Raw genomic sequence first — 72,089 nt, forward strand, 5'->3', positions numbered from 1 at the left:
TGCTCGTTGATCTGATTCATTAACGACATTTGCTATTCAGGTAAACTTCTATTGCATGGAAAATCGACCCATAAAGCGAAGTGTCAACAAATAGAGAGCTCTCCACATCAAAACTGCATCGATTTTCTTTTAGAATTTTAATTATCTGTAATGGATAAATGATATTCAAAAATAATTAAGAATAATTACGGTTTAATTATTGTTTATTGTTAAAGTTTAATTATAGTATAGAGAATTATAGTTTAGAGTCGCCAAACTTTTTTGATCGTCGACCCCCCTACAAGTTTTTGAAACCTCACATCGACCCGCACCTGAAAGTTTGTGTTACAAGTAAAGAAAGGACTTACTATTTTAATACATTTTTCTTAACTTTGCATTTTTTTCATTTATTGTATATTTGTTAATAATAATTTTTGTAACTGACAATCAGTGAGATAGATAAGCTTGATCCTTAGCTCCTCCTTATCATTAGCTTAAGCTTGATAATCGACCCCGATAATGTTATATCGACCCTCTGGGTCGATATAACATTATCGGGTAGTGGTACATTACTGGTAGATAGGGTCGATATCTACCACTTTGGTAACCCCTGGTTTAAAGGCATATGAAATAATAAACAATGTTTGCATGTCATTGAAGAGATGTTAAAATTGCGTGACTTAAAGTTACTATCGATGGATGAGAAGTAAATTAGATCATAATAATTAAAAATTAATATTTATGAAGTGAGTGGAATTTTAATTTTTCGACGTTTATACAACACAGGAAAAGTTTAAAGATCGGTGAAAAATAAACTCCCCCGACGAATTTTACATTTTTAGAGGCAAGAAATTTTGAATATCTAAAAAAGTGTACTTAAGGTTTTGAGGTATGTTCCTTTTTGCTTGTGCATAACTCGTGTAAACTTCTGTGTTAGGAACAACAAAATTGTAGATGCATTGATGCATCTACAATTCATGACAGGTAGAGTATACTGGAGATTCTATTCAAATCCCTTACTTCATGTAAGGGATTTGAATAGGATCTGTGCTGTGTTTTTGTCAATAGAAGTTTATCTAATACACAGAAACTTGTAAACTTATGCAATGGGTTTAAACTCTTTTAATTTCAGCTTTTTTGAAGAAAAGTTTTTAAACGTCTTGTGTTGGCTTGTTAGCCTAACGTCTTGTATCGGCTAGTTAGGCTTTTTTTGACTGATCGCAACACTTTCTCTGTGTTATATAAAAGCCGAGACAATTAAAATTTCAATTGCTTCGTAAGTATGGATTTTTATTAATTTTCATCTAATATATTTTTCACATATTGATAGTAACTTTAAGTCACGCAATTTTAGCATTACTTTAACGAAACACAAACATAATTATTATTTAATGGATAAATTACATTCGAGAATAATACAGAAAACAAAAATTTGCGAATAATAATAATGAAGTAAAATAAAGAAAATCAATGCAGTTTAAATTTGGAGAGTTTTGTTGACAATCGCGTTGTAGATCGAATTTTCCATGCGGTGGAAGTTTACACGAATAGCGAACGCCGTTAATAAATTAGTACAAGGAGCAGTATATTAGCAGAAGTTAAAAGAGTTTTAGGAAATATTTACAAAATTAATATTAAAGTGAATAACACATCATTACTAACGTCTGTATATTAAAAGAATTATACAAAGTCAAGGCAGAAAAACATTTTTGAGAGGTGAGTGGTTTATTTTTCAATTAAAACAACTACAATAAATATTTGAAAATGTCATAAAGACACAATCAGTGGTCTAGTAAATAAAACTACTTTACACTGGGTGTGGGTTCGTGCTTCACAAACAGACTAACCACTTGAACTTTTCAGGTTTTCTTGAGGTTAGTGTGAGAACCGGGTGGCTCCACTTATCGGCACGGATGGGAGAGATCCATCACGGGATCGTTGGATGGCTGGTTCCGAGTGGGAGAGTGTCCGCCCCGACGCTCGAGTTCGAACCCTTTTTATCCTTTCTTAAGCGTTGGAGAAAAGTCGGGTAATTTTGATTTAATGTGGTCGAAGTTCGTGCAGTGTTCTGGTTCGGCGGATATGAGCGGTCGAAAACCGAACGCTTTGGCCGAATTATTGATACTTCCTATCAGGTGTTTGATATTTCTTATTTCATAATTTTATCCATCTTAGCAGTTTCAAATTATTCATAATCAAATGTTTTGACTAAGGCTTTAGAATAACTCCAGACATCGTAAGTTTGTCGATTTGTACGGTTATTTGATGGACCTTATCTATCCAATCAGTGGTCAATGGAAATTATTCATGTGGAGTAAAAAATGGGTTTTTTCCTGTATTGATTTTTGTATTGTCTGCATATTAATACTTAATTAGCCTCGAAGAATAGGTCCTAATTTTTCCACCTGACGAAAACGGTTAAGATAGGCTATATAACTACAAATGTTATTTTACGAAAAAGTTTATCAAACCGAATAATCAATCTAACACGTTTTAAAAAGTCTTTATCTCTGTACTATAAACAGCACAGAATAATCTGTTCAACTTAATCTTTGCTGTTGTTATTGTTTGCACGAGCAACGCCGGATCTTCCGCTAGTTATTAATAATATAAAAGTTATTTTTTAAATAAAATCTCGTAACAGATGGCTCCACATGCGAATTTTTTAAACTTTTCGTCGGGAAAGTTACGCAACTCGTTGCTGGATGTTTCTTTTTGTTTCTTTTGTGAATAATATTTTGTATGTTTATTCACAGGTAATTGATGGAATTAGAAGAACTTTAATCAAAATGCCGAAGACAAACGTGAGAAATGCAGAAGTACGTCCCGTTTCCGAAGATGAACACCCTAAGAAGTTTAAAAACTGGATTCCTTTGATGACAATTATGGCTGTTTGGGGAATGAAATTTAATCAGAAGAAATTCACTGTTCACAGCAGTTTTGTTTTTACAATGGGTTTGATATATAACCTCTATTATTTATTATTTTCACTAATACGTTACTACCAAAACTCCCAATTAATTATATTTATTAGTTCATTGCATTTTTCTGTAGCAAGTGCAATTACTTTGTTTTCATTTTATAACTTTCACAAAAATAAACAAACGTTTCTTCTTCAAATTAAAATTTTAAGTCGTATTTCGAATGTAAAATCAAAAATTAGAGCGAAAACTTATATTAAAATTTTATTAATTATTTTAAATTCATTATTGTACCTTATTGCATATTTGTGCTTATGTACAAAAGAGGTTCATTGGAAAATATCTAGAATATTCGGTATAGAACTTTCAGAAAGCGTTTCAAATGTTATTTTCTACACTGGTGAAATTATATTCGCTGTATTTTTGATGGTGCCACAAAACTTGTTGTTCGTATTCTTTTCTTCTATATGCAGTGAGATCGAAGCAGCATTCGTCAGTGTTTCTCATTGCGTTATTTCAGGCGACGATTTATCATTGAAATTGTCAGGTATCTCGAAACAATACGTTAAAATAGTGACTTTGACACACAAAGTGCAAGAATTATATTTTTTTTTGTTAGTTTTATGGACAGCGGTCGCAGCGGGAAACATTATTTTCAATTCGAATAGTTTTTTTTACACATTTTGATTCGCATAGTTTATTAGATATCATATCATTCTTTTCTCTTTCTATTTTTCCATTTGTTTTATTCTCTGATATTTGCCTGTCTTCTACTAGAGTGACAGAAGCAGCAAGAATAATAGGCAGAGATGTCTACAGACGATCACTCTCGAGTGAAGAACAGAAGTTTACATTACAAGCATTTATTTTCTCTGTGGAGTGTTTACAAGATTTGCCAACATTTATTGCTTGGAATATGTTTACTCTTAATTCAAGCTTAGTGCTTACGATCATCAGCGTAGCTTTGACTTATACTCTTATTCTTAATCAATAATGGCGGGAAACATTTAACATTGCACTTTCATGGTCAAGCTTAAACTTCCTTAGATTAGATGTAAGCTTGAGTTCCATTTTCTCCATAAGATGTTACAATCGTTTTGAAACATTCTATCCGCTCGTGTTTCGCACTCGTCTACATGTCTGTTAATTTCGAACCACAGGCTTTGGTGACGTTAGTTATTGTAAGGAAGCTTATATCATCGAATAACAGACATATGATCATGTCTTCAGCGTGAGCGATATAATACATGTATGTCGCAAGAACGACTCGACATACATGTATTAATACAGCATATAATTATGAAAATATTGAACATATTACATAACTTTCACGCGCTTTGTCAACGTAAGGTAACGTTGCCACATCCTGTGCATTTAAATTTGTACATGTACAAATCTTTACAAAAGCGATTTCTCAATATCCTCTAATTTGCCGAATGTATTAATACATGAGGGACCTAAAGAAAACTGGATTTTTAGTATAAAATCTTTATTTATTAAGTCTTTTACAAAATTCCTTTAGTCACCTTCAAAGTACTCTATATTAGATGCGATGCACTTGTCAAGTCTTTTTCTCCACTGTTTGAAGCATTTCTGAAACTTTTCAATCTTAATATCGTCCAGTGCCCTTAGCGAAGCTGATTTTACCGCCTCCACATCATCAAAACGCTTCCCTTTTAGATTTTTCTTCATTCTTGAAAACAGAAAAAAGTCGCACGGGCTAGGTCTGGTGAATACGGAAGGTGAGGAACGACAGGCCATCTCCGAGAGGCTAAATAGTGGGTCACTCGTAAGGCCGCGTGTGCGGGGGGTTGTGATGGTGAAGGAAATTCCTCAGGAACGAGCTCTAACTCATGCCTGTCTCTTCTGAAATTTGTTCGCTCGTGAAACGACGACATCCGTTGATTTTTTGGCAAATTTTTTCAACGTTTTTATTGTTTCGAGATGTTGAAGTCGCCCAGAACGAGCATGGTCTTCAACACTCATCTCACCACGTTTAAAGCGCCCAAACCACTCGTAAACTTGTGTGTGGCTCATAGCATCCTGTTTAAAAGCCTTTTGCAACATTTGGTAAGCCTTTTGTTGCCGGTTTTTCAAGCAGGAAACAAAATTTCAAACACACCCTTTGTTGTTTTAATTTTGCCATAACGGCTTCGTAGGCGAAACAAGATAACAGTAAGAGAAACACAACACTACGCTCAGACGTAAAACTAAAAACTGACGCCGTCTACACAGCTGTTTCGTGAAGGTCTCTACTAACTCCATCTAACAGGAGAACTGTCTACTACGTCTACTAACGGCAGCGCGCTCTCAGTCCGGTTTTTTAGGGTCCCCCCTCGTGTTAATTGATTCTTTGTAAATAACGTAAAATTATAATAATGCGTGGTTTATTTTGAATGAGAAGCTCTTCTTATCTCATAGAGTAATTTCTTGTATTATGAAAATTAACGAAACGGTTCATTAAGGTCATGAGGCTAAACTATATATTTGTTTATCTATATATATGGTTGAAATAACTTAACATCCGCCATTTGCCGAGTGAATTAAAACGACTTAATAAAAGATAGTCGCTGGTTTGTATCTCACCCACAAACTGGTTACGTGTTTGCCGGGTTTTCTTTAATCCTCCAGGATGAAACGTGTCGATGTCTTCTTGTTATTCAGAACTAATCATGTTAATTTAGTTATTTCGAGTTTTCATATTTTTTCTTGTGTTATATCCATGATTATCAATGGGAGAAACAAAAAAAAATTTTAAACACGATTCAAGTCAGAATGCGTTGCTTGTTCTTTAGTTTCTATTATCTTATGAAGAATAAATAAACATGAATATTCTTCCTCTAGACAAAATTCGCGTGAAGCTCCAAACTCCTGGGTTGGAATCTAATTAATCGTCAATTTTAGTCTCTCTTTTGATCCGATTTGAAATCTCGTTAGACTTATGAACGAGTGAATGAACATTTAGATAAATGGTCAAACGATATGGACGATTAGAGACATAGATTAATTTTAAAAATTTAGCAACGAGTTGCTTAACGTTTCCGGCAACATTTAAAACTACAAATGTGGCGTCATTTGTCATGATAATTTCTTATTAAAAATTTTAATGTTTGTCATTATTATAAAATTGAAGTAAGCCTAATTTAGAGGGTAAGGATGGGTTTTATAAAAAAAATTGTAAATGCCAATAACGAGTAAAATCATCATTAGTCGACACAGTTGGAAATTCACACGACTCCAATTATTTTCTCGCTTCCGCGACTTTCAATTACCAAAATTTAACAGTATCAATTCATGTAATAGACAAACCCTAGTGCCAAATTTCATAAATTTTTCACAAAAGGCACAGGTGTTATTAAGTATGAAACAGGTAAACAAAATTGTGTCTCACACACCCAAACTAACATCCATACAATCAGAAAAAATTCCCGAATAATATTTACATATCACGACGTTTAGAATTTCTCTTGTCCAAAACTGTAAATATCTAGAGGAAGTCAATCCATGCCGGATCACCATGCTTTTCCTCTGTTATATATTATATGACAGAAGGAAAATATGGCGATCAGGAAGGTCTAAACAATTTCAATTTTTACTTTCCCTCTGTTATATTATAACAGCCGGAAAGAGTAGTAAGATTAGAAACCACCATTGACTTTAAAGACTTTTAAGATTTAAGTCCTTACAACGTACATTGGTGGGCAGGGTTTGTGATTCTGAGATACCTTAAACCAAAAACAGTCGAACGAACGAAAAAAACACCATAGATACGCATGTACTCTGGGTGTGTGTTGGAGTGCATTTTATTTAATATGTTAGAATTGCGTAAAAATAATAAAACGAAATTTGACATGGTAGCTTGCGAATATGAAACAATGATGCTAGTAAATTTTGGCAGTTAAAGTTCGCGGGTGGAGCAATAACGCAAAGTCACATGTCATAACTGGAGTAAAGTAAATTTTATTAATCGTCTGTGTTCCTTAAGAAGATGGTTTCCATCGTACATTATATACTTGGGGTTCAAAGGGTCGCTTTTTATTTTAATGAAATGAAAAATAATATAAAGTTATTAGGTAAATAATCAGTTCGTAAACTTACTGCTTCCGTTCAATTATATTAAATTTCTCAAAGAGTAGCGTAGGCAGATCGAATTTTTCATTGTTACAAAAATTTATCTATCAAGATAATCCGATTACGTTGTATGAAACAGATCCTTTTGATATTTTATTGAGATTAGCAAATAATTATTTGTATGAGTTCAAAGAATATTTGTAATTACAAATACAAGAATTTGTATTCGGAAATTTTTAATGAATAGGGTGATCTATCTAAATATAGAAAGACCGGTGTGTATTATAAAAACTGTGTTATTTGTGTGACGGATTATATTTAAAAGAATGATGGCTTTGTGTATAGAACATTGTGAGCCTTGTTACTTCAGTGTTATTTGCGACGCTTCTCACTTAATAACTGAATGTTAGCCTATGATGTCTATCAGATAAAAGTGTTTTGATTTAGATTATTTGAAGGTTTAATAATCAAATTTCTTATCAGACTTAAAACTACCAGGAGGTATAAATATAGTATATTAGTGGCTGTTTCGGTGTTTCAGAGTTATACATACATATATATATATGTATACAAATTTTGGTCGCTGCCATTTTTGTGTTTATTTTATATTTTTTTCATTATAATTATTATTGTTGTTGGTATAGATGTTATTGTTATTATCACTGCATTGTTTTAACAGGCTTGTTATTCTGCGCTGTATTGTTAATATTATTGTATTTTATGTTGGAATAGATTTAGTGATTGTTGTATGTTTGTATATACAAGATTTCTTTGTACTAAATTCAAATAAATATATATGTGAAAACTAATGATGAAATAATAATCATATATAATTATTATATTAAAATATATTAAATTTTTTGTGTGTATGTATTCAATTTTTTTGACATCATAAAAGATAAAAACAATACTTAAAGTATTAATTACACAACTTCATATTTACTTATAACTAAAGATCCTGATTCAAATATGGAATTTCTGAATAGATTTTGTTAGATAAGTCTTAGAAAAAGGAAATTTACACTTAGTGAAATAACTTTTCCCGTATTTGCTAATTATATTTGCGTGTTTTCCTTAGTGTCATTCACCACTAGATGTTTTCGAAGCATAAATTGGATTCATGTTAAGTTTTTTTAAACTAAATCTTTGTGGATTAAATACGCATTTTATTTTTAATAATTGCACTGTTTCTTTTCAATGAATTACTTCGTATGTTTAAGAGGGTAAATATAAATAATATGGACTAGTCACAATCCCCACTTTTCGTACTTTGGGTGCACTGAATTGACGTCTTATGAAATCAATTTTTCTTATAAACGGTGTAGTGAGAAATTGGCAAAGAATTTAACGAATTAAAGTCTACATCAGCTACATTAAATTTCTCCTGTTTTTTCTCTGTTTTGCTAACAACAGTTTTACAGTTTTATAAGATCAGGTTGTCAAGTTGTCTAAATGCCACAATTTCAACTTCTTAGTTGATGCAGAATACAATTTTTTTTTTTACTGTAATTTTCTAATGTAGGTATCAATGCAAGTTGTTTGCAGGAACAACAGAATCTGAAACATACAATAAACTTTTTCAGAAAATTGTCACTTAATATACAATATATTTACTATATTTATTTGTTCAATCGTTTTTAGAAGAAAGCAAAAATAAAGCTTGCCATTTGTATTCAGTGTTTAGAATACTTCTGTTGTAGTGTTTAAATATTTATAAGACACAGCAAAAATTTCAAATTTCAATATAGCTAAAAAAGAGAAAAAGTTAAATCCTTATTCATGTGATGAGGATACAGAAACAGAAGTTTTATATATTCTTTTATTTATCATTTCGGCTTTAATGTGACGCAATATAAATAATCCAAGCAAAGTTATGTAATGAATTACATAACTTTACTTGTACTTGTATTAACGAAACAGTTCATTTTGCTATAATAAAAATACTCGCGTTGTGAAAGAAAAAACGACAATTGTTGCGATCGAGGTTTCCTGCGACAAAGGATTGGCTAAAGATAGAGTAAGTCAAATGGTTCAAATTTTAGTAAAATTTTTTTCATCTCCAAATTTGCATGAAAATTAATAATTATATCAGTCACAACCAAAAATTGGCCAAAATTAATATACGATTGTTAAACGGAGTATAGAATGAAAGTCACGGAACACGATGTTGAATAATGACCTCGATTTGTGGTAATCTGATCTAGACAAGACGAACAAAAATGGAAATGTTAGTAAGGTAAAAGGTTCGTTCAACATCGAACAAAAGACGGTACCGAATTGTATTAATAAACAATCGGCTTTTTCAGAGACCAATCCGGTTTAATTTCAGCTGGTAACAGAAAAAGATTGGTCAGGGATCGAGAAAGGGAATTAATAACCAATAAAGTAACGATTTTCGAGTCAGTAAGATATTTAAACCTAGGCCTCAAGGACACTGCGTACTTTGCCATGGTGTCTCGCGAGACTATTCCTCTCACTGGGTATTAGCTTATCCTGCAAGCTTACATCTTCGTCCTTTGCCGTTATATCCTCAAAAACGTATACATTTTCGTTGAGAGAAACTTTGGAAATTCCGATCTGAATTAACCGGACATCTTTTTCAATTCGAAAACTGGAGATAGAATGCAGTGTCTTGTGAACGATACGAAACCGTCTTCATCTCTGGACTCTCTTCTGCTACTTTTAAGTAGGATTTCTCTAACGTGCGCCGACTTTGAACCCACACTTTGTATCGACTAGTCTCTGAATACTGGGAGTTCGGTCGTAAATTCGAGCGGTGTACAAACAGGCTGGCCACGTAAAGTTTTCCGGGTTTTCTCCACATCTGTAACGCTAATAGAAGTCAGTTTCCCTTTAAAAGATCCGTAGCCAAATCGCCTGAGTGTTGCATTTTCATAACTTAACAAACGAAACGAAACGTAAACAAAAATTAATTGATTTATAGAAATTTAATCGATATTTCGGGGTGAACTGTATGACGTGATGTACATTATAAGTTTTTGAAAGTAATTATTGAATTTCTTAGGAATTGGTCGAACGGCCTAAAAGTGTACAGCGAACAAGCAAACAAACATTCTTATTTATAATCGCACACGTCTTATTTGTAGTTACCGACAAAAAAAACCCAAAGTAAAATTGATTGACATGCACTGCGATTATCATGCCATAAGCTCGTTTTTTATTGTTGCATAAACAATAAGTTTTAAGAATACTTTTTCAACAATTGTTGAAGCGAATTATTCGATTGAAGAAAGTTATCGAGTGCGAATTTCGTTCAAAAAATAGATGTTATGAGTAAGTTAAATTCTTTTTATTGTATGATTATATCGACTATTTAATAACGTGTTGGCAATGAATATAAAGACATGCAATTAATAGTAATTTTCTGCGGGATGTTTGAAAACCCCAACAAAAATGTTATATAGTGGAACGATATTTAACTTTGCATTCATTTTCTGCTGAAGACAATTACAGCCTTAAACGTATTTCTGCAAATGAATAACAATTTATTATTTTATTTTTGAATCTTTTCTAATACTTAAATATTCGGTTCCATTAAGATGAATACAGAAATTACAACAATATCTTTACAATAAGATAAGATATTCAAAAATAAGATTAAAGTCTCTCGTTAATTTAAAATAATTTTATAAAACGTTGTCACAACTGTAACATAAAGGGTAATGTGTTAGTGTTTAATACATACTAGCGAGTTGATTTTGAGTACATTTCAGGTTTTGGTCATTGAACGATGCTACAGAATCAAAAGTGCTCAGCAAATAAATAAATTAATTAAAACAAAACATCTTAATTTGTTGCTGAGAAATGTAATTGAAACACAAACGTTTTCAGCTCGATTAACAGGCCATCATCAGGTCAAAAAACGAAAATGGAACATATAGGTTCTATAAATAGAATACAAAAAGCTCGTTCTTTATTGTTGCATAAACAATAACTTTTGAGAATAAGCTCACAAAAGAGTGGTTAAGGCTAAATGACCTAGTGATGACATAGACCGACAAAACTAGACATTTGGTTGTCATGAAAAGGCATACGTATAACAAGGAGTTACATTCTTACATCAGAAAGATGGAATGTGAAATTGTGGATGACAAAATAATTGGATTTTTGGACAGAAAGGTCAAGAAATTAGAACACTGAAGTGTTGCTGCCGTTTTGCCGTTTCTCAAAAAATGCCACAACCCAAGCCTGGAGCTCCAAGATTGTTTGCGTTTGCTAAGACGCACAAGACCGGAAATGAATTAAGGCCAGTTGTAGAAAAGTGTAGAGGGCCCACCTTTATGTTAGAAAGAAAGTTACATGAGCATTTATCTTCACAACTTTAGAATGATAGGCTAGTGGCAAAAGATCCTCTTATTGTGGTCAAAGAATTACAAAATATTTTTTTAATGGAGATGAAGTTCTGTGGTCGGATGTACAGACAGTAAAGAGGGGTTCCAATGGGAAGTCCCATCTCAGGAATTCTTTGCGAATTAGTTGTTAGAAGGCTAGAAAGATAGATTCTACGTAGTTTTAAAGAAGATATTGTATTTTTCAACAGATATGTTGATGAGATTTTTATTTTATGGGGAAATAATAGTAGGATTTATGAATTTGTAAGTAGAATCAATGATAACAAAGATGGTCTTAAACTAAAGTTAGAGAAAAAAAGTTCCGTGAATGTGCACTTCTTGGACATTAATATTAGCTTCATGGAAGATCATTTGTCCACCAGCGTTTATATTAAACCTACTCACATTCACTGTATATACCATCCCAGTCCATGGATCCATATCGGTATAAACTGGCAGCATTCCGAACTTTAATAAGAAGAGCTTATCTATATTGTGACAGAATCGCTGACAGAAATAAAGAAATTGATAGAATATTGCATGTGGCCCAGACCTTGGGTTACTAGAAAAGCACTATTGTAGGAATACTCAGAAGATATGAAACGAACAAAGAAGAAAAAAAGCGCTTTAAGTAATGTTCCCACTAGGAGCATAAAATTTACTTATAATAGTAATATGAATAATGTTATGAAGGAAGTTGCTAGTCGAAAACAATCAAAAATGATTTTAAAGAGAGCCCCAAATTTATTTAAAATTTTGAGGAATGTTAAAGATAGTATAAAAACAGAAGAGAAGCCAGGGGTGTATAAAATTCCTTATAAGAACCTACAATTGGATGTTAAGAAAGACTATATCGGCGTCACCAACAGGAGTTTAGTAGTAAGACTAAAGGAGCATAAATATAACGTAAAAAAAGGGTCTAACGCTACGATTTTGTCCCAAATGGCGCAAGCCCAAGGTTCTGTGATGAAATGGGACGAGGTAACAATTATCAAACCTTTGACTTCCCCAACTTTATCAATGACTGCGGAGAAGATTGAAATTTATAGAAGTAGACTTAAATGGGAGGGATGCCGAGAACCTGCCGTCAGCGTGGAAGTTCCTAGTTGAAAAATTTGCTAAAGACTCAGACAGAGAATAACTCTTCGGTAATATTACATTTTCAGTTGACTTAATGATTAAAACCATTTACACTTTTTACACAATTAATAATTTCAAATTACAATGCCATATTTATGCTTTCATATCACGTTTAAATTGAAAAAATTCTAAGCAGAAATTAATTCATTTATTTTTTAATTTTTATTTTTGTTGATTTGCTGTACATTAATGTTTCAAAATAACTTTCTAGAATAACAATTCCATGTGTTTATTTGGTGTAAAGTGTTTGCCATTTGCTTTGTTTTTCTTTTTCAAACTCCTATATGATTTTTTGATTCAGGCGAAGAAAGGTTAATGAAATTTTGTATTTATTGTGTTTACTTTTATTGTCTAGATTGTGATAAGGAATGAGATAATAATTCAAACGAACATGATCGGAAAGAAGTCACCGTGCAGGATTCTGTAGATACAATCGTACATATTATTTTGGATCTGGCAGCACGGAAGAGAAGAGAAGAAGCAAAATTGGCTTCTGTAAGTTACAATTCAGTACAAATAATCGAAACTAATTTAATAATTCTTATCATTTAAAGTTTTACAACTGAAAAACCCATTACAACAATGCCCAATCTTATAAAATGTGTCATATAAAATGGCTGCATATCGTTTATTTATTATTAAATAAATATTTTCTGAATAAATAAATAAATAAAACAGTAGGAGTACTGTAAGATTATTATATCAGGAATAAGAATTTTTCACTTTTTACAGGATTCCACTAAGAAATTATACATGGACGAAGATTCATTGGTAGTAGATGAAAATGTAAAAGTAATGGATGGAGGTGAGGTCACAAAGAGATTATTAAAAATTTTTTTAATTCATAAAATAATTTGTTTAAAAATTATTAAGGAATGATGTGATGTTAATTCACTGGGTTAAAATATCCATAAATTAAGTAACTTTATATCAATTATCTATCCGCAGTCATAGAGGTGTGTTGGATGTGATAGTTTATTATATTCAAAACAATTCAAAATATAGCATTAATTTCAAAATGTTTATTTCTACAAAGATTCCATTTATTTCGTCAAACATACTTTAAATAATTATTTTTGTACTTAAATAGTAATGTGTGTCTGTCTGTATTCACGTCTATTTCGTTTAATATCCCAGAATACGCTAAGATTAAGAAAAAAAATTTGTATGATGACTTCTGTGTAAGAAACATCGACACACTTCAATTTTGGTAACTAAAAGTCGAGAGGGGGAAAAAGACGTAGAATGTGCATGGTATTTTCAGAGGGGTCAGACTTAATGAAGATTTCACACGAAAATATGTATAAATGTGAAATAAACTCTCGTGGAACACGACAATTTTGTGAGGACCGGGCCAAATCAAAACATAAACCTTTTGTTGTCCCTCTCCCCGTGTGAAATTATAGAAAATCTCTAAAACAAAGAGGATATTCATCCTTCCTTCGCCGGAAAGCGCTTCCTTTCTCTCCGGATCTTAATCTTGAGTCACGGAGATCTACTCATCAACAATCGCGATTGGTGAACCGAAATAACGTGACCAGGGTATATAAGGGGGTTGAGAGCAGAAAACGAGGTCGCTAAACGCCCGAAGGGAGCGTCCGTCGAATTTCGATCGAGTGCTGGGACCGGAGCCGAACTCGTCCATCATCCAAGCCCGCCGACGACCCGTAACGACTCCACCTGACTTAAAATGTCCGAAGACCGTTCCGCCGAATTTCATCTCCGGCCGTTAAACATAGCAAAGAAGTATGATCGCAGAGACTTGTGAACTCTCTCTTGGTGTTTACCCCTATGGTAGGAACCGGAAATGATAGACTAGAGATCTTAGTTGTATTTGTTACTTGTGTCCAAATAACCCGCTGTTTTCTTTGTTTAAATGGTGTTGTTTATTCGAATATTGCCACGATCTTATCGACGAACCCACTCACTTTCCTCTACTTGACCCTCCATCCAATTAATCCCGACAACTCGCGACGATCAAATATAGACGAACTTAGCCATCCGTGACAGTAGGCGGGTCTCTCATTGACCTATGAACCGAAATAAAGAGGTATGACTCAGGTTCACCACCCGGCGTTCCCACAATTTAAATCGAATTGTTGTGTCTTCTGTAAACTTTTATTGCCTTAAAAAACGCCCTACTAAGTGTTCACGAACTTTCGGTCTTGACCGGAAATAGAGGAATTTCAATTTAACTATTTTTATTCCTATGCAGTTACGTAGATGACCGGCACGATTTAGTCGTTATTAGAGAACGTATGATGTACTGGGGAAAGACACTACTAATTTCAGATAGAAAAAACTCATATTTTTTATTAAATACATAAAGGACACGATGAAAAATTGCAGTCCAGCATTGTGGCATCACAATACCTTTGCTGGTTACAATTAAACTTGCATAATATTTAAGAAATAAAATTAAATTTTATTAAACAATCTCTGGTGCAGCTTTTTGGTTTTTTACCTTTTATAAAGACTCGCAAGTGTTTTCGATTACTGAAGACCAGAAACTACGCTTTTCTATTATCGACAGAATTTCCATTTTTGAATCCTTACCTCTCAATTCCACGCGATCTCAAACGAAATGTCAATTTAATTACGTGTATATAAAATCAATGGGCTTATTAAAAGTAACATTTGGTATATACGCATAAAATGAAACATTGAAATTAACTTTAACACACAAGACAATCCGTGAAACACAAACAGAAAAACACTATGCACTTCACTCTTAATATTCCGTTTATTATATGTTTGATTTTTTGGATCGAACAGAACGGGAAAATCTTGAGTATATATTTATATTTATAGTAATTGTATTTTTGTAACTTACTGTTTATACACGTGTACTGCTTTGTCATTTCATTTATAGTTTAAACATATGTGAATATATTTAAAAACGTTTCGTCCGGGCTTAATTTGTGAGAATGAATGAATATTTAAATAAGAACAAATATTTTACAGTAACACGGATATTTTACAATGTTATATTTGTATTTTTTCAGGAACTTATTTATAGTTAATAGCCGAACTATGACGTTAAATTACAAAAAGATTGTAATGGAAATTATAAAATTACAGTCAAACCTGTTTTTATGCGCTCTTTTTATGTGCGATTTTTTTAATGCGAATTTTTAATTTGTGCGGTATAGTTGGCGACTAGTCTCGTGCGATTCGTCATGTCTTACGTTGACTTATTATAGCTAAATAAACTTATTATAGCATAAATGCACTTATTATAGTAATATTATTGCACGAATATGCGAAAAATGAAATAATTTACTTTTTAAGTCAACAAAACACCACCTGGACAAAAATATGTAAAACAGACGATAGACCAGACGATGCAGTCAAGTGCTGACATCTGTTGTCAATAAATTCTATTACGTACTGTTTTGAGTTATTTTCTATGTGAGACTTTTTTTATGCGGTCCCTGTTGACCGCATAAAAAAATATTTTTTAATTGTGTCGCGAAAACTATTATTTACAGCCATTCGTAAAGTTTCGTGAGATTTTTTTTTATGCGTTTTTTTTTAATGCGGTCCCTATCCCCCGCATAAAAACAGGTTTGACTGTATTGTCTTTTAGATAATACTATGGAAGAGATCAAAGGCATGTCGGAAGCTGCAGAAATGTCCAAAGTAATAATAGAATTTGATAAAATGAAAAATAATCACAAAAGATCTTTAGGTGAATCCATTCCAGAAGATGACGATGCTGATAAAGTAAGATAATATTTTCAAATTTTCCTTACTTTACACTTATAAACCCATTCTCGTACCTTGCTAAACTTTCAATAGTATTTTGGTATTTTCAGATTTTCATGCCTAAAATAATTTCATACATTTTATATGATTCACTTTACAAAGTTTATGATCAAAGTTTGAAAATATTTAAATATTACTTTGAAAATGGCGAAATTTACGAAAAGACAAATTCACATATTTAATTCTTGGAAAATTGATTGTTACAGCAGAATGATGGCATTCGATTAAGAAAATTACATAATGCCAGGTTATCAACCAGCGCAAAATATATTTTAAATGGTTTTCTAGACTGCGAGTTTGAATATTTGGTGCATTTTTCGCGAAATTTCATTGGTCGGCAGATTACAGTTTGATGAATGAAAGAGTTTGTCAGAACAAACATCTTATAAATTTAAGGTATATTTTTAATTGGTGTCTACTTCACCAATGAAATTGTGCCATTTCGTACCATCCGAGTATCGCTATAGACGTAAAAATGATAGACTAAAACAACTACTCTTTATATGGTCATTATATCATAGTATTTTATTTATATAATTACATAAAAATTTAACACACCGAGTGACCAACTTAACACATTATAAAAATTTCTTGTTTTGCAACTGTGCACAATTTAAAAATTTTTTAAATGTCACTCGGTGTGATACACTTACATAAGATAACCTTTGTAATTGTATATCAAATACTATGATATTATATAATAAAAGAGTTAGAAGTACGAAATAATGTAATTATATTAATTGTCATTTGCTAGTTTACCAAAATATTTATACTCTTCGCAGAAAACAACAAAGTCTGCAGACGTTTTTAAATATCTATTTTGCAAACTTCCCTGCATCATTTTTTCCTATTGGAAAAGAAGGAAGTAGAATGCTCAAAGATGAAAAAAGTAGGTAAATCATTACGTAAAATTTAATTATAACATGACTCTTATTTAATAAAAGTTTATCGGTGTAAGATTTGGCATGCTTATGTTAATTAACGAAAACAAGAACAAAGGTTACGATAAATGTGCAAAAATAAAAATTCACATAAAGTTCCATTCACTTTAACACCACGTCATTGTACTAGTGAATAATTTACTTAGAATATAATGCCGTAGTTGTGAATTCCAATACATTCCGTCGTTTTTCGGTTCGTATCAACGTCTGAATAGCAGTTATTTCTACAAGAATTTCTTTATTCTGCTATCACTGTACTTTCATTGTGTATGATATATTTGTTACAATAGAAAACAGAAAACACTTCTGTTACTCCTAGGCCAGACAAGTTAATAAAAACAGTTAATGAGAAAACAGAATATTTTAGACTTCACTTTTATCTGTCTTTATTCTCTTGATTATGAAAAAATTCTATGTAATAACTATAACTGGTTTCATGGTAAGGCCGCATCTTAGTCATATTAGTTTGTTATACCCCGTTCGTAGTATGTATTTCAACCTAGATTACACCTTGATCACAATCTATCTATGACTGAATCTGACGTGTGACTGATCACACGATCTATGACTGAATCTGGTTTCAACAACTTTCGATCGATCGCGATTGAACCTGGTTTCAGTGGAAATTGAAACATTTCCACCGAAACGAGGTTCAATCGCGATCGAGGCGAGAGTTCATGAAACTATATTCAGTCATAAGAAAGTTCTCACAATTCCACACTCGCGAGAAAATACAGGATAGATGAGACACACGTACCGGGCTATAAACAGAGAAATAAAGAAGACATTGGTGTATTATTAGATACATGGCAACAAAAAATTTTTATTTGTAACCAAAACATCCATTTAGTTTGTTGGTATTCGTGACTTATCGCGTAGTTATGTCAGTTTTATCATCGCGTGTAATAGCCGGGTTAATCTCAAGTGCAAACAGCTTGACAGTTACTATGCAGATTGTTGGTAAATGGATATCGAAGTGTGCGAATGTAGTATTACTATATTTACCGTGTGTTTGTCTGTCCCTGGTTATTTGCTAGTCTTTTACGTTTTATTTCTTAATTGAATTATTAATAATATTAAAAAATTTAACACTCTCGACAAAAGTGTAATATAATCTGCGTTAAGCAAAATTTAAAGAGTGGTTTACAAAAACGGAGTTTTTAGAATTTGCTAAAATTACTACAAAGGCTCGATTTGTCTACAATTTTACACAAATTTTATTTTATAATTCGTGATCTCTGCCAAATTTTGATTTCGTTTAGCCGAAATTCAGACGCCTGTTTCTTCTATTTCCCGACTTGTATGCTTTTGTTTATATTTACACGTCTGTGTCTGTACATACAAGCGAGTAAAATAAGTTTCTACAAAGAAAATTCAGTTTTGCATTAAAGACAGCTTCATAAAATATATTTTTTAAAAGAAACTTATATCATCACATTTTAGACACTGCCAAGTCATAACGAATTAATTAAATTTTGTAATAGCTGTCAGACTTCATTTTGGGGAAAACCCGATAATTTGTGTAAGAGATCAAGATCAATTTTATTAAATTAATGTGTTTTTTCTGCTACGAAATACTTTTATTTTTGCAGTAAAAATACTTACTAAATAAACTTAAAACATGAACAAATTTGGAACTTTTAAGATTTAAATAATATATGTAATAATAAAAATAAATTCAATATCGATTCTTTTAATATTTTCACAGAGGAAATTGAGAAGTTGCAGTTTTCTTCTTGTTAATTTTATATATTTTGTGAAAATTCGATTTTAAGATAAATTTTTGGTAATAACTCAAGTGATTTACTTCTATTTATTTTATAAATGTTCGAATAAAATAGTGTTTTTCATCTATATATATAATCGAGACGAGTTGATAATAATAATAATAATAATAAACATGTCATATTGTGAGAAAATTCCTGAATACAGACACAGGCACTGATACACTTCTTTAATTTCTGTTTTGGTTACTATGCCTTGACTTTGGTCCGGCATAGTACACAGCCACCGGTGTTAACCGAGTATATCTCACTTAACCCAACATAATAATAATAATAATAACTCTCCTGTGGTCACCACCTGGTCGTGGTGGGAGAGCCCAGTAATTTTACTGATCCATAGGGCAATGCAGGCTGGAGCACAAGCTCCTGGTAGGGACACCCATGCCAGTAAGGTCTATGGGGAGAAATGAAGCTAAGAGTGACCACACACCCACATTCTGTGGAGATATATATCATGGTAGTAACCAGATCTAAATGTGATACCGGCTCGGACGTCGCCCGGGTTAACAAGGTCCGCGTTCGTGGGTTAGGCAGAGGCTCACGTTCGAAAAATAGGCCACAGTCTCCCTTGGTTACCGGTGGCGAAAGCAGCATCGGCCCAAGCATGGCTACTGCAATGCCCTCAACAGATGTGAGGAATCAACTTAGCCTTGGTGTTTCTGTGGCAATGCATCCACAGACCACAAAGGCTGGAAAACCACGTCAACGGATGAAATGGACAGTAGAAATGAACGAGTTTATCATCCGTAATTATTACATTATCACAAAACTCGAAACAAACATGACAGCATACAGACAACAACTACACCATAAATTCACACAACAATATCCTCACCTCACTGTTACCGAACAAAGGGTTGTTGATCAAAAAAGAACAATTATACACAACAACCTTATCTCACAAACAACACTTGAACTTATCAAACAACAGGTTGCTGATCAAATACATCAACAGACAGAAACATCTAACATTAATGAAGATCATGTAACCTGTCAGGATAATCCAGCAACAAGCATTGATAATAACACACATACAACAATTACCACTAATGATACTACAGACACTTCCTCATCCATCACTGATAACATAGACTTGGATTTAGTTAATACGCTCTCACTTATATTTCAGGAAACACTCACTAAATATACAGGTACAGATCCCACACAACGACCACGAATACCAAAAATCAACACGTCAAAGGAAGTAGGAAAAACACTAAATTATGTAAACACTCACTTACTACCACACTACATTCATTCAATTTCTACACTCGCAGACATTCATACATTAGTTTATGCTGGGGCAGTCACAGTAGTGACACACCTTGGACTGAAAGTACAATCACAGACAAATACACAGAAAACACAATACTATCACAAGCCTGCTTGGCAGAGAAGAATAGAAATACAAATAAATGACATTAGACAGCAATTAGGCAGGCTGACACAATACACTAAAAGCAACATAAAACCCAAATTAAGGAAACAGCTCAAAAACATTTTCATGAAAATAAAAACACATACAAAACATGAACATCACAACACACGCATTACAGAATACATTGATACACTAAAACAAAAACTTGCTGCCAAAGCACATAGACTCAAACGTTACAAAACATGTACACTACGAAAACAACAAAATAAGTTATTTACAAACAATGAAAAACTCTTTTACAGACAAATTAATAACAAAGCAAACACTGATACACAGCACAGTGGCACACCAACAGAAGAAGAACTCACAACATATTGGTCTTCTCTTTGGTCCAGTGCTGTCACGCATAATGCTGATGCAGGCTGGATCGAGGAGGAGAACAGAAACTTGCACAACATACCAACTATGCCCTGTGCTGAAATAAACATACACGATTTCCAATACACTGTTAACAGAACACACAACTGGAAGACACCTGGTGTAGACAACATTCACAATTTCTGGTACAAAAAGTTTACATCACTGCACCAGGAACTAGCTAAACATCTAACACACATCATCATCAATCCACAAGACATGCCAAATTTTCTTACTCAGGGCATCACCTACATGAAACCTAAAAACAACAATACCACAGACCCCACACAATACAGACCAATTACATGTCTTCCAACACTCTACAAATTATTGACATCCTGTATTGCAAACAAAATATACAAACATGTTGAAGAACACGACATTCTAACAGAACAACAAAAAGGTTGTCGTAGAAACCACAGGGGATGCAAAGAACAGTTACTCATAGATTCAGTCATTCTACGGCAAGCACACAGACAACACAGAAACATACACATGGCATATATAGACTACAGAAAAGCATTCGACAGTGTTCCACACAGTTGGCTGCTACATATCCTACACATGTACAAAATACATCCATCACTCATTGCATTCTTTCAAAACACTATGCAGCACTGGAGAACAACACTACATCTCAGGGCCCATAACACTTCCATACAAACAAACCAAATTTAGTACAGCTTCCAGCTTAACAACTGTACAGCTTCCAGCTTAACAACTGTTCGTTACCATTTGAATAATGGAGAGCAACTAAAAAAGAGTTGTAGCTTCGGTTTTCATGGCAAACTGCAGCATCCGAGCAATTTTTCCACCCGCCTTTGAAATCTGGATAACAATTAAGGAATTTCTTGAGATCCCTTATCTTTCTCTCACACACTCCGGTCCCGGCAGCATGATAAGGTGATGTGGTTTTCAATGTGATATTCCTGTCTCCGGCCCATTGCTTGAAACTGTCCGATTTAAAGGTAGATCCGCAATCGCTGATGATCGTAGTTACATTATTGAATAATGGTAAGTTATCCAAATAACGGATGACACTACGCACATCCTCCTTCATAGCTTTAGCATAAGTTATCCGTGTAGCTTCGTTTATGACCACTGGAAATGATTTAGTCATTCTTAACCCTTTACTGCGTTTCTGAAGCTCCGCAAAATCAATGTGTACCGTATTGAAGGGTATTTTCGATTGTGGGGGCAAATACAGTTGGTCTTGACGGGGTCGGTATTTAAACTTGACGGATTGACATATCGGACAAGTCTGCACGTAATGTTGGATACTTTGTCTCATGTTAGGCCACCAGAACAGTGCCCTTAACTTATAATAAGTCCTCCAAAACCCATCATGACCCCCACTATCCGGATCATCATGATACCGCTTCATAATGTTGTTTTGAATATTTTTCGGGGACAATCAACCGGCCATTCTTGGTCTTTTGCCACTTGTGTTTGTCGATTTGGTGGACTGGCATCGATTTCACGCGGGGACACAATCTGGAGATGGCATCTGCGTCTGTTAATTCTTTTCCAGTGCGATGGTTAATTTTCATATCATAGGTTTGTAAAAAGACTTGCAATCGGCCTAACCTTCCTTTCGGTTCTTTTAATCCCATTGAAAAGGTAAGTGCTTGGTGATCAGTATGCACGGTGAATTTTCTTCCCTCCAAGAAACTTTGGAAATATTTAATCGCCTTGATCACGGCCAAGCACTCCTTTTCAGTTGTGCTGTAGTTAACCTCCGCTGATGTAAAAGTGTATGATTGGTATCCTATAACTCGTAGTTGTCTTCCTCGCATCTCATCGGTGTCCCGCTGATATAATATAGAGCCGCTGCCATAATGGGAAGCATCGGTACAAAGCTCAAAGTTCAGCCTCCAATCAGGAGTTTGTAATATAGGATTCGATGTAATTCTTTGAATCAATTCTTGATATGCTTGCTCACATTCTTTCGTCCACTCGAAGGGAATGTCTTTCTGTTTAAGTCGATCTAAAGGTCGAACAATAGCGGCATAATTTGGAATAAATGCACGGAAGTGTCCAGTCAGTCCCGTGAAACACCTTACCGTGTGAAGATCATGGGGCCGAGGCATATTACGAACTTTTTCGATCGACTCTGTTGCCGTAGTTTTGCTAAAACCGTCTATAACTCTTCCCAAGAATTTAATTTTATTTGCATTAAACTCTGATTTATTTAGGTTTATAACAAAGTTTGCGTTGTATAACCTCTCTAACACTTGATACGTGAGCTCCGCATTACTTATTTCATTGTCAGCCCCTGTGCTGATATCGTCGATATAATTCCGAACTTTTTCATTTTCCAACAGATCCCCCAGTACCTTATTCATAACTTTTTGAAATAATGCCGGAGAATTTTTCCAACCTTGAGGCAAACGAGTATACTGATAATGTCCAAATGGGGTGACAAATGCCGTATACTTCCGAGTCTCCTCACTAATTCCAATCTGCCAAAATCCATCTTTTAAGTCCAATTTTGTAAAATATTTGCATCCTCCGAATCCATTGATAATATCGTCTAATAAGGGAAAGGGATAAGGATCCAATTCGGTCACTTCGTTGATTTTCATATAATTGTGAGCCAATCTGTAATCGCCATTCCCTTTGGGCAGAACAACACAAGGAGAAGCGTAAGGAAATGATGTTTCTTCTATTATGCCTTGTGCTAACAAGTCTTTTATTTTGGTCCTTAACCACTGATATTTGTCACGAGACAACCGATAGGTTTTACATTTGATCACTTTCGTGTCTGTTATATTAAAATCGACAGTGAACTTAGGGGGTCTGGTATAATCGGGTTGATCGATGCCCGGAAAATGCCGCAAAACGTCTTCTTTCTGTAATATAATTCTGTCGGATTTAGCTAATAAAACTTCCTGCTTACCAAAATTCCAGCAGATGTTAAGTTTTCCCAATGTGTGAATCCCTAACAAAAGATCGTAGTCCATTTCCTTAACGATAATTGCTTCTATGAGTTGGGTACGGTCTCTAAACTTTATAGTAGCCAAAACACCCTCCCTATATACAGTAAGTGCTCGATTAAATGACTTTAAGACAGTATGTATAGGATGGGATTCTAGTTTGCATTTATCTACCAATTTCGGACTAATAAGGTTGACCGTGGATCCTGGATCTAGAAAAACTGAGCAATACACGTTGTTCACTTCCATTGGGAATATTCGAGGATCATTATGATCTGTGAATAGACAATGATCCGATTTTGTCAGAGGGATCAATAAACCTTTCCTTACTCGTTTTTTGGTCCATTATCAATTTCATTCACGGAGGTAAAACTTCGGTTACCATGAATATTATTATTCCTTCTTTCGATTTTTTTCGGTACCGAGTTTTTTGTAGGTACCAATTTGCTCAATCCGACACGTAAGTTTTCTTTGTCGTTTAAATTGTGTTGAAAAAGAATAGCTTGCATATCCGCCGGTAGTCAACGTATTACCATGGTGATAAAGCTTTGTTCCCCAATATCCGGATATGCAAGTTGGATAGGCCGTTGTTTATCAAAATAATATTCCAATAGTGAACCACCACGATATTCCCACATATCAGCTAATATGGAAAGTTGGATCCGATTCTGTCCGAACGCACTAAGAGTTTTTCCATTCCTCCCAATTATCACCGACCTTATCTAATACTCGAAAATTGTACCATTTCACGGCAATTCCTTCCAAATAATTTCGAAAGTTACGGATCTTTTGTTCGTCTGTAATCCAATTGTGAGATGCACACGCGTGTTCGTATGAAATTATCCAAACACGCGCTTCCTCCGATTTTCCATCATATTTTTCTATGTTGATCGTATCGCGAGATGAGTTTAATGACATTTTTTCGATGGTTTGCCGAAAAGAGTTCATAATCTTCAACGTTTCGGCTTGTTGGTTCATGTACAGCTTTTGCAACTGAACCATTTGCGCTAACACATCCGACTTCGGGTCAGACGAACTGTCCGAGGCGACTGGTCGTATTAAAGTTTTGTTAAGATAGAGCTCACCTTCTGTCTCCGATAATGAAATAGATAGTGTTCGATAATTCGTCATCGTCCGGATAGCAGTTTGAAAAACCGACGAGGTCGAAATTGCGGGATGATTTTCGATTCCTTGAAATTCTTGGTCGATTTCCGTCCATTCGTCTTCCCCTTCTAGTTGATATCGGGAGATACTGTAGGAGTCTTCGGTCTTCTGAACCAAAAATTTGAAAAGCATGATTCTACTATATAAATACAGCTGTGTACTGAAATCCTGTCGGCTGCGCCAATTTGTAATATTACAAATTTTAATATTATAATAATTAAACTAAAAAGTAAGGCAATCACAAGAACAGATGACTTCAACGTCTGTTACACACATGTCCGGTCTAAAAAGTGGTGACCTTTCTCTCCTCTCTCCCCTGTCCAAGCTCTTCCTTCCCCTTCGTGACCCCTCAGTTTCTCCGAATTCTTGACCATTGCAGATGTGGAGTTAATGGGGAGGGGTGCTAATGAATAGCAGATTTTAAACTCTGCTTACAGAAGATAACATATGTAATAAATCTGTATATGAATATAGAAAAATATTTCTACATTTTTTTTATTGTTTTTTAAAATTTTATTTATTTAAATTTATTATACGTAAATAAAGTTTATTTAACAAATGCTAATATTTAAACCGGTTTACTTTTAGGGTGTAAATTTGAACAACGAATTTTAAAATTAAATAAAAGATGTACTAAAAAGTTCTTTTATTTACAATGATTACGTCACTTCCACAGAAAGTAGAACACAAGATGACCTTAACCCACTTCTCAGTCTAGGGTAAGGCCACCAGGCGTCGTAGTTGTAAACATAAGATCTACCATCATAGATGATATTCATTAACTGTCAATTAGATTTTCGTGAATTTGATTCGCAGGTTAAAAAAATCGTCATGCTTGAAACTTTGAAAAATTATAAAAAATTAAAAATAAATTCAAAACTTTTGAAAAAATTGTAATGGATAGAAAATCTTGAAAAAGAATGTAATATAAATTTGAAAAGAAAGAGTTCAGTCGAAAATTACTGCAAAAGAAATTCACATAAAATGGAATTATGTGACAATAAAGAAAGATTTTTTCCAAATCAGAAACGAGAAAAACGTGTGGGACAATTTTAGAAAATTTTTCATATTTCTTCTACACTACTTCGTGATAGCGCCACATCTGACTAATCCACTGTAGAATGGTTAATATTACTTGAAATAAATATTAAAAAAGGGTTAAAAACAGAAAAAAATTATATTGTACTCTGCCTACCAAAAATTTCATTTTCTTTCCTTGTTAAAAAGGCAACACGAAAACAAAATATCGATGACAGCAAAATTAATATGTTTGAAAGTTGAATTTTTTGCATTAAAAGTGAATTTGAAAGCCGATTTCAAATTTTTAACAAACATGGCGAAATGTGTATTTTCATAACAAAGCCTGAAGAAATAAAAAAATATTTTAGATCTGCAATGTTTTCAATATCTGAAAGTTGACAATGATTGATCTTAAAAGTTCAGCATTATGGACTGATAAATTCAATACATTGTGGAAAGATTTGGAAAAGTCAGAAAATTATGATCTTTTCATATCAACGTGTTGGGCATCATTTCGTACGAAGTTTTCATCTCTGAAAAAAATTGGCTTTGCCATATTTTCCGCATTTAATTCAACTTAAAAATATTAGGAAATATTTTCACACATTTAATTTATTATAAATAACAACAGGAGCAGCTGAACTATAAAAATTCAGATGTTTGTATTCGTGTTAAGACGACTAACTGTAAGCCAGACTTGTCTGAATTGACGTTCAAGTTCAGCATTAAAAGAGCCATTGGTATCGAAGAAAAAAATTAAGTTCATTCAGTTGTATTTGTTTTCATAATAATTAAAATTATAATTTAAATTTTTATGTTTGAAGTTAAAAGCATATTGTAATCATTTTTTAAATAAAATGTTTCTTATTATTCACCAAAAAAGACTGTTTTAAAATGAAAATACCACTGATCCGAAACACACATTTTCCTAATACACACATTTTGGTTGATTTTGACTTGCAGCCAAAAAAGGTTGCCGACCTCTGGTTTAAATGCTTTGATGAAATTTTCATGTCTGTATACTCACATCTGTTCATGCTGTTGACGTTAGTGTGAGAATCCATGGGGATAAATTCAGTTAACTTCTATTCTTATAATTTCTGCATTGATTACATAAAGACTGTTCACATAGTAAGAGGATGGGGTTTTAATTATTTGTCAAATGACAATACGCAGAAAATTTCGCACTAAACCTTGTGATAAGACTTATTTTAAATCCTATCTGAGGGGGACAGATCATAGATTTACGGTAAGGCGACCAACTTTGTAAGTAAATGTATGCAGAGCAGATAAATAAGTGTTTAATGAGTAAGAATATAGTAAAGATTAAATACAAAAAGAATAAATTCATAAATGTCGATAATGTGAAAATTACGGGTGAGAATGTTGTACTCGGTTCACGAACTTCTGACATCGAGTTTAAGCTTGTTCACTTTGTCACTGGATGTTGAAATGTATATGGAGAGTCGTAATGTCTGAAGTATTGCAAAATCATTGATAGAATGACTGGTCCTTGAAATAACTTATATCAATACTAATTACACAAAACAAGTTTACTATTATGAAAGAATTGACGAATACATGCAAACAAAAACAATTAGTCTATATAAAGACTGATTCTACATCTCTAGAATAATAGCAATGTTAAAGCTGAAGTTTTAAATGCAAAAAGATGTATGTCGAACGTTTAACGCCGCTTTCCTGTAAGCCTAAAAGTTTGACAATGGCGATTGGAGAGTCAGTAAAGTCATGCTTGACGTTCCAAACAGCATTGTTAAACTTCTAGACTTACAAGAGAGCAGCGCTGAACGTCTGACGTACATGTTTTCGTGTTTAAAACTTCGGCCTCAACCTCCTTAGGTAATATCTTAAAAGAGATAAAATATATCGAGTATCTAACTGTAATTACAGTTAGATACTCGATATATTTTATTTCTCAGACAGACAGAAAGTTCGCATTTGGTTAAGCATAATATTTCTTGTGGGTTAGATAGAAGTTTTCAAATGTAGTGAAGGAGATGTCAGCATAGCTGTTGGAGTTCTTCTTTGCTGGTTGCTTTTAAAGGAGATACAAAAGAGCTGGAAGATGAGAGTGTTGAAAGACTAAAACTTGTTCCACAGGCTTCTAGGAGAGAGTCTGCGCAGAGACTGAGATTGCTGCCTTTTTAATCACTTACTTTTTTAGAATTAGGATTGTTAGTCTATCCCATATGATTTTATACTGTTGCTGCTTTGCACAGACAACTCTCATAAACATGTGAGATATGATCACTCTACTGGACGTGAATATACTAAAAGAAAGTGTTATTTCTATCTGGTATATCACTATTACACGACAATTAATATTTTTATAATTCGTTTCTCCTACAACAATCTCTTATACTTTCACAAATAATTAAATAAAACTGGAAGAAATCTTATAAATTTAAGAAAAGCTTGTCTTATTTCTCCAGATTATCATAATAAACTAGCGAATTACCCCTTTAATACACTGAGAAAAAAAGCTTTCGAACAGAGCATAATATCTCTTTAAAATATGAGAATGTTTTTGAATGAAAGGTACATTCTATAGTCAAAAGATAAAGTGATAAACTTTACCAATCTGTTGGCTCAGTGAGAGGCAAGGGAGACTAAAGGCAAGAAAAACTAATGTAAATGGATTGGACAAAGGAAACTTTGAGAAGAGAGCGTCGAAAACAAGAAATTTATCTTTTTTATCTTCGAATCTTCTTCAATCGGGTTCTAAATTGTTACACATGCGAAAGAATCTGAGGGTTGAATTATACTGTAAGATGTATTGTCAACAAGTGAGATAAGATCTAGCCAGAGAAAGTTGAAAAACAGTAAGAAAATTTTGTTGCACTCTGTCAACCAATTTCGAAACTAATGAAAAATTGTATTATTCGTTTTTCTAATTCAGTAATTTATTAATTATTTAAGTAATTAAAATTAATTTTAAATAAATCTTTTTGCTCCAAGCAAATGCTCTGGTTTCATGTTTCCAGATTCTAACATTTGTCCCTAATTTTTAAAAATCAAATTATAATTGAAAGAATTGTGATTTTTTTAACAGTAAAATGATATATGAATTGGAGGGAATTTTATACAAATAATGAATTTTATCTGTCTCTCTCTTAAAAATTAAAAATGTGGGGCGTGTTTGAACGTCGGCGCTGCGAGTGACTTTTTCTCTGAACCTTTCATTTGTGCAGCGAAGTGGTGAATTACTGTTTATTTGATTAACTTATTATTAAACAAGTTTAAACTAACACTAACTAAGTGAAGGTAAAGGAAAAAGCAATAATACAAAAAATAATAATATGCAAAGATCTCCAGTCAGGCGTGGAAGACCTCCACTGACCAGAACGAGGACAGAGAACAAACAAGCTCAACCAAGCACTTCAAGCTCATTACGGATTACGGAACACAACCGAAAAGTGATTCACAAGAAGGAACAAAAGAATTCTCGAATCAAAATATGGAACCTGGTCAGCAGAATTCATTAGGCTCAACAGGTGAGTCACCTAATATTAATTCAAGTCTTCTTACTAATCCGGCAAGTCAACTTGACACCACAACTGCACTTCTATGAACTAAAATATCAGATTTAATAAATGCTTCAAATGATAAACTGTTAGAACAAATGGTCTATATAAAAGAAGACGTAGAACGAATACGTCAAGATATACGTGAGACTAAGGAAAGACAGATATATATGGAGGAAAAAATTAAAAATTTAAAACAACAACTAGAAAATCAAAAAATTGAAAATGAACTAACGCAATTTAAAATAGACTCTTTAATTAATGATTATAATTATAAAAAAATAATTGTATACAAATATCCAAGCTCGAAATCCATATCTACGTTAGAGGTATATAACTTTATGACTAATGTACTAAACATTCACGATATAGCCCAAACTGAGATAACAGAAACAAACTTAATAACTAAGAAACCTAATACAACAGTAAGAATAACATTCAGCAATAAGCAACTTCGTGATAAATTTTTCTATACCTTTATTCAAAAGAAACAACAAAAAAACGCATTAGAAGAATGGGAAGACATGCAAATATCCCCAGATTTGACTAAAAACTCAAGGATAAGAAGGAAAAATTTACTCCCAATACTTCATGAATTACGAAAACAAAAAGACCAAGTTAAACTCCGTAATGACATATTAACGATAAACCAAGAAAAAATAACATATAGCCTAAAATTGAGCAAATTGGTTTATGTAAATAATTTTCGTCCTTATAGTAATCAAATAAATACAGACAGTTGCGTATATTTTTGCTTAACATGATATCAACATAAGAAAGTCATAAAGAATAATCAAATGGTTTCCATTGCTAACTGGAATGGCCAAGGAATAAAAAATAAAACGTCACTAATAAATCACTTTTGTGTTAAATACGATCCGGATATTTTAGCAATTACTGAAACTTGGATTACTTCGAATTTGTATTATAAAACAAAATTTTTCAATAACTTTATAGTGGAATCGATCCAAGCACAAAAACCTACAGGTCCAGGCCGTCCAAGCGGAGGTATATGTATCCTTATAAAAAAGAACCTTGGTAAAATAATTGACATAAAAAAATTCAACAATTATATGCTACTTCTTATCTCATTACAGAAGCCTACTTTGGTAAATAAAACGAATAATTTAATAACATTATTAATTGCTTATATTCCGCCTGATGATCTAAGTACTTTAAAAAATATGTTTAAAACATTAGAAAGTTGGAGTCATATTTCTCCGCTCATTTTGGTAGTGGGAGATTTTAATGCAAGGATTGGTGAGTTAATAGATTCAAAATATAAAGGTGCCAATTTCAATATATCTAATAAACGTCTTTCGAAAGATAAACAAACCAACAGATTGGGTAAAAACTTTATCGAGTTGCTAACAGAACACAGATTGTTTCTTCTTAACGGCAGAATTCAACAGGATATTCCAGCTGAACATACTTGCTTGACTAATACGGGTGCTTCGACCATAGATTTCACAATTTGCTCTGAATTATTCTTAGATTGTTGTGTAGAATTTCAGACTACGAATTTCGATATTTCAGATCATTTTCCTACAATAGCAAAATTCCGTTTATTTCCTTTTGAGAATTCGGATTATATATATAACAACAACTTCAAGATAAAGTACAAATTGGCCAATTATGAGTCCGAAATTGGAAATCGGTTTAAAAATATGCTAGAAGTAACTAACAATAACTGTGAAGAGGTATACAAAATAATGATGAATATCATGAATGATTATATAATATCAAACAAGGATAACAAATACGCGCAAAATAAAAATAAAAAAATCTGGTATGATTCCGATTGTTACAAAGAAAAACGGCGAAAGCAACAAGATTTAAAAATTTATAGGCAAAATCCTAATAAAGAAAATTTGATTAATTACAAAAACTCCAAACGAATCTACAATAACTTAATTAAGACGAAAAAGAAAAACTACTTTTGTAGAATTGAATCAAATTTAATAAATAATAGTAATAATAGCAAAATATTTTGGAATACTATCCGAAAATTTCGACCAAAAGCTAATCTAGGAGATATTAACATTTGTATAAGATTCGAAACTTGGAAGAAATTTTATCAAAGCTTCATTATAAAAAATTTAAAAGTTCCAATGGAAAGAAATATTAATTATTATGATGATTATTTAAACGCTGACTTGACTATGAATGAACTCGACGAAGTAATTCAAAAAACAAAAAACAATACTACCCCTGGGGATGATAACATACCAACCAAATTCTTAAAAATGCTACCAACGGAATCTAAAATAAAATTATTGAAAATATTCAATGCTATGTACAGCACATTGTCCTATCCTGAATCTTGGAATTCCATAATCATGACGATGATCTATAAAAAGGGAGACCAGATGGCTCCAGAAAACTATAGACCTATAGCTTTGTTATCTACACTTAGAAAATGTTTTACCTCGATACTTGCAAAAAAATTTCAATATTGGATCAAAATCAACGAGTTAGAAGCAGAATTTCAGTTTGCTTATACAAAAAATAAAGGCACCGAATTTGCGATATTTACTTTGCTAATGATTATTCAAATATATCTCGTAAAAAAACATAGAAAAGTGTATGCTGCTTTTATAGATATTAAAAAGGCATTCGATTCAGTATATGTACCATTATTACAACAAAAACTTAAGGAGATTGGTGCTAGTTCTCAATTTACAGGAACAATATCAATATTATTTCAAAATTATAAAATAAAGATTAAGCACGGTAAAAACATTCTTCCACCATTAACGCATTCACGTGGTATTCTTCAAGGAGATCCATTATCTCCACATTTATTTAACTTTTATTTGAAAGATATAGATCATCTTTTTTCTGAAGTAAACGATGGTATAGTCATAGGCAATAAAGCATTTCATTATATTCTCTTTGCTGATGACTTGGTTGTGGTAGCACCGACAAAAATTTCTCTCCAAAGGAAAATCAATCAATTAAATTCGCATTTTAAGTCTAAATATTTAGCAGTTAATCCAAGTAAAACTAAAATAATTATTTTTCGGAACAACAGTAAAATATCTGTTAACGAAACAAAAATTTATCATGAAAATATCCTGCTACAAACTGTCAATGAGATAAATTACCTAGGAATTAATTTTGACTGGAACTTAACATTTAAATCGCACATTTCTAAACTTAACAATAAAGTCAATCAAGCAATCGATGATCTTTTGTTTTTATGCAGCAGATTGAAAACTTCTGACTTAAGAATACACATGAAACTTTACAATTCGATTATTAATCCAATGATATTTTACGCCAGTCCCAATTGGAGCTTGGATTATCTCTACAAATTAGAACGATTCCATATTTACTATCTACGCAGATTATTTCAGTTAGAACGGACAATACCCGGATATGCACTACGTCATGAAACCAATCGTATATGGTCCTTCCCGTTTATATTAAAACGAATCATTAAATTTTATTACAGACTCAAATTCAATAGTGACAACAATTTGATTGCTCTATATCATGAAAACATCAAGCAAAGTAAACTTCAAAAAATTAAACAGCTATGGCATAACAAATTAAAAACTATCTTCAACTCTTTTGGAGTATCAGAACTACTATTTCAAGATAACATTCAAGATTGGAAAACAGGCTACTCACTACTTTTAAACTCAGCTATGGCACAATCCATAAACAAAGATCAGTTCTCCTTACATAGCAGTAAATATCATCCGTGGTACTTAGATATATTTAAAATACCATCAGTTCAATCATATATGTTGTATTCGGTAAACTTGAATGTAAAACGCTTTATAGCACAACTTCGTTTAAATAAATATTCGCTGTATGTTAACAACACTTACATAAGCTTATCAACAAAATGTTTCTTATGTAACTCCGATGATTTAACACCTTATCATTTAATATTAAAATGTCCAAAATTAAATGATATTCGTGAACACTATGACATAACTCGAACTTATAAATGCAACTCGCTAATAGAATTGTTAAAAAACTTCAACAAAATGGGTAAAAAAGACTTATATAAAATTTATAACTATTTTTGTAAAATAATCGACATTTATAAAAACAAAACAAACTAACACTAATGAAGTATTAAAACATGTTATTATTAATGAAATAGAACAATAAAATTGTAAGATTCATATTAAAAATGTTTGGAATGTATTCGTGGAAAAATAGGTGTAAATTAAAATCAAAAGTATTGTAAAGTAAAAAACAAGTAAACAATGTAAATGTGACCCCCTTGTAATAGGGAAGAAATTTCCAATAGACAATAAATGATGATAATTTAGTTCTTAATTAAATACAAAAAAAAAATTAAAAATGTGACAAAAATGAAATATAACATAACATTTATTCATTTTTGTTAAGTAATAAAATTTACATTTTTGTGATAAGTATCAAATTCGTAATATATGTAGGAAAACACGAATTATATTCTAAATTTATGTGTTTACATTAATTCGAAACGCAATACTTTGATACATCCATGTACAATGTTATGTTGTTCAAGAGCGATTAAATAAACAGTTGTGTGGTTGACATCTTGTAATAACAAGTGTTTATAGTTCATTTTAATACAGTTGTTTGCTTAAATTTTTTTTCCAGTCAGAAAATTGTTCAGTCATACAGTTAAATAACTTCCTGATTACTTCAAGTAGATTTTGTATGCTGACAATCGTTTACCTTTAATCTATTGTTTTTCCTTTCTGTATATGAAAATGAGTATTTTTTCGATTATAAAAAAAAAAAAATAAATATAAAACAAACTTTTTTGGCTTTATTTAATATAAATGTAATACAGATAAACGTAAAATAAACATTTTTTTAATATAAATGAAACATATAAATAAAGAACAAACTATTTTGTATTTTTTTAATATAAATAAAATACAAATAAATATAAGATAAACAATTTTTTTCAAACAAACAAAAACACAAATGAATACAGTAAAACTTTTTCTTGAATACGAACAAAACAAATATGAAATTAACTTTTTTTGGTCCTTTTTGAAATATTAACGAAACAAATTAATATATAAAAACCTTTTTTGTCTTTTTTCACATATAAACGAAACAGAAATACATATAAACAAACATTTTTGTTTTTTTTTAATTTAAAAAAAACAAATAAATATAGGAAAACTATTTTTTGTCTTTTTTAAAATATGAACAAAACAGAAAAGAATATAGAAAAACGATTTTTTGTTTTTTTTTTAAATATGAACGAAACAGAAATAAATGTAAGAAAACTTTTTTTTGGTCTGTTTTGAAATATTAACGAAACAAATATATATAGTAAGACTTTTTTTGTCACTTTTCAAATATAACGAAACAAAAATAAATATAAACATTTTTGGTCTTTTTTTAAATTTTAACGAAACAAATAAATATAGATAAACATCTTTTTTTCCTTTTTCGTTAATATGAACAAAACAGAAATTAATATAAATAAACCTTTTTTGGCCTTTTTTTAAATTTTAACAAAACAAATAAATATAGATAAACTCTTACTTGCCTTTTTTTAAATATAAACAAAACAAGGATAAATGTGAAAAAAACTATTTTTTGTTTTTTTTGAATAAATATAATTATTATATAATATAAATATGATATATTTGAGTAAATAAATATAAAAAACATTTTTTTAGTTTAAATTTATAAAAAAACAAATAAATATAAAATAACTATTTTTCGTCTTTTTTAAATATGAACAAAACAAAAATAAATATAGGAAAACTATTTTTTGTCTTTATTTAAATATGAACGAAACAAAAATAAATATAAAAAAAACTTTTTTTGGTACTTTCTAGAATATTAACGAAACAAATTAATATCGATAAACTATTTTTTGTTTTTTTGAAGTATTAACAAAAGAAATAAATATAGAAGAACTATTTTTCGTCTTTTTTTTAAATATGAACGAAACAAAAATGAATATAAGAAAACTATTTTTTGTTTTTTTTAAATATGAAAGAAACAAAAATAAATATAAAAAAACTTTTTTTGGTACTTTCTGCAATATTAACGAAACAAATTAATATCGATAAACTATTTTTTGTTTTTTTGAAGTATTAACAAAAGAAATAAATATAAAAGAACTATTTTTCGTCTTTTTTTAAATATGAACGAAACAAAAATGAATATAAGAAAACTATTTTTTGTTTTTTTTTAAATATGAAAGAAACAAAAATAAATATAAAAAAACTTTTTTTGGTACTTTCTGCAATATTAACGAAACAAATTAATATCGATAAACTATTTTTTGTTTTTTTGAAGTATTAACAAAAGAAATAAATATAGAAAAACTATTTTTCGTCTTTTTTTAAATATGAACGAAACAAAAATGAATATAAGAAAACTATTTTTTGTTTTTTTTTAAATATGAAAGAAACAAAAATAAATATAAAAAAACTTTTTTTGGTACTTTCTGCAATATTAACGAAACAAATTAATATCGATAAACTATTTTTTGTTTTTTTGAAGTATTAACAAAAGAAATAAATATAGAAAGAACTATTTTTCGTCTTTTTTTAAATATGAACGAAACAAAAATGAATATAAGAAAACTATTTTTTGTTTTTTTTAAATATGAAAGAAACAAAAATAAATATAAAAAAACTTTTTTTGGTACTTTCTGCAATATTAACGAAACAAATTAATATCGATAAACTATTTTTTGTTTTTTTGAAGTATTAACAAAAGAAATAAATATAGAAAAACTATTTTTCGTCTTTTTTTAAATATGAACGAAACAAAAATGAATATAAGAAAACTATTTTTTGTTTTTTTTTAAATATGAAAGAAACAAAAATAAATATAAAAAAACTTTTTTTGGTACTTTCTGGAATATTAACGAAACAAATTAATATCGATAAACTATTTTTTGTTTTTTTGAAGTATTAACAAAAGAAATAAATATAGAAAGAACTATTTTTCGTCTTTTTTTAAATATGAACGAAACAAAAATGAATATAAGAAAACTATTTTTTGTTTTTTTTAAATATGAAAGAAACAAAAATAAATATAAAAAAACTTTTTTTGGTACTTTCTGCAATATTAACGAAACAAATTAATATCGATAAACTATTTTTTGTTTTTTTGAAGTATTAACAAAAGAAATAAATATAGAAAAACTATTTTTCGTCTTTTTTTAAATATGAACGAAACAAAAATGAATATAAGAAAACTATTTTTTGTTTTTTTTTAAATATGAAAGAAACAAAAATAAATATAAAAAAACTTTTTTTGGTACTTTCTGGAATATTAACGAAACAAATTAATATCGATAAACTATTTTTTGTTTTTTTGAAGTATTAACAAAAGAAATAAATATAGAAGAACTATTTTTCGTCTTTTTTTAAATATGAACGAAACAAAAATGAATATAAGAAAACTATTTTTTGTTTTTTTTTAAATATGAAAGAAACAAAAATAAATATAAAAAAACTTTTTTTGGTACTTTCTGCAATATTAACGAAACAAATTAATATCGATAAACTATTTTTTGTTTTTTTGAAGTATTAACAAAAGAAATAAATATAGAAAAACTATTTTTCGTCTTTTTTTAAATATGAACGAAACAAAAATGAATATAAGAAAACTATTTTTTGTTTTTTTTTAAATATGAAAGAAACAAAAATAAATATAAAAAAACTTTTTTTGGTACTTTCTGGAATATTAACGAAACAAATTAATATCGATAAACTATTTTTTGTTTTTTTGAAGTATTAACAAAAGAAATAAATATAAAAGAACTATTTTTCGTCTTTTTTTAAATATGAACGAAACAAAAATGAATATAAGAAAACTATTTTTTGTTTTTTTTTAAATATGAAAGAAACAAAAATAAATATAAAAAAACTTTTTTTGGTACTTTCTGGAATATTAACGAAACAAATTAATATCGATAAACTATTTTTTGTTTTTTTGAAGTATTAACAAAAGAAATAAATATAGAAAGAACTATTTTTCGTCTTTTTTTAAATATGAACGAAACAAAAATGAATATAAGAAAACTATTTTTTGTTTTTTTTTAAATATGAAAGAAACAAAAATAAATATAAAAAAACTTTTTTTGGTACTTTCTGCAATATTAACGAAACAAATTAATATCGATAAACTATTTTTTGTTTTTTTGAAGTATTAACAAAAGAAATAAATATAGAAAGAACTATTTTTCGTCTTTTTTTAAATATGAACGAAACAAAAATGAATATAAGAAAACTATTTTTTGTTTTTTTTTAAATATGAAAGAAACAAAAATAAATATAAAAAAACTTTTTTTGGTACTTTCTGCAATATTAACGAAACAAATTAATATCGATAAACTATTTTTTGTTTTTTTGAAGTATTAACAAAAGAAATAAATATAAAAGAACTATTTTTCGTCTTTTTTTAAATATGAACGAAACAAAAATGAATATAAGAAAACTATTTTTTGTTTTTTTTTAAATATGAAAGAAACAAAAATAAATATAAAAAAACTTTTTTTGGTACTTTCTGCAATATTAACGAAACAAATTAATATCGATAAACTATTTTTTGTTTTTTTGAAGTATTAACAAAAGAAATAAATATAAAAGAACTATTTTTCGTCTTTTTTTAAATATGAACGAAACAAAAATGAATATAAGAAAACTATTTTTTGTTTTTTTTTAAATATGAAAGAAACAAAAATAAATATAAAAAAACTTTTTTTGGTACTTTCTGCAATATTAACGAAACAAATTAATATCGATAAACTATTTTTTGTTTTTTTGAAGTATTAACAAAAGAAATAAATATAAAAGAACTATTTTTCGTCTTTTTTTAAATATGAACGAAACAAAAATGAATATAAGAAAACTATTTTTTGTTTTTTTTTAAATATGAAAGAAACAAAAATAAATATAAAAAAACTTTTTTTGGTACTTTCTGCAATATTAACGAAACAAATTAATATCGATAAACTATTTTTTGTTTTTTTGAAGTATTAACAAAAGAAATAAATATAGAAAAACTATTTTTCGTCTTTTTTTAAATATGAACGAAACAAAAATGAATATAAGAAAACTATTTTTTGTTTTTTTTTAAATATGAAAGAAACAAAAATAAATATAAAAAAACTTTTTTTGGTACTTTCTGCAATATTAACGAAACAAATTAATATCGATAAACTATTTTTTGTTTTTTTGAAGTATTAACAAAAGAAATAAATATAGAAAGAACTATTTTTCGTCTTTTTTTAAATATGAACGAAACAAAAATGAATATAAGAAAACTATTTTTTGTTTTTTTTTAAATATGAAAGAAACAAAAATAAATATAAAAAAACTTTTTTTGGTACTTTCTGGAATATTAACGAAACAAATTAATATCGATAAACTATTTTTTGTTTTTTTGAAGTATTAACAAAAGAAATAAATATAAAAGAACTATTTTTCGTCTTTTTTTAAATATGAACGAAACAAAAATGAATATAAGAAAACTATTTTTTGTTTTTTTTTAAATATGAAAGAAACAAAAATAAATATAAAAAAACTTTTTTTGGTACTTTCTGCAATATTAACGAAACAAATTAATATCGATAAACTATTTTTTGTTTTTTTGAAGTATTAACAAAAGAAATAAATATAAAAGAACTATTTTTCGTCTTTTTTTAAATATGAACGAAACAAAAATGAATATAAGAAAACTATTTTTTGTTTTTTTTTAAATATGAAAGAAACAAAAATAAATATAAAAAAACTTTTTTTGGTACTTTCTGCAATATTAACGAAACAAATTAATATCGATAAACTATTTTTTGTTTTTTTGAAGTATTAACAAAAGAAATAAATATAAAAGAACTATTTTTCGTCTTTTTTTAAATATGAACGAAACAAAAATGAATATAAGAAAACTATTTTTTGTTTTTTTTTAAATATGAAAGAAACAAAAATAAATATAAAAAAACTTTTTTTGGTACTTTCTGCAATATTAACGAAACAAATTAATATCGATAAACTATTTTTTGTTTTTTTGAAGTATTAACAAAAGAAATAAATATAAAAGAACTATTTTTCGTCTTTTTTTAAATATGAACGAAACAAAAATGAATATAAGAAAACTATTTTTTGTTTTTTTTTAAATATGAAAGAAACAAAAATAAATATAAAAAAACTTTTTTTGGTACTTTCTGCAATATTAACGAAACAAATTAATATCGATAAACTATTTTTTGTTTTTTTGAAGTATTAACAAAAGAAATAAATATAAAAGAACTATTTTTCGTCTTTTTTTAAATATGAACGAAACAAAAATGAATATAAGAAAACTATTTTTTGTTTTTTTTTAAATATGAAAGAAACAAAAATAAATATAAAAAAACTTTTTTTGGTACTTTCTGCAATATTAACGAAACAAATTAATATCGATAAACTATTTTTTGTTTTTTTGAAGTATTAACAAAAGAAATAAATATAAAAGAACTATTTTTCGTCTTTTTTTAAATATGAACGAAACAAAAATGAATATAAGAAAACTATTTTTTGTTTTTTTTTAAATATGAAAGAAACAAAAATAAATATAAAAAAACTTTTTTTGGTACTTTCTGCAATATTAACGAAACAAATTAATATCGATAAACTATTTTTTGTTTTTTTGAAGTATTAACAAAAGAAATAAATATAAAAGAACTATTTTTCGTCTTTTTTTAAATATGAACGAAACAAAAATGAATATAAGAAAACTATTTTTTGTTTTTTTTTAAATATGAAAGAAACAAAAATAAATATAAAAAAACTTTTTTTGGTACTTTCTGCAATATTAACGAAACAAATTAATATCGATAAACTATTTTTTGTTTTTTTGAAGTATTAACAAAAGAAATAAATATAAAAGAACTATTTTTCGTCTTTTTTTAAATATGAACGAAACAAAAATGAATATAAGAAAACTATTTTTTGTTTTTTTTTAAATATGAAAGAAACAAAAATAAATATAAAAAAACTTTTTTTGGTACTTTCTGCAATATTAACGAAACAAATTAATATCGATAAACTATTTTTTGTTTTTTTGAAGTATTAACAAAAGAAATAAATATAAAAGAACTATTTTTCGTCTTTTTTTAAATATGAACGAAACAAAAATGAATATAAGAAAACTATTTTTTGTTTTTTTTTAAATATGAAAGAAACAAAAATAAATATAAAAAAACTTTTTTTGGTACTTTCTGCAATATTAACGAAACAAATTAATATCGATAAACTATTTTTTGTTTTTTTGAAGTATTAACAAAAGAAATAAATATAGAAAAACTATTTTTCGTCTTTTTTTAAATATGAACGAAACAAAAATGAATATAAGAAAACTATTTTTTGTTTTTTTTTAAATATGAAAGAAACAAAAATAAATATAAAAAAACTTTTTTTGGTACTTTCTGGAATATTAACGAAACAAATTAATATCGATAAACTATTTTTTGTTTTTTTGAAGTATTAACAAAAGAAATAAATATAAAAGAACTATTTTTCGTCTTTTTTTAAATATGAACGAAACAAAAATGAATATAAGAAAACTATTTTTTGTTTTTTTTTAAATATGAAAGAAACAAAAATAAATATAAAAAAACTTTTTTTGGTACTTTCTGGAATATTAACGAAACAAATTAATATCGATAAACTATTTTTTGTTTTTTTGAAGTATTAACAAAAGAAATAAATATAAAAGAACTATTTTTCGTCTTTTTTTAAATATGAACGAAACAAAAATGAATATAAGAAAACTATTTTTTGTTTTTTTTTAAATATGAAAGTAACAAAAATAAATATAAAAAAACTTTTTTTGGTACTTTCTGCAATATTAACGAAACAAATTAATATCGATAAACTATTTTTTGTTTTTTTGAAGTATTAACAAAAGAAATAAATATAAAAGAACTATTTTTCGTCTTTTTTTAAATATGAACGAAACAAAAATGAATATAAGAAAACTATTTTTTGTTTTTTTTTAAATATGAAAGAAACAAAAATAAATATAAAAAAACTTTTTTTGGTACTTTCTGGAATATTAACGAAACAAATTAATATCGATAAACTATTTTTTGTTTTTTTGAAGTATTAACAAAAGAAATAAATATAAAAGAACTATTTTTCGTCTTTTTTTAAATATGAACGAAACAAAAATGAATATAAGAAAACTATTTTTTGTTTTTTTTTAAATATGAAAGAAACAAAAATAAATATAAAAAAACTTTTTTTGGTACTTTCTGCAATATTAACGAAACAAATTAATATCGATAAACTATTTTTTGTTTTTTTGAAGTATTAACAAAAGAAATAAATATAGAAGAACTATTTTTTGTCTTTTTTTAAAATATGAACGAAACAAAAATGAATATAAGAAAACTATTTTTTGTTTTTTTTAAATATGAAAGAAACAAAAATAAATATAAAAAAACTTTTTTTGGTACTTTCTGCAATATTAACGAAACAAATAAATATAGATAAACTATTTTTTGTCTTTTTTTAAGTATATGAACAAACAGAAATAAATATAAGAAAAACTATTTTTTGTTTTTTTTCGAATGTGAACAAAACACAAATAAACAAAGAAAAACTTAGTTTTGTTTTCTTCAAATGTGAACGAAACACATATAAATAAAGAAAAAGCTCATTTTCGTTTTTTTAATGCTAACAAAACACAAATAAGTAAAAAAAAATTTCATTTGAATATGAACGAATTCGAAATAAGTCATAAAAAACATACGTATTAAATACGAATATAAACATGTAAATAGTTGAATATTTTTGTAAAAATTCAACATAAATGTAACAATTCGCAGACACTGAAATGGTTTGTTTTAAAGCCACTTTTCTTCTAATCACAGTCATTATATTATTACATTATATGCGCTCCTTCTGAATTTTTATCCTGAAAAGCTCCAATGACATGTGCATTAAAAAGTTGATAAATTCGTCAAAATTTTGACTCAGTTCAGTATGAATTATGTTTAATAATTTAATTCAAAATGTTGAGTAGATTACTCCATATTATGTGCTCGATTACTATTCAATAATTTTGCAGTAGCAATTCTCACAGAAAAATTTTTATAATATGTTTGTTACGTATAATAATAAATACAATTAGTTTTCAGAAAAATGCTGCAATTATTATAGAAATAATCTCAAATGTAAATTTAATTTTTATATGAATATTAAAAATACTGTTTGATTTAAATACTTATAAATAAATACGAAAATAATCATATGAATAATTACCAGAAATTTATCTTCAAATCGAATTCTAACAAATGATATATAAATGACAATACGAAGACTGCAACTTTTCAATTTGTTCTGTTAAAATATTAAAAAAAGCGATATTAAATTAATTTTTAATTACAAGACTTATAACTGAAATCTTAAAAGATCGAAATTTGTCTATATTTTAAGTTTATTTAATAAGTATTTTTGCCACAAATAATAAAAGTATTTCATAGCAGAAAAACTCACATTAATTTAATAAAATTGCTCCTCACCTCTTACACAAATTATCTGGATTTTCTGAAAATGAAGTTTGCTAACTATTACGAAATTTTATTAATTCTTTAAAAGTTGGCTGTGTTTAAAATGTGATGATATGACTTTCTTTTTAAAAAGTATCTTATGAAACTGTCTTTTACGAAAAACTTTAAACTTTTTCTTTATACACTTGTATATGCAGACACACAGATGTGTACATATATACAGAAACATACAACTCGAGCAACAGAAGAAACAGTCGTGTTTTTTCTTCTGAACAGCTGAATTTTGGATAAACAAGAACAACAGTTGGCAGAGACCACAAAGTAAAACATGGAATGTGTGTAAATTGTAGACAAATCGAGAATTTGCAGTGATCTTTGCTAATTCGAAAATCTTAGTATTTGTAAAGCACTTCTTTAAATTTTGCTCAACGCAGATTTATCACACTTTTGTCAAAAGTGTGTCAAATTTTTTAATAATATTATTAACCCTCGGGGTGCCTGGTGGGGTCTGAGAAACCGACTCATTTTTAAAGTTCATAACTATTTTAATATTCGCGTTAGCGACTTAAGGTTATTAGTAGCTTCAGTTCTCTTCATGCGCTTGCGATCCCCGCAAAATTTTCAGTTCTTCGCGCGATATTCTGCGAACAAGACGTGGTTGAATGAGTGCCGGGCCTCACACACCCCACCAGGCGCTCCGCGTTGCAAAAGTGTAAGTAGTATTTTTTGTGTTTGCTTGATTTATAACACGTTTACGTTGTCAGTACATGAACGATTATGCAGCTACTAAGCGTCTGTAAGAAATGACCCAAATTTATTTGCATGGGACATGCGAAATTCTTATGGAAAAAATGCCTGAATTCTCAATTTCAAATTTTAACTGAAGAAGATTAATTTTTATGCTTTAACAGATAATTATATTAACTACCATTAAAATGAACCCAAAATACTTAAATTATAATGAGATTACATCATGACTTTTAGAGAAACGGAGTTAATATTTTTGTTACAACAAAAAAAGTTGATGTTTTTTATTATGTAGTCGTGTGAATAAATATTTCACGTAAATCAATGATTGATTTATTCTAAATATGTCTTAATAAACCTATTGTATATATATATTAACATAACATTAAAATTATCGTTACAAGCCATATAATGTAGTGTTTTACTTTGGGGTCTGTGAGACCCCACAAGGCACTCGGCGGAAATTTCTTCACCAGGCACCCCGAGGGTTAACTCAATAAAAAGTAAAAAGTAAAAGTACAGGCAAATAACCAGGGACAAACAAACACAGAGTAAATACAGTTATGGTACGTTCGCGATCAGCTTCGATCTCGATACACCTACAATCTAATTTGTAACTGTCGCCAGACAAACGTCGAGCTGTTCGCACAGGCAATCTGCTTGACAAGAACTTGGGTATTACACGCAACGATAAAACTGACATAATTATGTCAGAATTCACGAACACCAACAAACAAAACGGTAGGTTTGGTCATAAATAAATACTTTTTCTTGCCATATATCTAATAATAGACAGTTGTCGTCGTCACTTCAGACGTTTCTTTTATTTTTCGGTTGATAGCCTGACACGTGTTCTATAACCATCTTGTATTTTCTCGCGCGTGTGGAATTGTGAGAATGTTCTTATGACTAGATCTACTTTCAAGAAATTTCTTGAGTCAAATGCAATTGAATTTCGTTTCAGTTGAGATTGAAACGGTGGAGAGAAATCACAACACAGGATAGTCGCCGACCTTGATCACAATCTAGATTGAAATAATCAGTGCGAATAGAATATAACAAACTAAGTTGAGTAAGATGCGGCCTTACCATAAAACCAGTTATAGTTATAACATAAAGTTATTTTATAATCAAGAGAGTAAAGCCCGTTAAATGTAAAAGCTAAAATATTCTGTTTCCGCATTAACTGTTTTTATTAACTAGCCTGGACTTTAGGAGTAACAGCAGTAACAATAGAACACTATTGTCAACTTCATAAATAATGAAATTACAGTGATAGCGAGATAAAGAAATTCTTGTAGACATTACTGTTATTCCGAACCGACAAACGACGGAATAGATTGGGATTCACAATTATGGCATTATATTCTAAGAAAATAATTTACTAGTAGAGTGACGTGGTGTTAAAGTGAATTGAATTTTATGTGAATTTTTATTTTTGCACATTTATCGTAACCTTTATTCTTGTTTCCGTTAATTATCACAAGCATCCGAAATCTTACACCGATTAACATTTATTAAATAAGAGTCATGTTTATAATCAAAATTTTCGTAATAATTTATTTACCTTTTTCACATTCGACCATTTTACTTTCTTTTTTTCCAAGAGGAAAAGGTGGTACAGGGAAGTTTGCAAAATAAATATTTAAACACATCTGCACACTTCGTTGTTTTCTGCAAAGAGTATAAATATATTAGTAAACTAGCAGATTACAATTAAGATTATTACATTATTTTGTACTTCTAACTCTTCTATTATATAATATCATAGTATTTGATATACAGTTACAAAGGTTATCTTATGTAAGGGTTTATCACGTCCAATAACATTTAAGAATTTTTAAAAATATTTACAGTAGAAAAACAAAAAATTTTTATAATGTGTTAAATCGGTCACCCGGTGTGTTAAATACTTACGTTATTACATAAATCAAATACGACAATATAGTGAACATTAAAATGAAAAACATATAAAGAGTAATTATTTTAGTCCGTCATTCTCAGGTTTTTAACGATAATCGGATGGTACGAAATGCCACAATTTCATTGGTGAAGTAGACAACAATTGAAAATATATCTTAAATTTTTAATGTAAGTTCTGACAAACTGTTACATTTACAAACACTAATCTGCCGATTAATCAAATTTCGCTTAAAATACACCAAATATTTAAACTCGCACTGTAGAAAATCATTTAAAACATATTTTGTGCTGACCGATAACTTTGTATCATTTAATTTTCCTAATCGAATGCCATCATTCCGCTGTAACAACCAATTTTCCAAGAACTAAATATTCAATATTTTAATTAGTCTTTTTGTAAATTTGCCCATTTTTAAAGTAACATTTAAATCTTTCAAAACTGATTATTCGAATTATTTTTTTCAATCGTTCAACATGAACTTTTTAAAGCCAATCGTTTTAAAAGTATAAAATTATTTTAGACATAAGAGAAAAAAATGAAAATCTTCAAATACCAAAATACTATTGAAAAAGAAAGTTTAGCAGGGAACAAAAATGGGTTTATAAGTGTAAAGTAAGGAAAATTAGAAAGTATTATCTTACTCTATCATTAATGTCATCTTCTATCGTGGAATCACTTGAAAATCCATCGTCACCATTTTTATTTTCATCATAATTTCTAATTACTTTCGACATTTCCATTGTTTCAGACATTTCTCTGATGTCATTCACAGTATTATCTAAAATAAAATAATTTTATAATTTGCATTGTAGTTTTTTTGTAATTTAATATCATAGTTTTACTATTAACTATAAATAAGTTCATGAAAAAAATACAAATATAACATTGTAAAATATCCGTGTTATTGTGAAATATTTGATTTTATTCAAATATTTATTCATTCTCACAAATTAAGCCCGGACGAAACGTTTATAAATATACACCCATATAATGTTTAAAGTATAGATGAAATGACGAAGCAGTACACGTGTATAAACAGTAAGTTAAAAAAATACAATCACTATGAATATAAATATATGCTCAGGATTTTTCCATTCTGAACGAACCAAAAGACTGCACCAAAGATTGTTTATTAGAAATTTGTTTTATTTCTTAAATATTAAACAAGCTTAGTTGTAAGCAGCAAAGACATTGTGATGGCACAATGCCAGACTGCAATTTTTCATCATATTTTTTACGTGTTCAATTTAAAAAATGCATTATTCATCTCAAATTAGTAGTGTCTTGCTCCTGTACATAATACTGTGCCTAATAACTACAGAATCGTGCCCTTATCTACGAAATCGCGTTGGAAAGATATTTCCATTGAAATCATTCGATTTCCGGTCTAGACTAGACGTTTGTGTACACTTATTAGAGTGTTTGTTAAGACAATACAAGTTTTCAGAAGGCACAAATCGATTTTAATTTTCGAGTTCTACGAGAGTTTATTTCACATTTATACATATTTTCGTGTATAATCTTCATTACGTCCGACCCTTCTGAAAATCTTATGCACGTACTACGTCTATTTCTCCACCTCTCGAATTTTAGTTACCAAAATTGAATAGTGTCGGTTCTCTTTACGTAGAAGTTATCGTGCATAGTTTTTCTCTTAATGTTAGCGTATTCTGAGATATTAAACGAAAAAGACGTGAACACAAACAGACACGTATTACTGTTTAAGTAACAAAAATAATTATCTAAAGTATTTTTGACCAAATACATGAAATCTTTGTAGAAATAAGCATTTTGAAATTAACGCTATACTTTAAATCGTTTCGAATATAATAAACTGCCACATCTAATACGTCTGAAAGACTGCCGATGGATAATTGATGTTAAGTTTCTTAATTTAAACAAATTTTATCTCAATAAATTAACTTTAAATTATTTCTTACTGGTTTTTAAACAAATTATTTTATGAATCAGGAAATTTTTCATAATCTTTTTGTGACCTCACCTTTATCCAATTCTTCTCCTTCTTCATTTATTTCCAATGAGTCTTGACCATTTTTTGATTTCTTAGCAAAATCCTGTAAAAAGTGAAAAATTCTGATTCTTGATATAATAATCCTACAGTACTCGTAGTGTTTTTTTTTTATTAATTCCAAAAATATTTTCTAGTAATAAATAAACAATTTGCAGCCATTTAAGTAACACATTTTGTAAGACTAAGCATTGTTGTTATGAGTTTTTCAGTTGTAAAGTTTAAATGATAAAAATTATTAAATTTGTTTCAGTTATTTCCATTGAATTGTAACTTACAGAAGAAGACGATTTTGCTTCTTCTCTTCTCTTACATTCTGTCAGATACAAAATACAATGTACAGTTTTATCGACCGAATCTTGTAACCTGACATCTTTTCGATCTGACAAAGCATTTTCGTTTCTATCACGAATCTCCATTTCATTATCACAATCTAAAGAATAAAAGTAAACACAATAAACACAGAAATTCGTAACACTTTTTTCTCCCGAATTCAAAAATTATATAGGAATTTGGAAAAGAGCAACAAAGCAAACGACAAACTCTTTACACCAAATAAACGCACTAAATTGTTATTCAAAGAAGAGATTTTAAAAAAAATCAATCAATTTCTGCTTAGAAATTTATTAATTTAAACGTGAGATAGAAGCATAAATATTGCATTGTGATTTGACATTATTTATTGTGTAAAAAGTGTAAATGGTTTTCAATTGTAAAGTCAACTAAAAATGTAATATTACTGAAAACTTACTCTCGGTGGAAGTCAATAAACGGTTACTTATTACTCAGAAGCTTATTTTATTTTCATTGATACAATTTAATAAAAAGTCTGAATAAAATGAGTTTTAAACATTCAGTATGTAGATTAACTTCAAAAGTGTAAATAACCAAATGTTTATTTATATCTTTATAGTCGAGAAACAACGATAAAAAATAAAGGGAACTAGATGGATAACTTCGGCCGTTTAAATATAATTGCCACATTTGTTATTCTTTTTTAGAAATGAGCATTGTTTGTATTTATCTAGCAGTGAAGATCGATTTATTCGCTGTATCTGTATTCAGCAATATCGATAAATAATGTAATAGATTAAAACATTTTGTAAATATAAACTATAGCATTGTTCAATGACCAAAACCTGAAATGTACTGGAAATCAAGTCGTAAGTATACATTAAACACCAGTACATATGCTTTTAGATTACAGTTGTGACAACATTTTATAAGATTATTTGAAATTAACAAGAGACTTTAATCTTATTTTTGAATACATTATCTCATTGTAAAAATGTTGTAATTTCTGTATTTATGTTAATGGACCGGATAATTAAATATTAGAAAAGATGCAAAAATAAAATAATAAATTGTTATTCATTTGCAGAAAATGCGTTTAATGATGTAATTGTCTCCAGCAAAAAATGAATGCAAAGTAAAATATCGTTCCACCGTATAACATTTTTATTGGGATTTTTAAACATCCCGTAGAATATTACTACTAATTACATGTCTTTATATCCATTACGAACACGTTATTAAATAGTAGATATAATAGTACAATAAAATGCATTTAACTTACTCATAATATCCATTTTTTCTTAACAAAATTCGCTTTCGATATCTTTTGCAATCGAAAAATTCTCATCAACAATAGTTGAAAAAGTATTCTTAAAATTTATTGTTTATGCAACAATAAAAAACGAGCTTACAGAAAGATGACCACAGCGCATGTAAATCAATTATATTTTGGGTTTTGTTTGTTTTGGTGGGTAAATATGAACAAAGACGTGTGCATTTATAAATGAGGATGTTTGTTTCCTTGTTATCTATACACTTCTAGGCCGTTCGTCCAATTGCTAAGAAACTCGGAACTTAGTTTCAAATACTTATAACATACATCATGTCCTGCATTTCTCCTCGAAATATCAATTGCATTTCTATACATCAATGAATTTTTGTTTACGTTTCGATTCGTTTCGTTTGTTAAGTTATCGCAATGCGACACTTGGGCGATTTGGCTGCGGGTCTTTTAAAAGGAAACTGGCTTCTATTTCGGCGTTACAGATGTGGAGAAAACCCAGAAAACTTCACGTCGCCAGCCTGACCGAGCGATGCCAGAACTGCGAGTGTTTAGGGACTAGTCCATTCAAAGTGTGGGGTCGAAGTCCGCTCAGCCACGGAGCGGCCCTCGTTAAAAAATCCCCATTTAAAAGCAACAGAGTCGAGTCTGGAGATGAAGATGGTGTCCTATCGTTCACTGGACGCTGCATTCTATGTCCAGTTCTCGAACTGGAAAAGATGTCCGGTAAATGCAGCTCGGAATTTTCGAAGTTTCTCTCAACTTTTCGTTGATATATCGAGAAAGGACGAAGATGAAAGCTTGCGTGAAACACCCCAGTTAGGATCATAGCCTCGCGGTACGCCGTGGCAAAGTACGCAGTTTTCTTTGTGGCCTGGGTTTAAATAGCTTGTGGACTCGAAAATTGTTACTTTATTGGTTATTAATTTCTTTTTTCGATCCCGATCGTTCTTTTTCTGTTACCAGGTGAAATTAAGAGAGATTTGTTTCCGAGAAAATTGTTGTTTATTAAGGCAATTCGACACCGTAATTATTTCTGCCTATATGCCAAATGCTGTATGTCATTCTCGAATACTTCGAATTAGCGATTTTTTCGTCTCTTTAATTTCGAAATAACGATTATCTTTCGTGAAAAATTTTAATTGGCATAAATTTGTAGGTTTGTTATTTTGAACCATATTTTCAATACATTTCATTTCTTTCGGGTCAATTTTATCTTTATAAGCATGAAATTAAGCAATAAAACTAAAACAGCCGAATGGGAAACCCCGTGATATTTGATCAACCGATCGAAAGTTTTCCCTTGCTCCTCAGTGGGAAAGAGAATGTCTTAAGTTTGAAATTTTCACTTTCCAAATCCAGTACTTTCTTTTCTACCACAGACTGCACCGCAGGATTAAAGAGATTAAACACGGTTATTTGGCAATTTTTGCTTTTTTCTGTTTTTTATATTTCGGGAACTGCTTTATAGGTAATTTCGAAATTTTTCTCGCTTCGAAAAAAATTAGATATTTTCACCTCTCTGGGTGTGAGATTATAAACATTATGCGATATACTGAAAACCATTGTTTTTGTACGATGGATTCATGCGAATAGAAAATGTTATAGCTAAACAAACATTCAATGTTTTTAATTAATTTCTTAATTATGAATATTCTGGGCTATTGGGAAAAAGTTCGCAATGTATTCAATAATAGTAAAAAAAACTTTGTGTCGAAAAGAATAAAGGACATTATAGGTATTAGGAAAACTTTGTAAGTATTGCTATGTTTTGCCAAGTTGATGACGGATTATTTACAAGTTGCGTCTGAAAAGTTTGGTGAATGGTCGCATAGTTGAATAACCCTGCTGGTTAGGATGTTGCGCTCACGGAGACATAGTGAGAGACTTGCCAACTAGTGCTCCTAGCGTCGAAATCACGACAGTTAAACAGAAGTGCGCGCAGCAAACAATGCAACGCAGTCAGTGCGAGAAGGAGTGCCACTGCGAAATAGAGCAATGCGTGAACATTACGGCACTTTCTCGCTAGACGCCAGGTGACAGTTCTTCAACACTTTCCATATTCTCCCAGATCTGGCACCTGCAGATTTCTTTTTGTTTCCCGCCTGAAAGGCCTACGCTTTTCTGAAATTGCGCAGATCCGAAAACGGTGCTTCGTGCAATACCGAAAGAAGCGTTTGCTCACAGCGATGTCAAATGTGTGTTGTCGCTAATGGCGATCACTTTGAATGCCGGTAGAAGTATTTTGTTTGTATCTCGTTTCCTTTATTTTATGAGACCATTCACTGAACTTTTCAGGCACACCTAGTATATTGGAACACATTAAAACAAAATTGATAAATATAAGATTATATAAAACTTCATTACATACATTAGAAAGTTACAGTAAACAAAAATTGTATTTCGCATCAACTGAGAAGTTACAGTTGTTGCATTTGCCACAACTTCACAACCTGATTTTATAAAACTGTAACACTTTTGTTAGCAAAACGGATAATACACAGGAGAAATTTAGTGTAACTGATGTAGACTTTTGTAAAATTCAAGACTATCTAATTAATTTGGAAAAGTAAACAAAAACTAAATTAAATTTTTGGAAGCGGACAACAGAATTCGTGGTAAATTCTATAATTTGTACCATCGTAAATTTTACACTTAACATCCGAGTTCATAATTTTCTTCTGTCTGACAGCGATCTCGTGACTTAGTTTTAACGGTGAATCTATAAAAACCCGCGTTCTTTCCCTTTCGGGGGAGCCTTTTTCGATCTGACATGCGAGCGTGTTGTAGTCGAACCGCTAATTATTTGTTCTACACAGTTACGACAAATTTGACCTAATGCCTAATTGGACCCGTTTACCTAACGCCTATCTGAATTATTCGACCTAGAGTTTTATTTGAAATTACCGACGTCTACGGAACTTAAAAAGAGGTATGAAATGATCTATGCAAACTCTCTCTCGAGCTCCCCTACGTCTAACGGAGAGTTTGAATTGTAGCTTAAAGTTTTACTTTAATAAATCTTTGTTTTGTTGTTTAAAAATGGTGTCTTTACTCGACTGTCGTCCACGCCTTCTGGTCCACACCATCTCACCTCTCTTCCACTTTCGTCACGCGTAACGCGCAACACAACGTAACGGCCATCCTTGACAAGTGAGTAGGTCAACGATCTGTTGCCAAAAGGAAGAGTCTGACTTTTCCGACCTTGCCGGTGGGCTCACACTTTAATTCATTAAATTCTTTACCAATCACTCACTACACAGTTCATAAGAAAAATTAATTTTATAAAACCTGAATTCAGTGCACCCAAAGTACGAAAAGTGGGGCTTGTGACTAGTCCATGTTATTTATATTTATCAGCTTCACCATAAGAAGTAATTAATTGGAAAAAACAATGCAATTACTAGAAAGAAAATGAACATTTAATCTACAAAGATTTAACTTTGAAAAACTTAACATAGATGCAATTTATGCTTCAAAACATCTAGTGGTGAATGACACTAAAGAAAACACGCAAATATCATTAGCAAATAGGAGGAAAGTTACTTAAGTAAGTGTACATTTTTTTTTCTAAGACTTATCTAACCAAATCTGTTCAGAAATTATATATTTGAATAAGGACCTTTCGTTATAAGTAAATTTAAAGTTGTGTAATTAATACATTAAGTATCGTTTATCTTTAATCGTGTCAAAAAAATACACACAAAAAATTTAATGAATCTTAATGTAATAATTATATTATATTTGTTATTTCATCATTAGTTTTATCATATATGTTTATTTTCATTTAGTACAAAGAAATCTTGTATGTAAAAACATACAACAAAAAACATATTAAAATCACCAAGTCAATTACAGTAGAGCGTCGATAAGTGGAACATATTGGGGACTGGGGTCCTTCCAGTTAATGATTTGTTCCAGTTTCCGACTTTGTACGAAAAAATACATTAACCTGTCCGATGTTCAAATTTTTCTCCGTTGCGTATCGCTTCGTGTCGAATTTAAGTCGATTTTAAGCCTAACGAAAATTTTTATATTAATCATCGAGGCTATCGTATCGTTAAAAATTTTTTCTGCATTTGGTACAAACAAAATAAATATATTAAAGAATATAAAAAACATGAAAATTATACTTTAGAAGTAAATTTAGTATCAAAAACATTCGATTCAGCACGACACAGTCCGACTGAAAATCGTTCCACTTTCCGGCCATTCCACTTACCGACGTTCCACTTATCGACGCTCTACTGTATAACATAAAATACAATAATGTTAATAATAAAGCGTAGAATAACAAGCCTCTTAAAACAATGCAGTAATAATAATGATAACAAACTAAACCGACAACAATGTTAATTATAGCCAAAAAAACATAAAATATACACAAAAAGTGTAGCGAACAAAATTTGCATATATATATGTATATATAAGATATTAAAATATTAAATTATTTGATAAATTAAATAAATTGTTAATTATAATACGTTCAAAAACTTTGTCAGAAAACGCTGCCAACTGTAAAACACTGAAACAGCCACTAATATACTATATCCATACCTCCTGGTAGTTTTAAGTCTGATAAAAAAATAATTGCTTATTAAACAGTCAAATAATCCAAATCGAAACACTTTTATCTGATGGACATCATAGCCTAACATTCAGTTACAAAGTGAAAAGCCTCGCAAATTACACTAAAGTAACAAAACTCACAATATTCTATACACGAAGCCATTCTTCTTTTAAACATAATCTGTCACACAGTAAGACAGTTTTTATAATACACACAGGTCTTTTTATATTTAGATAGATCATCAAACCTTATTCATTAAAAATATCCAATTACAAATACTCTTTGAACTCATACAAATAATTTTTGCTAGTGTCAATATAATATCAAAAAGATTTGTTTCATACAACGTAAACGAATGATCTTGATAGCCAAATTTTTGTAACAATGACAAATCCGATCTGCCTACCACACTCTGAGAAATTTACTACTTCCGTTCAATTATATTAAGTTTACTAACTGATTATTTACTTAATAATTATTCGATGGAATTTGCCGTTTCTATGACAAAAATTTTTTATAATTTAGGTATTCTTGAAACCGTGTTTTCTTATATGTTGAGCATCAAACACAAGACCGTGTTATTTATTAAACACTTGGCACTTTTCCACCTCTATTAGTTGAGACGAGAGTTTATTTCACTCGTTTCGGGCATTTCGCCCCTCTTCAGTCAACGTTAATTCCTCGAACTCAAGGGTGCGCGTGCATAGCACAATTTGGACCGCAAAGTTACAGCAACAAATGTAAATGTTCTACGTACGGTTTTTAAAATCGAACGCAATAAACCTTTAATCTTCTTTTTACTAACTTTTTCCTTTTCTTCATTGTTGTTTTATCTTGACATAAAGCAATAAACGTTTGGGCCTGGTGTTAACTAAAAAAACTCACTTTTCATCTAGTACTGGCTCATTATTATGCAGTTGTTTGTTGACCATTTGCATATTCTGCTGGTTATGACGATCTGAATTTACATAATTAACTGTATAGCCAAAAGTAGCCAAGTTAGGCTGGATCTGTTGCTTATTTTTTATATGATTATAATATTCTTAACCAATTCTTGTTTATATTTATGCTTAAATTTTTATTTATAGAATTACTGGACTTTATGATGGCCACGCTCTCTTTAAATTTTCTATTATAAGCGTATTTTTCTTTATATAAAATTTTTGTACCATCTTGATCTATATTACAATTATTAAGTAGGACAATGATCATGAAAAACAGAGTTTACTCGATTGTATCTTAAGTCGGCGACATGTTCCTTTAATCTGATATTTAACTTACGTTTCGTTTCTCCAATATAAATACTATTATTCTTACAAGTACACGGAATTTCGTAAACGACATTCTTTGTTTCTTTCGCTTCTGTTCTAGCTTGCTGTATACTCTTTTTATTTTTTAGCCGGGATTTAAGTTTCTCATATTTAGGTGCGAGTTTTATGTCTACCTTTCTTAATTCTTTATTAATTTCTTCATATAATCTTTTTATATATGGAAAACTAATATATCTTATTCTTGAGCCTTGTTTTTCTATTCTTTGTTTGTCGTTTCTATTTGTTTTATCATTTATTTCTTTTTCCCATTTTGTAATTATATAGTTTGGGTATCCATTTAATACAAATTTATTTTTTAATTCTTTTATATATTTAGACATATTACTTAACTTACTGGTTCTATTTTTAATTTTTTCATATTCCATTGCAAAGACGTTATATTTGATATATAAAGGTATATTAGAGTTATATTTGATAGTCGTACTGATAGTGCAAGGCTTTTTAAAAGGTTCAAATTCGATACTATTTCTATTCCTTGTAATCCTAACGTCCAAGTAGTTAATGCTATTATTAATACTGTCTTCTTCTTCTGTTTTAAACTGAATTCGTTTATTTAAATTATTTATAAGGACTTCTATCTGGTTGATTGTAATTTCAGAAGTATTGTACATAATCAGAATATCGTCAACATATCGCTTGTAAAATTTTATACCTTGAATTTTATTAATTATTTCATCTATATCAATCATTACTAATTCAGCAAGTTTAGGTCCTATAACTGATCCCATACTAATACCTTCATTTTGGGTGTAATAATTACCTTCTATTTCAAAGTAATTACTCATGTACGAAAACTCTATTAGTTGGGTGATCTCTGGTGTTATGTTAAGTTTTTTTAATTTTTCTTCAATTATGTCCCATGTTATGGAGGGATACATTTCAATTATGTCTAAACTAGCCATTTTAAAAGTGCTTTCTATCTTCATATCTTTTAGATCTGTTAAAAGCTCATCAGTATTAGATATGGCAAAATTAGAATTTTGGTAAGACTTAAGTTCTTGCTTTAGAAATTTTTCAAGATTATATAACGTTGAATATTTGAAGTCCACTATGGGTCGAACCTGTTCGCCATCTTTGTGAGTCTTAAGTTGAATATTAATTTTTGGTGTGCGATCATTCTGATCGTTTAGGATAAATTCTTTTTCAGCTTTTGTTAATTTATTCATTTTATGTAATCTTGTGACTCTACTTTTTAGCTCTTTATATATAATATCTTTTGGGTCTATCGGGAGTTGCCTAAACTGTTTACCTTCGACTAATTCACATTTCTTATTTTTTACCCAATCAGCATATACAATAATAACTTGTTTCGATTTATCTGCCTTAATTATCTCTAGTCCATTATCAACCAGGAATGTTTGTACTTTGCTAATGTTATTTTTATATTTATAATAATTTTTGTCTTTTATAACAGTTTTGCTTTTTTCTTTTGTTATGTATTTCTTAATTTTGCTACTAAGACTTGATTTAATAAGTTGCGATTCTGGCTCAGGAAGGTTGTTACATACTCGATCTAAGTCTGGTATAATATCAAGAACTTCCCATCTATTGGGGCCACTAAAGTCCAGGCCTGCACGAATTGTTTCAAGGATGTCCTCAGGAATTTTAACCTGTGATTTGTTTTTTACTAGAGATTCTTTCCATGCGCTAATCTCCATGTTGGGCGGATACTGAAATCGTTTTACTAATTTCTCATGTTTATTGGCTTCGTAATCGCTTAAATTTATAATCGGGTCGATCCTTTTGTTTGAGTATTTCGAATTTTTGTCGTTTGATTTTTTAAAATTGCGCTTTAATCTTCTAAGCTTTATATATTTATACTTTATAGCCGATCTTAGTATTTTCAAATTAAAATAGTTCCTATCCCTTGTCGGGATTACTTTAGCGATGGACTTAGAAAGGGAAAGTGTTTTAAGTGTTCTCTTTTCCCTTAGATGTGTCTTTAAGTAGTTTATATCGATAATTATTTTATTAATCTCACCTTGCGTCCTGTCGATGTGCGTAGTATCCATTTTGTTAAGCTGTACGTGTGAATTTTCTCTTTCTCGATGGAATTTGCCGTTTCTATGACAAAAATTTTTTATAATTTAGGTATTCTTGAAACCGTGTTTTCTTATATGTTGAGCATCAAACACAAGACCGTGTTATTTATTAAACACTTGGCACTTTTCCACCTCTATTAGTTGAGACGAGAGTTTATTTCACTCGTTTCGGGCATTTCGCCCCTCTTCAGTCAACGTTAATTCCTCGAACTCAAGGGTGCGCGTGCATAGCACAATTTGGCATAATTTCGAGGAATTAACGTTGACTGAAGAAAGGCGAAATGCCCGAAACGAGTAAAATAAACTCTCGTCTCAACTAATAGAGGTGGAAAAGTGCCAAGTGTTTAATAAATAACACGGTCTTGTGTTTGATGCTCAACATATAAGAAAACACGGTTTCAAGAATACCTAAAGAATTAATACTAATAAATAATAAATTTATTGAGTTTTCTAAAAGTATCTGCCCAAGATGCCAAAAAATAATTTCAAAATTTCATATGTTTTGTGGCTGCAAAGACGCAAAAGAACTGGCGCACAATCTTGACTTGCATATGTTAACAAGGTGCACTAATGAAAGAGCAATGTATGAAATATTCCATACAGCCAAGATAGATATAATTTATAGACTATATAATTATGGCCACAAATTTATAATGTAACAAATTCTTTAAATACATAAATAACATAGATTAATGGTAGTGTATGTTATAGAACCATATGTACGAAGAAACTTACCAGTTGCAGTATAGGTTGAAATGACTCTAAATTATTGTTATTAAAATAACTATCATTCATAACCAAATGTGAAATATAATGCTTGGTTTGACTTGTGTTGCTAATGTATTTTTTAACATTTTAATAAGCGATTGTTGTCAAAAACATCCTTTGTAACTGGCTATTGCCTTATTACGAATAAATTTCGAATTAATAATAATAATAATAATAATAATAATTTCAAAATTATCAGGAAAGAAATAAACTTTAAATATTTTTAGCATGGCTCTTAACGATACACTCATCTAATCTTTTTTCCAAGCCATTTTAAGAAAACAATATAAGCAAAAACGACGTATTTTACTTAAAACGTAACAATATTTACCTAATTGTAAGAGATTTCTTTGTTTACAATAATAGAAATTTCGGCAAGAATTAAAAGGCAAATATGAAAGACGGTGAACTCAAAACTTGCTTTTGTGTGCCAATAAAGATGTCACCGAGCATGCCAAGAGAAATAGGAGGAAGGAGCCATCTCAAGCGACCGATGTCCTCCTTCCTTTATTATTACGTCGACCATCTTCCGGAACTTAGAGCCGCGGGAGTAAGGCGAGTGACAAGAGCGGCAAAGACATTAGCGAAAAAATGGAAACAACTGGATTTTGAAGCTAAAAAGCCTTACATCGAAAAATCAAAAAGAGAATGGGAAAAATACAAAAGAGAAAAGTCTCTTCTAAGTTCCTTGCCAACATCTGGAAATGTTTTAAATCAAAATTATTCCTTAAATCCGGACGAAGAAACTCGGGCAAGAGCGAGAATAATAATTAATACAGAGATCGGAAACGTTGGTTACACCAGAAAAACCCGAGTGTTCAAATTACCAAGAAAACAAAGAGATGGTAACAACAGAAGAGATTAAGACAGATGTTGAAACGATTAACAGAAAGAGAAGTGCTGATAACGTAGAAAATTGCGAGCCGGAAAGCAAGAAAAGAAAGATCGAAAAAGATGAACAAATAAGAGAATTAAATGAAACAGAAGAATCGTCTTACAACGGCGTTTCTAACTTGCCGATTTTACGTTCGTTGTATTTGTTATTTTCGGCGTTTGAACGAAACTAAAAAAATTTAGATACAGTGTAGGCACACGAAATCAAAATTTAACAAGAAACAAAATGTTACATTAAAGTTATTTAATGATTAAAGAATATTTCGGATAATAATTATTTCATTGAATAAAATTCATTTATTTATTTTTTAAAAATTAATACTAGTTTGCTCTGACTATAGTCTATTAATAGAACTTATTATACTGATGAAATTAAAGATTGTGGCGCGTTTGGAAATTGTAACCAGTGTTACCGGGTAACTCCGGTTACAGTTTTCAAACGCGCCCTGAATCAGCCTCTTGGTTCAACAAAATGAACTTTTAGTTGCAACTGCATTTAGACATTTTTATAACAAGAGATGCATTATATATGCCAGGGGTGGGCAAGCAAGAGTTCAGTTGGAGCCGAAATGTAGGTTTTGCAAAATGCATGGGAGCCGCAATTCTGTACTGTCGTGGCAAATAGTATGGTAAAGCGCACAATTTTATTATCAATATATATAATCGAAACGAGTTAATAATAACAATAATAATAATCAGCGCAAAGCCCAAACGGTTAAGAGTTAAAAGTTGAAATTTGGTACGCAGTTAGGGTATGTTAAGAGAACGCACACTAAAAGAAGATTTTTCGAAATTATTCCTCACAAGAAAGAGGGACAGGATTAAAGCTTCTATATACATTATCGAGACGTGCCTAAACGGTTAGGAGTTGAAAGTTGACATTTGGTACGCAGTTAGGAATGTTAAGCAGACGCAAACTAAAATAAGTATTTTCGAAATTCTTCCCCACATGAAAGAAAGACAGAATTAAAGCTTCTATATACATTATCGAAACGTGCCTAAACGGTTAGGAGTTGATAGTTGAAATTTAATACGCAGTTAGGGTATGCAAGTCTTTTCGTAAATGCGATAAACTCTTGAAACATAAGACAAATAATTTTTTCATTTTTCCCAATGTTTGTAGTAATATATTGAAAACTTAATAAAATAGGGTCATAATTTTAATATCGCCAGATTCTGTAATATGTTCCGCGTCCAACGGTGTATAGGAATTTAGTCTACATATGTAAGTTTTTTCCGTAGACGCGATAGACCTTTGAAAAATAGTAAAATAATTTTACGATTTATTTATAATATCTGAAAAACTTAATAAAATAAGATCATAGTTTTTATTTCGGCGGATTCTGTAATATGTCCCTCGTGCAACAATGTATAAAAATTTACCTTAAATATGTAAGTTTTTTGCGTAGATGCGATAGACCTCTGAAAAATAGAAAAAATAATTTTTCGATTTTTACCAATATTTGTGGTAATATCTTAAAAACGTAATAAGATAGAATCATAATTTTGGTGTCTGCGTATTATGTGATATGTCTCGCCTCCAACGGTATATAGGAATTTACCCTACATATGTAAGTTTTTTCCGTATATGCAATAGACCTAGAAAAAATAGTAAAAATAATTTTTTAATTTTTTTCAATGTTCGTTGTAATATTTTGAAAACTTAATAAGATAAGATCATAATTTTTGTGTCGCCAGATTCGGTGATATGTCCCGCGTCTAACGGTATATAGAAATTCACCCTACATATGTAAGTTTTTTCCGTAGATGCGATAGAACTCTGGAAAATAGACGAAAGAGTTATTCAATTTTTTCATATTTTTGTTGTAATATCTTGAAAACTTAATAAGATAGAATCATAATTTTAATGTCTCCGGATCATGTGATATGTCCTGCCTCCAACTGTATATAGGAATTCATCCTACATATGTAAGTCTTTTCCGTATATGCAATAAACTTCTAAAAAAGAAGAGAAATAATTTTCCGATTTTTTCCAATGTTAGTAGCAATATCTTGAAAACTTAATAAGATAGGATCATAATTTTGGTGTGCCCAGATTTTGTAATATATCTCGCGTCCAACGGTATATAGAAATTCACCCTACATATGTAAGTTTTTTTCGTAGATGCGATAGACCTCTGTAATATAGTAAAAATAATTTTTCGATTTTTTCCAAACTTCGTTGTAATATCGTAAAAACTTAAAAAAATAAGATTATAATTTTTGTGTGACCGGATTTTGTGATATGTCCCGCGTCCAAATGTATATAGGAATTCACTTTACATATGTAAGTTTATTTTGTAGACGCGATAGACCTCTGTAATATAGTAAAAATAATTTTCGACTTTTTCTGATACTTCTCGTAATATTTTGAAAACTTACTAATGCAAATCTATAAGTTTAGTATCACCGAGTTTAGAACAGACAGTTTCGTTAAAACGCACCAAGGTATTTATTTTATATTTGTAAATTTTTACTGTAGACGCGATAGAACATCAAAAAGTTGAAACTCGAGTTTTTCGACTTTTTCTGATACTTCTCGTAATATTTTGAAAACTTACTAATCCAGATCTATAAGTTTATTATCACCGCGTTTAGAACAAACACATGCGTTAAACCGTACCAAGGTATTTATTTTATATATGTAAATTTTTACTGTAGACGCGATAGAACATCAAAAAGTTGAAACTCGAGTTTTTCGACTTTTTCTGATACTTCTCGTAATATGTCGAAAACTTACTAATCCAGATGTATTATTTGTATATGCTTGAGTTTGAATCAACAACCGGCGTTAAACGGTACAAAAGTATATATTTTATATATGTAAATTTTTATTGTAGACGCGATAGACATCGAAAAGTTGAAACTCCAGTTTTTGACTATTTCTGATACTTTTCGTTATATTTCGAAAACTTACTAATCCAGATCTATAATTTTGTTATTATTGAGTTCAGAACAACAGCCTGCGTTAAACCGTACCAAAGTATTTATACTATATATGTAAATTCTCATTGTAGACGCGATAGAACATCGAAAAGTTGAAACTCGAGTTTTTGACTATTTCTGATACTTCTCGTAATATTTCGAAAACTTACTAATCCAGATTTATAATTTCGGTATTTCCGAGTTTAGGACGACAGCCTGCGTTAAACCGTACAAAAGTATATATTTTATATATGTAAATTTTTATTGTAGACGCGATAGACATCGAAAAGTTAAAACTCGAGTTCGAGAAACACAGCAAACCATATAGCAAGTAATCCATTAGACCCTTCCCCAATTCTTAAGTACAAAAACCTTTTTTTACAAAATCTCCATTCATGTTAATGACTTTATGCAATCTAGATGTAACAGTCTGTATGACTTCACAGTGCCACATTACTGGTCTTTATTTTAGCCAACTTCTTACTTCATCAATAAATTTCTGGTTGCTGCAATATCTCTTTCTGCAGATTGCATCTTTCAGAGGATTAAAGAGATAAAAATCAGAAAATATAAGATCCAGGCTATAGGATGGTAAGAAAGAAGAGTCCACCAAAGTTCTGTGATTTCTTGGATGTGCATTTATACGTGGCCTTGCATTACTGTAAAAAAGGAAAATTTTATACAAATCTGTGATCACAAACATGCTGGAATCATCTGTACATCCCACTATTTCTTTTTAATATCTCTGTGTTAAAAAACTAAAAGGCATAACTCGCACACATCATTTCAAAATTATCAGGAAAGAAATATTGTTAAAGTAATCCTAGAGTCTGTAAAATCAAGAAATTTAATTCTTAAAGAATTTTGGAGAACGAAATCGAATTTAGCTGGTGAGAATGAGAAAAAAATAATTTTTACGGCTGATTTATGTAGGAGATCGAGGTTAAGGAAAAAATTTTTACAGGCCAGAATTAAACCAGAAAAGTTAAACAAGGAAAAAATAATAGTACGAGATGATTATTACATTAAGGATAACTTAGTATATACGTACGATACTGCCTCAGATAAGATCATCCAATTGAATCATTTTTAGGAGATGTTTGACTGCAGAGTTAGGGAAGGAAGGGGAAATATGGTGCAATACATCTAACTCTGGTTCAATTGGAAATAACCTACAAATGGTCCTGAAATTAAAAATAAACCCAAAAAAATCCAAAGTCATGATATTTAGGAATGGAGCTAACCTACCAAAGAAGCATATGTCGTTCTTTATTGACAATGAAGAACTAGAAGTAGTCCAGGAAATAAAATTTTTAGGTATCATTTTGACATCCAATTTATCCTTTGATAAACAGCACAAAAAAGCCACCGCCCAAGCAAATACTTTAATAAATAATATGGTTAGACTGTTTTTCAGGGCAAAGATAAAGAGCATCCAAGTTCATTTCCGGCTGTTTAACTCTATAATAATGAATTCCATCGGCTATGCGGCCCCGATTTGGAGCCTTACGTACTTTCAAAAACTAGAAGTTATCCAAAATAGGTTTGTACGCAAGATTTTTTTGCTGGATTACAACACACCAGGTAGCGTGTTAAGATTGGAATTAAGCAGGTTTAGATTGAGTGCTACCTTAATAAGGAGATACATGAAATTTTTATTTAAAATAAGAGACGCTCGAAATCTTTCAACTGTATTATTATACCAATTGTATCGAAAATCTCTGATTAAGGTACAAAGCAAAAACTGGGTGTCTCAAATTGCACAAATTTTAAAGCGCTTTGGATATTCTGTTAAAATATTTCTAGATTTACCGGAAATAAGTGAACAACATTTCTAAATGTTGATACAAAGTGTGCTCGAAATCTTTTTATCACAAGACATAGAAGACATATTCACAAGAGAGAAAACTGATTGGTATAACATAATTCTTGAGTATCCATTTATTAATAACTACATGTTAACTAATCTGGCTTTTAATGTTAAAAGATTTTTCATACAACTCAGAATAAACAAAGAATTAATTGAGCATCAAACACAAGACCGTGTTATTTATTAAACACTTGGCACTTTTCCACCTCTATTAGTTGAGACGAGAGTTTATTTCACTCGTTTCGGGCATTTCGCCCCTCTTCAGTCAACGTTAATTCCTCGAACTCAAGGGTGCGCGTGCATAAAAAATTTTTGTCATAGAAACGGCAAATTCCATCGAGAAAGAGAAAATTCACACGTACAGCTTAATAATTATTGTTAATTGTCTACTTGGACTTTACTTAATGATTGGACTTTATACTGGTGTTTAAATATTGGCACAGTAATAAGAGTTAGTTCAGGAAAGAACAAAATTTCTTTATTATACTCACTCTTTTATTATATCACCTGTAGTATACAGGTGATATAATAAAAAAATTTTGTTCTTTAATTCAGATAGTTTTGTTCTTTGTTGACTCGCTTTGTAAATTAGTTTTCCAAGCAATAGAAGTTTACACGAATAGCAAATGTCGTAAATGAATTAGACCAACGAGCAGTATAAATCCCGTTTTTGTCCGATTTAATTTTCTAATTATTAATTTTAATGTAATTAAACATAAAAACGAAAAAAACGAAAAAGAAATGCGTTAATTTTGAAGAGAAAGTTTCAAAGTTTAACTTCCTTTGTCTCGCCTTTCTGTGAAATCTGACACCAATGAGTTATTGTGTTTACAGCTGGATGACCTTGAGAATAGCTGGTGTCGTCTTTCCAGGGACATTCTCATAGAAGTCTCGGGAGGAAAACAATATAAAGTAGGTTGAATACTAGATGGCGGTATATTTCTAAATATTTTTAAAAAATTACAATTTTAATTGCGTTTTCTGACCCCCCGACTTAATAATTATAATAAAATCTATTAATTAAAAAAATTAAAAAACTATTGGATGTTGTTTGTCATATCAGAAAGTATCTTTAAATAACTTTACAGCGATAAAATCCGTGCGCTAGAACTTTAGAACGATAAATGAAATTCTATTAAAAAAAATCCCATAAAAACAATTGAGCGTTAATCGCGTGTCATTAAAGGTTAATTAAAATCGCTATAAAATTTTTTCTCGCGGGTAAAAATTTTTTATACAATTTGCAGGACTTAAAATACATCCGAAAATTAAAAAAAGAAAAATTCTTTCGGGCCAAAATCCGTTTGTTTGTAATGCTATAGAACTTGCTCGAACTCAGTTCGAGCGTGGGCAAAAAGCGGTCAGCAAAAATTAAAAGTATTTTAGCAGAAGTAACGAATTATTCATAAAATTCATATTAAAATGAATTACGCATTACCACTAAGGTCTGTATATTAAAAAAATATTGGTCTAGAGTATCGGCGCCGATGGAAGATAGTGTGTGAAAATCGAGCTCCTAAGTCTATCGCGTTTTCGCTGGGATATCTTGTTTTTGTTCTGGTATTTTGTGTTTGTTTGGTAAGAACTATCAGAGAGGATCCTGCTGACACTAATTTTGGCAGGGTGGACCTAGAATTTTCGGAAATACGGGAATGTAAAGTCAACGCAACTTCGAACCGATTTTCCGGAACTCTCCTGATCGTTTTTCCGGAAGTGTGTACGGCGGACGCTCGACCATCAATAAGTGAGTGAATCTCCCAAATTTGGTCACTTTTGGTTCACCCGTTCTTTTACGGTGGTACTTCTTGTGTGCAGCACTCAACGGCCCGCATAGGGCTTTTGCGACTTCAATCGGGAAATTTGGGTACATCGATGGATAGAGGACCCTTTCATCGTCGCAGTGTCAAATTCTCACGCCCCTAGCTTAATTTGAATTTAAATGGCGGCATGTTTAAAATTGAAGAGATATCTCCACTGAACCGTTGAAGTCGTTGCCAACGGTCTCTGGACTGACGTTGAAGCTGACGTCATCGCTCTTGAAAGTACTCTGATTGTAAAACGTTTTGAAACTACTCTAGGACAAGACTGTATGTTATTGACTTATGCTTTGCCATCTGTTTAATTTATTGTAACTAGTTTTTAATTAGTTTTAAGTTTCTATCTTTCTTTTCTCTCTGCATTGTCAGGCACTGTCCTGGGGGTGCAGAGTCGTTGGTACAAGGCTACCTCTGTTCAATACCATCTTCAGCTTTGGGGCTATAGGTACTCAACATACACACTGGGGTTTATACACTTAGTTATCGGTTTATTCACTATAAACGTTTGTTCTCTTGTTGTTCTGGCAACGGTGATATAGTTTTATTGTGTAATGGCAACAAAGCAACTGTCTGCACCCTCGACCATGGAAGAATACAAAGGAGTGGTACTGGAAAAATTCTTGGAGGAGTCTCGTAAGATTGTGGAAGAAACCAAACAATACATTAATGTTAATAAGGAAGGTAAGCTGTCCACAAGGGCAAATAAAGCGCTCATTATAAAGCAGCTCACTAGGGTGATTAACCTAGCAGAAACAACGATACTGGACATCTTGCCCACTCAAAAGTCTGACGAAGACCAGTCTCCAAGGATGTCAATAGAGGATATTGTAAGCACATTTCGGGCATTTGAAAATAGAAACTCAGAATCTCTAAGGGAAATTAAGGAAGAAATTTGGGATGTTAAAAAGACGGTACAAGATCAGATAATCACCAAGGAAATAGAAAAGGAGCTTAGGCAAGACCTTGCAGATACGATGGGAAAGAATAGTGAGAATATCACTGCAGCAGTCTCCAATATAATTCATAAGTTAGGTAACTTAGAAGACAAAGTACTACAGCGAACACCTCCTGCTCCTCTTTACAGCTCCGTTGTTAGAACGGGGGGAAAGACTAGGGAATGCCAAGTAGCTCCAAAACCCAATGCCCCACGCGAAGTTCTGCTGGTCTACAGTAAAAATAAGGATGACTGTAATAGTGACTCAACCCGCAGGATTATGCAGGATAAGATAAGGCCTTCAGATCTAAATATTGGAGTGGAAAGAGTACGTAGGATAGGAGGTGGTGGTGTGGCAGTGGAGTTGAGCGGCAAGGGAGATGCCGCCATCTTAGAAAAATGTATTGAGGCTAATATCCCCGAATTAACAGCACATGCTCCAAAAAGGAGGTGGCCACACGTGGTTTTATTCTCGATACACAAGGATATTGACAGGGAGAGTCTCCCGTACCAAATATATGCCCAAAATCAGATTCTACAGGAAAAGTATACCCAAGAAGAGTTTGAAAGGCAATTAAAAATCAAATTTCACATGGGTAAGAAAGACTCTACCTTCAAAAACTGGACAGCAGAAGTTTCCCCTTCCGTTAGGAAAACACTGATAGACCTGGGAAAAGTGAATCTAAACTGGTCACGCTGCAGGATTGCGGACTTTTGTCCGGTCCTGCAGTGCTTTAGATGCTGCCAGTATGGACACACAACAAAGGAGTGTGCCCAATCCACAACTATTTGCAGCCAATGCAGAGGGGATCACCTGTTCCGGGAATGCCCCAAAAAGAAGGAAGAGCCTATTTGTTGCAACTGCAAAGCTGCAAAAATCAAAGATAGCAACCATAACGCCCGAAATACCAAATGCCCGATCTTCCAACGTATTAAAAATAACCTCCTATCTCGAACTGAATATGGCCTTGAACTTTGAAAGCAAGATTAGGATTCTGCAAAGCAATACCCAGAGGAGCATTTCGGCCACCTCTCTGATTAGAAAACAATTACAAAAATATGACTTGGTGTTGATGCAGGAACCGTATTGTCGGGCTAATGTTCCTGCGTGTTTACCTACTAACTGCCCAATCCTGCAGGGCACTAACCAGTACCCGTGGGCGGTCACTTTGGTGCCCAACACTAATCTTCCAATCATGCATCATACTAAACTCAGTGATGAATATGTCATCGTCACAGAACTCTCAGTCAATGATGAAAGGATCGTCATCCTGAACGTGTATTTCCCAGGGGAAACAGATGACGCTGGCTTTTTGGAGAAACTCCAACACATAATAGACTTGTTTCATGACGCCTACATCGTGCTGGCAGGCGACTTTAACGCCCATTCCCCTGCTTGGGGAGGGGATCGCTTAGATAGCAGAGGAAGAACACTTGAGGAATTCTTTCACCAAAATGACCTCCTCGTTTTAAATAACCCGCTCTCTCCCCCTACTTTCTGCTCCAGCAGGGGAGACTCTTGGATTGACCTGGCAATCTGCAGCTCGGGGTTATATACTAGAGCCACAAATTGGAGAGTGCTGGAGGAGGATTCACTTAGTGATCACGCTTACGTCTCGTTTGACTTAGAAGGAAACAGGAACAATGATGTTTGGAAATCTAAAAACAGATATATAGTCGCAAAGGCTGACTGGACACAGATGAAAACCTACTTGGAAGAGAACTTAATACAAGATTACGACGACAATCAGTGCTCAGCAACTAAACAAATTGACCACAACATTGAAATAATTACAACGGCCTGCGAAAAATACATTCCAAAAGGGTCGATTAGTAAAAGAAGTGTCCCCTGGTGGACTAGGGAAATCGGTGAATTGCGCCGAAAGACTAGACAACTAAGGAACATCTTCCAGAAAAGTAATAATAATACCAGGGCACAGCACAAGGAGGCCTACCTCGCCTGTCAGCGTATCTACAAGAAGACCATTAAGGCTGAAAAACTTCGCAGCTGGCGGGACTTCTGCACAAGAACCTCGAGCAATCCATGGGGCTACCTTACCAAAATGTGCTCCAACAAACTGCGGAGAACAAAGATCCTGACGGATCTGCAAGAAGGTAGACAGCTCCCATCACTGTTACAAGCAATGACTTTGCAACTCCACTCTTACTGTCCGGATGATGACCCCTTGACTGACACTGATTGGCAGCGGCATCTCCGTTCTGACTTAAATAAATTAAATGATACTGAAGATACACCATTGTTTACTGTAGAGGAAATTCACTGGGCAATTACCACTCTCGGACGGCGCAAAGCGCCGGGTATTGATGATATAACCTCTGAAATCGTAATCGAATTGTGGAACACCATCCCACACCATCTAAAAAATCTTTATAATACCTGCCTCAAACATGGCACATTTCCGAGAGCATGGAAGAGGGCACGGGTAATTCCAGTCCCGAAGCCTGGATCATTAACCGACACTAGACCAATCTCACTACTGCCGATTATGGGGAAAATCCTCGAAAAATTAATCACCAAGCGCCTTAACTGGCACATAGAATATCACAAAAAGTTAAACGACTCGCAATACGGATTTAGACCGCAAAAATCGGCAGAAGATGCCATAGAAAATGCCATTAACAAAATTCAGCATCTTTTACAAGACAGCAAGTATGTCCTAGGGGTCAGCCTGGACATATCAAAAGCTTTTGATAGTGCCTGGTGGCCCCTAGTGACACACCAGCTTCGCCAAATTGACTGTCCGAAGAACCTGCTGAGTCTCATCATTAACTACTTTAAGGAAAGAGAGGCCATATACCAGTGTGGGCCACAAGCTGTTTCAAAGAGCATAACCAAAGGGTGCCCACAGGGGTCAGTGTGCGGGCCACTCCTGTGGAATGTTATGTTCAATGCATTCTTGGAAAATAACTTTGGTCAAACGCATAGTATTGCGTACGCAGACGATGTGTTCTTGATATTAGAGGGTAGATCGAGAGCAGTCTTGGAGGATAAGGGAAACAGAATGCTTCAGAGCATCTATGAGTGGGGCGAGAAGCACAAGCTTAAATTCAACACACAGAAAACGAAAGCCATTGTGTTTAACAGGCCTAAAAAGAGTAACCTCTACCGGAGACCGCCCCACTTGAAAATGAACGGCAGCACCATCAAGGTGGAACGCACTCTAAAATATCTAGGTGCTATTATTGACTTTAGGCTAGCTTGGGATAGCCATATAGAATATATTACTGGGAAAACAGGACTTATATGTCAGGCATTTGCTCAAGTCGCCAAACGGAACTGGGGCCTCAATTCCAAGGCCATGTCGGTTATTTATGATGGCATTTATGTACCAATTACAACCTATGCGTGCGGCACGTGGGGGTGGGCTGTCACCAAGGTTCACCCCAGACGTAAACTATACTCCTCACAGAGACGTGCTCTTCTGTTGATCTCAAGGGCTTACCGCACGACCAGCAACATCTGTCTACAGGTTCTGTGCAAAAAACCGCCTATCGATCTTGTTATTACTCAGAAGCAACGTTACTGTAAATTGAAGTGGGGAGGTAATATACAGACTGAAACCGAAAACATAGACAACAAAGATATTGAATGGCCATCACCTTTCGGCAATACCCTTCCACCTTTTGAATCCTATCTGGTCACCCATGACAGTACTTCTAGTGCGGACCTAAAAGTTTACACAGATGGGTCATGTCATGACAATGGCGTGGGAAGTAGCTACGTCGTATACGATGAAGATAATGAAGTATACCACCAAAAGTTCCGTCTGCACTGCAAGTGCACTATTTTTCAAGCAGAGATGTGGGCTATCAGCAAAGCAGTGGAGCATATCAGCACTAATTATAACAATATGCATGTCTCTATCTTCACCGACTCACTATCTGCCCTCAACCTCTTAACTAGCAGAAACCAACATCCAACTGCAGAAAAAATCAGAAGGGATTTACATGCTTCCAGTTGCACTTTTGACATTAACTGGATCAGAGCACACCAGGGTGAGCGGGGAAATGAGAGAGCGGATACTCTGGCCAAGGAGGCTGCCACGGACAAATCCCTCTCCATTTCGTATTGCAAACTGAGTCAACGCACACTCCGCAACTTTCTGCGTAAAGAGACTCTTACTCTCTGGCAGCAAAGCTGGGACCAACATGAAGATCATATAACTCACACCTTTATTCCTAACCTCGAGACATTCCTGCAAAATAGTTGGTACACCCCCAACTACTATAATTCTCAAGTATTCACAAATCACGGAAGGTATGCTGCTTATCTGGTCAGGTTTGCCCACGGCACATCACCACTGTGCCCGACTTGCAACGTTGGGGATGGTGCTCTACACTACCTAAATGACTGCATGATATTGGATCAGCATAGACTCGAGTTACAACTTTTACTTCGGGAGCAGGGTGTGGGGTGGCCCTGCGATCCGGCTGACTTCTGGAGGACACGGGAAATTTTCCAGGCTTTCGACAACCTGGCTAGAAAGATTAGCCAAATCACACATAACCTCACTTTCCGCTAGGGGTACCACGGGTGTTCTGTCCTTTTGTGCTGTCCCCATGCGCTGGCACTGTAAGAGCGAAAGCATGCTCGTACAGCCAGCTGGGTTCCTTACTCCTATTTGTTATTACGGTTTTGCCGACACGCGCAAAGTTTGTCGCGCGGTTAACTGTTAATTCACTCTCAATTCTTTCATTTATGTCTGTGAAAATTTATATATCAGCATACCTGTAAATTTACCTGCCTTTATTCCCGGTAGTGCCCAAAGCGGAACCGGGACATGTACTAATATTGGTACTTAATAAACTTAAAATGAATGAATGAATGAATAAATGAATATTAAAAAAATTATTTAGTGTGAAGCGTATTTAGTATAAATAAATGCGACACAAGCGTATAACTAAACTTCGGTTGGAATCGAATTAACCGTCGATTTTGATCTCCTGAAGTCAAAATTGAAATCTCCTTATGCTTATCAACGAGTGATCAGGGACAGAAAATAATTAAAACTTCCAGGACGAGTTGCTTAACTTTTCTGTAACGTTTAAAATTGCGTTTGTAACACCATCTGTTATAATATTTTAATGTTGTAATTATTATAACATGGAAATAAACTAATTATGAGTGTTGAGATGGGTTTTATAAAAAATTGTAAATAATGATTACGAGTAAAATCGTTATTAAGTCTGACTCTATTGAAAATACACACGACCTTTATTACTTCCCCACTCCCTCGACCTTCAGTCTCCAAAATTTAATATTATCAATCCGTCTAATAACCAAACCCTCCTGCCAAATTTCAGAGATTTTTGACAAAAAGCACAGGAGTTATTCAGCTTCAAATAGAGTAAACAAAATTGTGTCTCCCACAAACACACTAACATCCCCATACATACAGATGAAATTACCAAATATTATTTGCATTTCTCGAAGTTTCAAGTTCACTGTGTCAAAAAGTGCAAAAATCTTAAGGAAAGTCATTTTATTCTGGATTGCCATACTTTTCCTCTGTAATAGGAGCAACATCGTACTGTACGTCTCTAAAACAATTAAGACGTTGGATGATAGTGGACATTTTCTTTCCATTTGTTTCGCAGCATTCTTCTTTTTTTCTCGGATAATCCCATTAGTATGGTATTATCGATTTCTTTTCGATCGAATGAAAATTCATACTCTCGTTTAAAATATATATCAAAATTTCTGGTAGCAGCGGAGTCAATAGAAAAATATCAATA

General features: G+C 31.3%; 1 protein-coding gene across 1 annotated transcript; it reads right to left on the reverse strand.

Annotated features, from left to right (window-relative positions):
• Positions 1–24,368: 24,368 nt before the first annotated feature.
• Positions 24,369–56,740, reverse strand: LOC136978390 (uncharacterized). The gene is made up of 5 exons (XM_067274092.1): positions 55,417–56,740; positions 47,884–48,038; positions 47,579–47,651; positions 46,218–46,354; positions 24,369–24,959 (listed from the first exon to the last, which is right to left on the reverse strand). Exons 1-5 carry the CDS (start codon positions 56,738–56,740, stop codon positions 24,369–24,371), a joined length of 2,280 nt encoding a protein of 759 aa, XP_067130193.1.
• Positions 56,741–72,089: the final 15,349 nt, after the last annotated feature.

The sequence above is a fragment of the Centruroides vittatus genome, unplaced genomic scaffold (assembly GCF_030686945.1).
Source record: "Centruroides vittatus isolate TY-2023 unplaced genomic scaffold, ASM3068694v2 contig_523, whole genome shotgun sequence".
NCBI lineage: Eukaryota > Metazoa > Arthropoda > Arachnida > Scorpiones > Buthidae > Centruroides > Centruroides vittatus.

Coding starts and splice junctions, on each gene's coding strand:
- LOC136978390 (XM_067274092.1), bottom strand. CDS start 56,740: ATGGAGATTAGCGCATGGAAAGAATCTCTAGTAAAAAACAAATCACAG. Junction 48,039..55,416: donor AAAAATTAAAAATAGAACCA/GTAAGTTAAGTA, acceptor TTTATTCTTTAG/ATTGTGATAATGAAATGGAG. Junction 24,960..46,217: donor AAGATGACATTAATGATAGA/GTAAGATAATAC, acceptor TTTTTGGTTCAG/AAGACCGAAGACTCCTACAG.